This window comes from Rhinatrema bivittatum, chromosome 1 (genome assembly GCF_901001135.1).
Source record: "Rhinatrema bivittatum chromosome 1, aRhiBiv1.1, whole genome shotgun sequence".
NCBI lineage: Eukaryota > Metazoa > Chordata > Amphibia > Gymnophiona > Rhinatrematidae > Rhinatrema > Rhinatrema bivittatum.
In genome coordinates, this window is record NC_042615.1 from 593,601,302 (window position 1) to 593,673,390 (window position 72,089).

At 43.7% G+C, this 72,089-nt stretch overlaps 1 protein-coding gene across 6 annotated transcripts; it reads right to left on the reverse strand.

Annotated features, from left to right (window-relative positions):
- Window positions 1-8,439: 8,439 nt before the first annotated feature.
- On the reverse strand, window positions 8,440-58,030 carry CTXN3 (cortexin 3). Of its 6 annotated transcripts, none has more exons than XM_029619190.1 (5): window positions 57,923-58,012; window positions 45,158-45,252; window positions 45,073-45,119; window positions 44,703-44,791; window positions 8,440-9,304 (listed from the first exon to the last, which is right to left on the reverse strand). In XM_029619190.1, the coding sequence occupies exons 4-5, from the start codon at window positions 44,788-44,790 to the stop codon at window positions 8,973-8,975; spliced, it is 420 nt and encodes a 139-aa protein (XP_029475050.1). In that variant the 5' UTR covers window position 44,791; window positions 45,073-45,119; window positions 45,158-45,252; window positions 57,923-58,012; the 3' UTR covers window positions 8,440-8,972. The 6 variants fall into 6 exon arrangements, with proteins under 6 accessions (XP_029475050.1, XP_029475061.1, XP_029475033.1 ...); XM_029619201.1 differs by lacking the exon at window positions 57,923-58,012 and adding an exon at window positions 56,779-56,887; XM_029619173.1 differs by lacking the exons at window positions 45,073-45,119; window positions 45,158-45,252 and adding an exon at window positions 56,779-56,887 and having other exon boundaries at window positions 57,923-58,023.
- Window positions 58,031-72,089: the final 14,059 nt, after the last annotated feature.

Below are 72,089 nucleotides of genomic sequence, written 5' to 3' on the forward strand. Positions count from 1 at the left end.
TTATGTGTAGAAAAATCTATTAACAAATCCAACTCAATATCATTCAAAAAGGACATAAAACTTTGAGCTAACTTACAAGTTAATCATCACAATGAAGATTAAATCTCCTACCAGTAATAAATTAGAAAACATCAAAGCAATTCATGAAATATAATCCAAAAGGGAATTCAATTTAGTCGATCAATACCTGGAGGCCAGTAGACTATTAATAGCCCAACATTTAATCCCATATTCAATTGTAAAAGAAGACTATCACATTCATTTGGTGGTTGTGTCCTAAATTGAGAAATAGCCCACTTAGATTTACAGATAAGAGCTACACCCCCTCCCTCCCTCTCCATACAAGAGGAAAAAAAGATATTATATCCAATTGGACAAATTTGAGATAAGGACACCCCACCCTCCACCAGCATCCAAGTCTCAGTAAAAAATAAAAATTCCAATCATTCTTCTAAAATTAAATTATGTAGTTCCAGTCATATTTTGTTCAGAACAATCATTCAACACAAAAGAAAAAATAAACTTGTCATCCATAAACTATCATTCAACAGAATATCCACCAAACCATGACTATGGGACCCAATATGGACCTTTCTGTCTCCAGAAAAATGGTCAGCATAATAGCCTTGTCCCATAATTAGTAAAATAGTAGCAGCCATTTCAAACCTACAAAGAGCACGGTCTAATCTTTTACCCTCCAAGAAGCCCGCTAAGAGGTGCTTGCCTTTGGCTCATGCCTTGGGGGAGCCACCTAATGGTGGCAGAGGCAGAATTGTAAGACCATGGGTGATGTCAGTGATCAGGTCAATAGGTAGGGCTCTCGACATCACTACAAGGGGCCAGCTTCTGGTAGCTGGCCCAATTTGGAAACATTTGGGGCAGCCTCTTATACACCACCGCCTTCTTGGGAACAGCAAAGCAGTAAGCAAAGATTAGGACCAACAGTGGCAGAGGCAGAATTTGAAGACCACAAGTGATGTTAATGGTCAGGCCAACAGGCAGCACTTTCAACATCACTCCAAGGGGCAAAACTTGAGCCACAAGTAGCTGGCTCAATTCATGAACATGATGACATTCGCCCAGAAAAGCTGCCAAAGGTAGAGGCAGCATCTTATATTCAACTACCTCCTTGGGAACAGCACAGCAATAGTAATAGTAATAAATAGTATTAAGAACAGTTTTAAACTCATTTACTTCAGGGAAGTTTCAAAAGATTTGTTGTAATTTTATTTTAGAATAGAGAGGGAAAATGTATTATTTGTTTTTGTGAGATTGTGGGCATTCATATCTGGGAAGCTAGTTGATCATGGATCCACGCAAAGTGCCTGGAAATAAGTCTTCCCAAGTATCAACAACTGATTCATCAATCATCTGGATGGCAGAGACATTCATCTAAAGGATTCAAAAATCACATGAGACTAAACTGAAAACTTGTGCTAATATTCTGGCCAGAATTTAGATGGGAATTTTGAAATTTTCTCGAACTGACCTAAGATATAGAGCAGGGTTAGTGGTTTTCTGTAACTAAAAGCTAGTTTTCTTAATTTTCCAATTCTAATACATTCTTTCCTTTTACTATAATACTATGTGTTTTTGTGTTCAATACATGTTGTGCACATGCCCTGATTTTGTTTGCAATATTTACAATAGTAATACATTGTGAGGTAAATTTTCAAAAGATGCATGCATAAAAAATAGCACATACGCATGCAAAAAGGTGTATACACTAGTATATGATATTTTCAAAAGCAAAACATATGCGCATAAATCAGGGTATGTGAGTAAATGTGCACATGTAAAAAAGGGGTGTGCCAGGGACATTCTGGGGAGGGGCTAACATTTATATGCATAAATTGCTATTTTACAACCTGCCAAAGTGACACTTTGAAGTCTTTTACTTGCATATATTTACTCTTGCTCAATTTCTGGTGTAAGTGATCATAAACATCTAAAAAGTGAAAAAATGACTGGTGGAAGGTCTGTGTGAAATGGAAGGACTTCAAGCTGAAGAACCAGGAGGATCTTTATGAGCTGCAGTTGAACTAGGTGAACTAGTAGACTAATTAGTAAAACTGGCAATTTTATTGCCGCATGCATGTTATAAAATCCCCTGACTTATGCATGTTGCATCTAAATAACGTGTGTAAAATCTATTCTAGGGATGTGCAGCAGGGCTGGATTCATCCCATTCGGTATTCGTATTCATCGGGACCCAAATCCGTTGCATCCATTCTCGGGGGACCCCAATCCGTTCATTAGTTACATATGTATTTGTTTCCCAAAAAAAACCCCATCCCAACCCTTTAAATTTAATTTACTACATCCCCCCACCATCCTGACTCCTCCAAGACTTGCCAAAAGTCCCTGGTGTTCCAGCGGGGTCCTGGAGCGATCTCCTGCACTCGGGCCGTCGGCTGCTGGTATTCAAAATGGCACTGATAGCCTTTGCCCTTACGCTGTCACAGGGTCTACCGGTGCCATTGGTCTGCCCCTGTCACATGGTAGGAGCAGAAGATGGCACGACATCCCCCCACCATCCTGACTCCCCCAAGACTTGCCAAAAGTCCCTGGTGGTCCAGCGGGGGTCCTGGAGCAATCTCCTGCAATCGGGCCATCGGATGCCAGTATTCAAAATGGCACCGATAGCCTTTGCCCTTATGCTGTCACAGGGGCTATCGGTGCCATTTTGAATACCAGCAGCCGACAGCCTGAGTGGAGGAGATCGCTCGAGGACCCCCGCTGGACCACCAGGGACTTTTGGCAAGTCTTGGGGGGGTCAGGAGAGTGGGGGTTTATTCGTTAGTGATACGTTGTATTCGTGGGGGTTCGCCATATGTTTTGTGACCCCCACAAATACAATGAATATGGCATATACGTTGTGGATTGCCAATACGTTGCAAACGAATGCACACCACTAATCTATTCACGTATCCCTTTAAAATCTGAAGTACAAATGTGCAAGTATATCACTTGTGCACACTTTTCCATCTAAATTACAACTTTTCCGGCTAAGTAGTGCCTTTGCCGCTCCGAGGACAAATTTGAATTTATCTGGATAAATAGCACTTTTGTTTTATAATTATCCAGCTGTTTTACATACCTGAATAAGTTGGAAACATGCTTATTAGATGGAGAAGTAGAGCTTTTCAGAATTATCCAGTTAAGTGCCACTACTTATCTGCATAAATCGGAATTTATCCAGATAAATACCACTACTTTTCTGGATAAGTCCGAACTTCTATGGCTTGCAGTTTTTACTTACCGGTGCATAAGTGCATGCATATGTACTCTTACTTTATAACTGCACATTTCATTTTTGTGTAGGTTATACATTAGTAAATTACCATGCACCCATAAACATACATGGTAACATAGGACTGGATTTACTAATACCGTCAGGCTCTTTGAATCCCACGGTAATGGGGGACGGGGAACGAAATGGGGGGGGCGGTCCTGCGATAGCTGCGCCAAATAACTACACCATAAAAGGTGTAGTTATTTGGCATGAAACTGGCAGTGAAAAAGACGTGTACCTTTCGCTGTTGGCGAAGCCTTCACGGCATCAGCCCTGGTGCCACCCCGACTCTTCCTCTTCCAAGGCTGATGCCGCCCTGATCTTGGTATCGCATGCAATCCGCTTGGAAAATGATCCCCATAGTAATTACAGCAGAAAAGGACCAAATGGTCCATCCAGTCTGCCCAGCAAGCTTCTTATGATAATATCTGCCACACCGTGCAGGTTACCCCCAAGTTTCTCTTATGGGTAGTCTGTGCAGTTACCCCAAGCCTTATGGTAGGAGTAGTAATATTTACAATAAAAAACCAAGCCATAAAAAATTACTGCTAGCAATATTTTTATTGGGTGAGGAGCCTTCTTGAAAATTCAAGCAATGCTGCTTGAATTGCTTTGCTATTGCAATTGGCCATAGAAGCAGTCCTGTGCTTTTTCCCTTACACCTGATTATCAGTACCTCAGACTATAAAAGTTGGGGCCTGTGTAGGTTGCCATCTGAATCCAATTCTCCATTTTCCCCCCCTGCCATCAAAGTGGAGAATGATGTTGTGGTTCTGTCACACCGAATGGGTTACCTTCATGCACCCTTTTCTTCATGTCCATCCTCTAGCCTTTAGGGATCCACATTGTTTATACCATGCCTCTTTGAATTTTTTGACTGTTTTTGTCTTCACCACCTCCTCTAGAAGGGCATTGAAGGCATCCACCATCATCTTCATAAAGAAATATTTCCTGAAGTTGGCTCTGAGTCATCCCCCTAAAATTTAATTTCATGATCTTTAGTTCTACAGTTTCCTTTCCAATAGAAAAGGTTTGAAGTTTGTGCATCATTAAAACCTTTCAGGTATCTGAAGGTCTGTATCATATCTCCCCTGCACCTTCTCTCTTCCAGGGTGTACATATTTAGGTCCTTCAGCCTCTCCTCATAAGTCATTTGATGGAGATCCCACACAAGTGGTGTAGCCAGAATTGATTTTTTGGGGGGCCCAAGGTTAACATGGGTGGGCAGTAGGTATGCAGGTCTGAGCCCTACTAGTTGTACTCTTATCCGTAAATAATGCCTTACAGTGCACCTAACAAAGAATTTCTAAGTAGGTTACAACAGCTGTTATGTATCATGAGTAAAGCTTTAAAATATTTTAAATGAATTAATTCAAGCACTTTCCAACATTAAAAACATCTTATTAATCTGTATTAATTTTATTGTAGTTTATAAGTACATAAGATCATGTAGAAAGCAAAGAACATAAATATCAGATCCAATCAATCATGTATCACAACAAATATCAATGTATTCTTTCATGAATCCTCTTTCTAGAAAGGCAGAGAATATCATAACTACAATAAAATAGCACTAATCATAATCATAAGAATGAGTGCGGAGCAGAACTGGGACAGATCACATTACAACCCAACATGCAAAAGAAAAACAAATTCAGATTCTGGTATCACCTCAGCAAAACAAAATCCTTCCACTGCTAATCACTTTCAGAAATAATAAACCTCTGCAAAAAAAAAAAAGACACCTAGAAACTTGCCATTCCATCAATCACAGCACAAACTTTCAGACATCAAACAGTACTCTTATTTGTAAAAGGCAGCAAAAAAAATATTATACCAGGCCCCAGAATACTAATGCACCACCTACTGGACAAAGCAAACAAGCTAGATTGGAACAAATCCCTACAGAGAAAATACCCACTAGCAGAACACAGACTGATTCTTATCTAATAGAGAAATAACAGACTGCAAATTAGAAACCGAAACATGCAGACAAAACCAAAACAGAAAGCCTGAGAAACTGGACTCTGAATACTGGAATTCATAAGAAACAACAAAATACAAGTACATAAGAATTGCACATTCCTAAAGATGACATATTCCAATTGCTAAAAAATCAAAAACTTTTTTTACATTTGTCTGATCTTTTCATTTTTCTAATTGGTAGGTCCTGTCTCTTTTTTCCACATTCCCCTTGTCAGTCTTTTCCTAATTCTTTCTCTAGGATCATTCTTCTCTTTCTATTTCTTCTCTCTCCTCCTATCTTCTTCCCTTCCTCCCTTACACACATACACTCTCACTCTCTCTCTCACACACACATGCTATCTCCTTTCTCACAGTCTTCCACTCTCCTAATAATTCCTAACATTCTGTTTGCTTTTTTGATAGACACCACACACTGAACAGAGCAAGTATTTTTTTTCCACTGTGATGCCCAGGTTCTTTTCATTGGTGGTAACTCCTAATATGGACCCTAACATCTCTCTCATATACACACACACACTCTAATATATATATATACAGGTTCTCCCTCTCACATACTTTCCCTCACACACAACTAGGTTCTCGCTATCAGGCTCCCACACCAAATATAGGTCCCTCGTGCTCTTTCACACGCACTTGCCTATACTCTCATACACACACACACGCACACACACACACACACACACATGAGAATTGAGTCTCACAGTCATTCTGTCACTGCCTACCTTGTTCTTGATTCTTGCCTCTTATTCACCCCTTCCTTTTCCCCCTTCCCTCTCACTCACTCCTTCCCCTTGCCTCACCTACTCCTTCCTTTCTCCCTTCCCTCTCACTCACCCCTTCCTTCCCCCCTTTCCTCTCACTAACTCACCCCTCTACCTTTTAATTCCTTCCCTCCCCTCTCACCCTCTTCTCTCTCATTCCTCCTCCATTTCCTTTCCTTCCCTTCCCTCTCACTAATCCCATTTCTAGTCCTCCTTCCCTCTCACTCACCCCCTTTTCTTTCTTTTCATTACTTCTCCTTTTCCTTCCTTCTTACCATTTACCCTCTTACTCACTCCTCCTTCAATTCCTTCCTTCCCCTCTCTCCCCTTCCCTCTCAGTCACGCCCATTCCCTTTCCTTTCCTTTCCTTCCCTTCCCTCTCACTCACACCTCCCCTCAATCACAACTCTCTCCCTTCACTTTCCTTTCACTTATTTTTCTCAGTTCCCTTTTCCTCCCCTCCCTTCTCAGTGAGAAGGAAGGGGAGGGAAAGGAAGCTGAGCAAGTGAGGCAGATGGAAAGGTAAGAGATGGGAAGAGGAGGTGAGGAAGTAAGACATTCTCACTCCTCCTCCCTTACTTTTCACAGTTTGCCTCCCTCACCTCCTGTGGCCTATCACATCACCATGGTCATCTTCAGCCCACTGGAGGTGATACTCTTGTGGGCCATTCTTAGCCAGGCCTTCATCATCCTCTTCAGCCTGAGGAGGTGGAACCTTCACAGGCAGGTCTTCCACTCACCCATGGCTACGCCTGTGCCCCACACCATTTTGGTCACCCTTCTCTGGATTGCCTCCATCCTGTCTCTATCGTATTTGAGATACAGTCTCCAGAACTGAACACAGTACTCCAGATAAAGCCTCATCAAGGACCTGTAGAAGAGGACCTGTACAAGAGGATTATCACCTCCTTCTCTTACTGGGTATTCCTCACTCTATGCAGCCCAGTGTTCTTCTGGCTTTAGCTGTCTCCTTGTCACATTGCTTTGCCATTTTCAGATCGCCAGACACTATCATTCCAAGGTCCCTCTCAAGGTCCATGCACAGCAGTCTTTCACCCCCCATCACATACAGTTCTTTTGGATTACTGCACCTCAGATGCATGACTCTGCAATTCTTCGCTCTGAATCTCAGCTGCCATATCTTTGACCACTGTTCAAGCTTTCTTAAATCACGTTTCATTCTCTCTACTCCATATTATTTTATTTTATATTGTTTTTATTTTCTGCTTCAGCATCTCCCATCCCTTGAGAAAACCTTTAGTTGTGTGGGCATGCTACACATTCTCATTCTAAATCACACAGGTGAGTGGGGGAGTCATTTATATGCCCCTCCCACAGATGGTGGGAGTTTACATACATTATTAGCAATAGGCAAGTTATTTTCTGATAACCAATTAAACCAATGTACTGGGCCGAAACAAATGGCACCCCCTCCTCCTTAACAAACCAAACCAAAATGAATCAGTCCTCCAAAAACATACCAAATGAACTGAACCAAAAATATTTGGTTTTTCACAGACAAGATGGTAGACATATGGATCAGCCATTTCACTGGAGATGGTGGAAACAAAAGTAGGACTATATTCAAGAAGGCATGGATCAAGCTCAGAGGATCATTAGTGGTAGGAAAACAAGGGTGAAGTCAGAGGTGAAGCAGGGTCTACTGTAGTGGAACTGTTTCATTATAGCTTTAAGATTTGCAAGGTAAAACTGCATTATATCTAAATTTTAATATATGGCCAGGTTTTTGGAAGTCAAAATAGCAAAATAAAGTTTTTTAAAAGACTATTAGAAGTTAACTAATTCCACCCCTAAGTTTCAAAGTTTTTAGCTATTTTTGGAAGCAAAGTACTTCCTAGTGAAGGTTAACTGCAGCCATGTGTAATAGTATTTTCTGAGTCACTTGTTTTACAATTATGTTCAGTCTGTCAAGTGTAGAGCAGATCCTAGTCTGGATTTAGACCTATGAGCAATAAACTGTGTGCAATTTCCTTTTAAATTGACTTCACAATGGCTATAATAGTAGACAAATATAGCTATTTACCATTAGTTGCATGCTATTAATTTGCTGCTAATTATTAAAGGTCAGCAGACTTTACATACATAAAGAAAACTGGGCAACCTACAAATTGAGACATTACTTGAAATCTTGAAAGAATTGCCTTTAAATTTATGCAGAAAAGGAAAAAGGGAGAATTTTGCGCTCTAATACTCATTTTGTGTGTAAATGTATGGCATAAGCATCAGTCCTCATTTTTTTAAAATTTATATATCACTGATTAATCACATATAAAAACAATAATGCTTATAAAATGCATACTTTTTCTTTGGCAATTATAAATAAAAGCATCATTTTACATGTTCCTTTGTATGGACAAAGTCAACAGTGAAAATACAGCATGTTTATAATGATTTATTCTTTAAAATCGTCAGCTGTCAAATGCAGAGATTTAAATATTAAGAGGTCCAAATTCAGTCACAGTCTGAATCATAAGGTCAGCTGGATAGAATTATCCAAACACTATTGAAGATAACTGGCTATCTTAAAGTTAGCCAGGTAACTTTCTCCATCTAACTTTGGGGCAGCTCTATAGCATGACCAGACTTAACCGGATAAATTATCTGGGTAACTATCTTGCTAACTTAACTCCTCCCCAAAATGCCTCTGGAACCCCCCTACTTTATCTGGCTAAAATTTAGCTCGATAAGTGGCCAAATATTCAAAAGTCGGCCATTGAATATGGACCTTTTAGTGTTTACATATAGATGAAATGATTTTTAGACACCATTTATAATTTTAAGCGTAAACTCTCTCTCTTGTGTCTTTTTAGTTCTGATTTCCTTCTGAGCAACTGAAGGAACTGAACAAGGCTGAAAACAATTACAAACAAGCCCTCACTGCGAAATCTCCTTCTTGTAGCCTTAGGACTCTAAGCCAATGCATAATCAAATTGTCCCTTTTCCAGCCCTTCGAGTCCATCAGCCCATGTGGAGGTTGGCATACTCCTGTATGGGTCCAGAAGAATTCTAAAGCACCTGATGATGAGAATTCCCAGAACAACAAACAAGAGGATCACAAAAATAAATGTTGTTTTATGTTCCAGGGTCATGCTGTAGTCATTAGAATTGTCCGCCGGTGCCAAAAAGGTGGAGGTAAACATCTCACCATCCATCATCCAGGAAAATTGAAAGGAATAATGCCAAAATTTTCTTTTCCTCATCATCAGTTTGCAGAGGTCATCATTTGGCTGAACTTTGATATCTACAGAAGTGAGAAGGAGAAAGAAGGAAGAAACATTTTTTCGATTTTGAACAAGCATCTTTCATAAAGGTTAATATACCGTATATTGGGTAGATATTTAGTGGATGCCATTGATTATATTTTCATAAGAACATAAGAAATTGCCATGCTGGGTCAGACCAAGGGTCCATCAAGCCCAGCATCCTGTTTCCAACAGTGGCCAAACCAGGCCACAAGAACCTGGCAATTACCCAAACACTAAGAAGATCCCATGCCACTGATGCAATTAATAGCAGTGGCTATTCCCTAAGTAAATTTGATTAATAGCCGTTAATGGACTTCTCCTCCAAGAACTTATCCAAATCTTTTTTGAACCCAGCTACACTAACTGCACTAACCACATCCTCTGGCAACAAATTCCAGAGCTTTATTGTGCATTGAGTGAAAAAGAATTTTCTCCGATTAGTCTTAAATGTGCTACTTGCTAACTTCATGGAATGCCCCTAGTCCTTCTATTATTTGAAAGTGTAAATAACTGATTCACATCTACCCGTTCAAGACCTCTCATGATCTTAAAGACCTCTATCATATCCCCACTCAGCCATCTCTTCTCCAAGCTGAACAGCCCTAACCTCTTCAGCCTTTCCTCATAGGGGAGCTGTTCCATCCCCTTTATCATTTTGGGTGCCCTTCTCTGTACCTATATATCTGGAGATAATGCCATTAGAGGTATAAATGCACATACAACATTTGCTTCATATGCATACATGTATGCATTGTGACAATGTAAAAAATATCCATCCACCCCACCTCCTGTTTTTCTTATATAGACTTTTAGAAGGACGGAAGCCTGATTTTATGCAGCTTTATTCATTTAGATAAAATAATCCCTTTCCTCAATTAAAGCCCACATAAAACCTACCTTCTGAGGCTCCTTTTAAATCTTAAACCCTGGTTCTGGTTCACCCCCATCATGATCTTGTTGCTTTTAACCCAAAATCTCTTATTTGTCTTGTCTGTGTGTCTTGATTAAGTTGTAAGCTCCATGGAGCAGGTACTCTCTCTTATGTATACCTGCATAACATGGTGTATGGTTGGCAGCATTATAGAAATGATTAGTTATCTTGTTTTGCCTTTGTCTTTTATATACACTTTAGGTTAATTTTGTTCATATTCCCATGAATTAATATATTGTTTGAATATATATAATTTTATTGTAAAGCACCCCAGGTAGGATGCTATATAAAACTTAGATTAAAACACCATTTAGGAACCTCACTGGGAGGCCTTGAGAGGAAAATAACATGATGAACACATTGATCAATCCAATGTCTAATAGTTAATTAAATAAGAAGCAATGGCTATGTGTCACAAACCAAACATAAAATACTTCTGTCTAAAATGCAGGCATCTTGAATTAATGAAAAGACCATAGAGGGATAAGTATTCATGGTGAAAAGGTAGAATGAGTAATTTGACTTCTCTTTCGCTAGAATGATGCCTGTGAAATAGTTCCAATGCTGAAAAAAAGTATTGTAAACACATATTTTAGAACAGATGTGATAGCTGAACATACACCTTGTGTTTATCTGTAGACCTGATGATCCACAGACAAGAATCTTAAACCTTGATTTGACAAGCTAAGAGGCTGATGTACTAAATTCTGAAATTTTTTTTACAAAATGGGTTTTTGCATGAAAAAGTTTGCAAAACATCCACATGTACAAAAAAACATGAATGTGTGGGCATTTTGTGCAAAATTATGTATTGAAATGGCCCAGTAAGGAGCCACTGAGATGCAAAATCATGCAAAAAAAAAGTATGCAAAAAAGACTTTGTGAATCTATTTTTTGGGGAAAAAAAATCCCTCTGCTTCAAAGAAGTGCCTGGAGTAAGCCAGTCAGCCAGCACCATTTTGGAAAATGGTGCTGATAGGGCAGGAGTGAGTGGGCATAACTTCTGCCCCTAGAATACATCCCCCAGGTACAGGGTAAACCTGGTACTAAGGAGGTTTGGGACTTTCTTTTGTATGCACATCCCATTATTCTTGAAAAATGTGCTTATATCCACAACATCTACCTAATCTGTTTTATACCATATAACAGTCATATGTTCAAGTTTTAGTTATAACTTTCCAAGGGCAGACTAGACCTGAAGGTAAATTTGGACTTCTGAGCAACAAAAGAGATATAATTAGGGGTTCTAGTTTTAGGTGTTTATAAATTGTAAATGTAGATGTTTATTTTCCAATTAGGGGTTCTTTGAGAGTACTAAAATTTGGTGTTAATCAGCGTTTTCACAGTGCAGACACAAGTACTGGATACCTTGTCCAGTTAATTCAAATACTCGGCTTATAATGTAACATGCAACATTTTCTGTCATTTAATTTACTCTAAAAAAGCATTTATCCATTGTTCTGTCCCCAAAATGCTTAAAAAATATCCACACAATATCTTTGATATCTGCCATTCAGCACAACCCTCAGTTCTCCAACCACAATTCCAGCAAGGGGGCAGTTGAAAAAGTACTGGGATATTTATCCCATACATGCCGAGTTCATGTTTTTCAGCAGACTTGTTTTATTGGTGTTCATCAGTTACAGTCTGAAAAACGAAGCCATGTTAAAATTCTTGAATTTATTCTTCTTTGTATATGGTATTGAATAAGATATTCTTCCAAACCACTGATCAGCAACATTTCTATATACTAGTGTATAATATTCTTGGGAGACTTCTGTCTAGAATTCTGCATTTGCCCCACAGAATTAGGCATGGGGACCTGAAAGCAGCAGCAGCAGCCATGACAGCGGAGACCTGCATGGGCCAGAATGGAGGAAAGACTAGCGTTGGTGCCAAACTGGAAATGAAAAAGAAGCCGTGGTAAGCTGACCTACGCAAACTAGAAGAGAGTCGGGAAATTCATTGTTGGCCCATGCAGGCCGGAAGAGATGAGCTTGCAGCATCTGCCTTGGCCTGCATGACCCAAACAAAGGAGAGAGCAGTGGGGGTCCAGTGGAGCCTGACTGAGCAAGGTAGACAGCGAGCTGCGGGGATCTTGTTAAGAGGGGCTGTCAAGAAGAGAGAAAGCTAGAGGGAGCTTTACTGAGATGAGGAGAGAGAACTAGAAGAGGGAGAGCTCGCTCTCTCTGCCCCCTCCCCCCACCTCCACCCCAGTAGTCAAGCCTAGTTGGGGGCAGACAGAGAGAAATGGGGGATTTTGCTATGGGGTATGGGACAGATTGTTAGAGGGTCTTATTGGGGTGAGGGGAGAGAGCTGTGGGGGGACACAGAAACATAGAAATGACAGCAGAAAAGGACCAACGATCCATCCAGTTTGCCCAGCAAGCTTATGGTAGTCTCTGCCGCGCCATACATGTTGGTTGTGCGGGGTTTCCTGGGAGGGAGGGGGTGGAGGGAGAGAGACAGATTAAAGGAAGAGGAAGAGGGATTGAGCCTCGTGGGGTAGAGAGAGAAATATGTTTGGGAGCAAAGGGATAGAAGAGGGGTCAGCCCTGGGGAAGGGGGAGATAGGAAGTGAACTGGGGGAATTGACCCAAGGGGGAGAAGAAATCAAGCATGGGTCAGGGATTGAAGCCATATGGAGGAAACAGCAGGAGAGGAGTCATTGAGCCTGAGGGAGAGGAGGGCAATCTGGAGGAGTCAGGCCACACGATGGGAAAAATCTGCACAAAAATTTTTTAATCCTGCATCTTTGAGTAATAACTTTTTTCTGTGTTGCACTATCAATTAACTAATACTCAGACAGTGATTATATCGGATTATCTGAATAGATAGTCTGCAGAATTCTGCAGAATTTATAAATTCTGAGGTCCATATTCAGCGCCACTGTTGCGCATCCCGCCCGCACTGGTGCCGCGACTGGGCCTGCTCACTTCGGGCACCCCTCCGCGGGCTCCGCTCCATCCTCCCTGGCTGCTGCGGCCAGCTCTGGGTGTCCCCAGCGCCTGCCCTGAACACCTCCATCGTCACAGGCCTCTCTATGGAGCTCCCGCAGGGGCTCCGCGTCCTCGGCCCTGCCCCTAGGCATGCGCGCGGCTGGTGCTCCCTCTTTTAAAGGGCCCAGGATGGGAACCTCAAGCCGAACGCCTCCCGATGACATCACTTGTGTCCTATATAAGGCGAGGGCCTTCCCTCAGTTCCTGCATTCCTATGTTCCTGTGTCTTCCAGTGCTCCTGCATTCCTGTGTTTCCGTGGTCCTTCCTGTGTTCCAGTGTCTGATCCTGATTCCTGTTCCATGTTCCGCTACCCAGGTTGTACCTTCTCGGACTAATACACGGTACTGACCTCTGCTTGCTACTGACCATGCTCGGACTGATATCTGGAACTGACCTTTGCTTTGGCTGACCACCCTCGGATGGATACCCTGGCTTTGACCCTAGCGCTCCACTCGGACACTCTCCTTGCTTCTCCTGTGACCACCAGGCCTGACTGTTCTGACGCTACCCATGGCCTTCTACAAACTAGCACAAAAAACCCCACTCACACCACCCGTGTATTCCAGTACACCACTATGTAAACAACAACCAAACCAAACTAATATACTGGTATATGCTATAAAGCACCTTAATACCAAACAAACTTTTGTTAGACCCTTTATTCACGAGTAGGCATCAATCAGTCCATCTCGTTTTTTATAAGGGGTCTCATTGCTTTAATTTTCAATCTCATCAATTTTTTAGTTTTTAGAATTATTCTTAAAAACAGTCCTGACAAAAATTCATGGGGAAAACTCCCAATTAATAAATCCAAAACCGGTAATGTAGATACATATCTACTATGAATAGGTCCCAAACATCCTGACATGGCCATGTTTTGGACCGTAGTCCTGCTTCAGGGGAAACACTGGAAGATGAAATCCAATTCAACGGAAAGAATAGTCCAAGACTGCGGTTATAATTCGTGCATTTCCTTTTTCTAAACGCGAGTTGAAATTTGGCTTGCGTTTAGAAAAAGGAAATGCACAAATTATAACCGCAGTCTTGGACTATTCTTTTCGTTGAATTGGATTTCATCTTCCAGCGTTTCCCCTGAAGCAGGACTACGGTCCGAAACATGGCCATGTCGGGACGTTTGGGACCTATTCATAGTAGATAAGTATCTACATTACCGGTTTTGGATTTATTAGTTGGGAGTTTTCCCCATGAATTTTTGTCAGGACTGTTTTTAAGAATAATTCTAAAAAGTAAAAAATTGATGAGATTGAAAATTAAAGCAATGAGACCCCTTATAAAAAACGAGATGGACTGATTGATGCCTACTCGTGAATAAAGGGTCTAACAAAAGTTTGTTTGGTATTAAGGTGCTTTATAGCATATACCAGTACATTAGTTTGGTTTGGTTGTCTTCTACAAACTAGACCACTAGGCGCTGCCTCTCCTGACCGGAGGACCTTCAGTTCCTGTTCCGTTCTAGTGGTCTCTGGCACACTCTGTTCCAGTCTAGCCATGCACCTTTGCTCTTGGTGGGCACACCTCTCTGCCACCTCTCCGGGAGACCCTCAGAGGCCCACCTAAGCCCAAGGGGACCAGGTATCAAGGGCTCAACCCATGCAGCTCCCGGACTGTTATTGGTGAAGCTCCAGCTAGCCTCTGTCTCCTTGTGTGCTCCACCTCCTGGCGGCAGGCGCCCTCTGGTAACCCTCAGAGGGCCGTACCAATCCTGCGCCGGGCCAAGGGTCCACCTCCAGAGCCACAGGTTGCCAAGGCCATGGACTCAGTGGAGTTTCCCGCCTTGTAGGCCATTCTGGGCCTGGTTACTCGTGTCCAGGAGCAGCAGCAATTCCTCGAGGCATTGGCCATCTCGGTAGAGAGACTAAGGTCACAACTTGAAGAGTCCACCATGGCCAACCCAGGGACTCTAGCTAACAGTACTTCGTCTGCCTCATCGCCCTTATGGGTACTGCTGGCCCTCCCAGCTTCTCCCCATTTCAATGGGGATCCTCGTCTCTGCCAGGGTTTTATCAACCAGTGTTACATGCAGTTTGCATTACAGCCTTCTTTATTCCCAGATGAAGTGATGAAGATCACTTTTATCTTATCTCGTTTGGAAGGGGAAAGCCCTGGCATGGGCCTCCCTGCTTGGGAGTGTTCTGAGTCCGTACTCCAGCAGCTCCCTCAATTTATTTCCACATTCTGATGCACCTTCAATGACCCAGGCCAACAGGAGGTCGCCGGCCACCATCTCCTCCACCTCCGCCAAGGGTCCCATTCCCTCTCAGAATACACCATGGAGTTCCAAACCCTGGCTACGGAATTGGGATGGCAGGAAGACTGCCTGTGGGCACTCTATTTCGAGGGCCTATCACCCGCTTTGAAAGACGAATTGGCAACCCGAGAGATTCCCTCGTCATTGGAGGACCTCATCACTATAGTTGGGCGGATTGACCACCGCCTCCAGGAACGGCACTGGGAAGTAAAAGACAGCCGATGACCGGCACTGGAACCACCTCGGTCCATTAGCCCCAAATCAAGTGCATCATCGTCAGCCTCCTCGCCTAAGGAAGAACTGATGCAAATAAACCATGGTCTTACTCCCAAGGAATGCCTCCAAAGACAGAAATCCAGTCTCTGCCTCTACTGTGGGGGTCCAGTCCACTTAATCCAGACCTGTCCGGTGTGTCTGGGAAACTCCAGAGCCTAAGCCCGGCGGGGGTCCAGAGCTTGGGCACTACAGTTACCGGCCTCAACTTCTGCTGCCTGTCTCCCTCCTCTGGGAGGCACACTCCTTCTCCACCACCACCCTCGTGGATACTGGAGCTGGTGGGAATTTCATTCTTCAGGAACTTGTAACATTACTCCAAATTTTTACTCAACCCCTTGAGGTGCCTTTGCGAATTGCCTTCATCCATGGAGAACCTTTACCTGATCACATCACCTATCGCACCCTAGCCATCTGACTGACCATAGGGACTCTCCACGAAGAAGAGATAACCCTCCTGATCCTAAAACGGTCAGTAAACCCCATTGTCCTCGGTCTACCATGGCTACAATTGCACTCCCCACATTTTGATTGGGAGTTGCTCCAGCTAATCCAGTGGGGCCCTCAATGCCAAACCCATTGTCTATGGTGGGTGTCCCCATCCATACTGGTGCTAACATCCATGTCCCTTCCTGGGCTACCTACACCTTATGCTGATTACCAAGACGTCTTCTCCAAGCAGCAAGCTGACATCTTGCCCCCTCTCCGGAAGTTTAACTGCCCAATCGAACTACTACCCAGCAGCACACCTCCCAAGGGCAGAACTTACCCACTCTCACTTCCAGAGACCCAGGCTATGTCCATCTATATCAAGGAAAACCTAGCCAAAGGTTTCATTAGGCCCTCGACATCCTCTGCGGGCGCCTGGTTCTTTTTTGTGAAGAAGAAGGACGGTACCTTAAGGCCGTGTATTGATTACTGAGGCCTGAATGCCATCACCTGCAAGGACCGATACCCACTGCCGCTCATTAGTGAGCTGTTCAACCAGCTCCAGGGGGTTCGCATCTTTACCAAGTTGGACTTACATGGGACCTATAATTTGGTCCTCATTCAACCTGAGGATATATGGAAAACCGCGTTTAATATGTGGGATGGACACTACGAATATGTAGTGATGCCCTTGGGACTATGCAATGCCCCTGCCATCTTCCAGAGGATGATGAATAATATCTTCCGAGACCTTCTATACTCCTTCATCGTAGTTTATTTGTATGACATCTTGATCTTTTCCAGAGACCTGGAATCCCATTGCTCTCATGTCCAGACCATTCTTCAGCGACTTAGGGACCACCATCTCTATGCCAAACTTGAAAAATGCCTTTTTGAGCAGTCTAGTCTTCCATTCCTGGGATACATCATTTCCAGCCAAGGATTCACCATGGACCTGGACAAGCTTCAAGGTATTCATGACTGGCCTCAGCCGGTAGGTCTGCGAGTCCTGCAAAGATTCTTGTGATTCACAAACTATTACTGTCACTTTATCACAGACTACTCCATGATGGCCGCTCCACTCACCGCCATGACTAAGAAGGGATGTGATATCCGGGAGTGGAGTCCTAAAGCCCAGTCCGCATTCCAGGCACTTAAGGAGGCCTTCCGTACCAGCCCATGTCTCTGCCATCCAGACCCGAACCGCCCCTTCATAGTTGAGGTTGACACGCCCGCCATTGGCGCTGGGGCGGTCCTCAGTCAATACTCCACTAAGGGAGCCCTTGTTCCATGCTCTTTTTACTCCCATAAGTTTCACCTGCTGAACACAACTACACAATTGGGGACCATGAACTCCTGGCCGTGAAGTTGGCTCTCAGGAGTGGCATCCCTGGCTCGAGGGGGCCCTGCTCAAGTTCACCATATATACTGATCATAAGAATTTAGAACATCTGAAAGAGGCTCAACTACTGAATGCAAGACAGACCCGCTGGGCCCTCTTCTTCGCACAGTTCAATTTTGAACTATGCTACTGCCCGGCTGAAAAAAATCTCCATGCCGATGCACTCTCACGCTCTGTAGAGCCGGAAGATACCCCCGAAACTCCAGCTCATATCATAGATCAGGCCTGCATCTCCATCGCAGTTAATACCACCATGCCTGCTGGTAAGACGGTGGTGCCTCACCACCTCAGAGAGCGAGTACTTCATTGGGCCCACCACTCCCGTCTTGCTGGCCATCCCAGCTGGGCCCAAAACCTTGAGATGCTCTGCAGACCCTACTGGTGGGCCACTATGATAAAGAACTCCCGAAACTATGTAGACTCTTGTCCGGTCTGCGCTCAACATAAACCACCCACTGGATGTCTGTGGGGGCTTCTTCAACCCCTTCTGGCACCCACAGAACCCTGGACTAGTCTTTCTACAGACTTCATTGTGGAAGTGCCCCCTTCCAAGAGGCACACCATAATCTGGGTCATAATAGACCGTTTCTCCAAAATGGTCCATTTTGTGCCCTTACCCGGCCTACCGTCGGCTCCTGAACTCGCCCGACTCTTCCTGAATCATATCTTTTGTCTCCATGGATTGCCACAAGAGATCGTCTCAGACCATGGCCCTCAGTTCGCGGCAAAGTACTGAATATCCCTCTGTAGAAAATTCAATAATACTTTGAACTTGATCTCCGCCTACCATCCGCAGGCTAACGGTCAGTCCGAGAGAACCAACTGCTCCCTGAAGATCTTCCTCCAGTCTTACGTTAATGACCAACAAGACTACTGGGTCGATCTTCTCCCATGGGCAGAGTTGTAACACAACACCCACATCGCATCTGCCACTGGGACCTCTCCGTTTGCGGTGGTTTTTAGTCAGCAGCCCTGCCTGCCTCTTCCTGTCCCACTCAGCATGCCATCTCCTGCAATGCAGTCCACGGCTCAGACCATTTGCTGGCTATGGGACCAGGTTAAACAGCGCCTCTGTCAAGCGGCCAATCGGATGATGGACACCCACCGTTGAGCCACCCCAGTATTTTTGCAGGGACAGAAGGTCTGGCTCAGCATGCAGCACATCCACCTCCGGCTGCCCTCTCAACAACTGGCCCCAAAGTATGTGGGACCATTTCCCATTCTACGCCGAATGGGGGCTCTAACATACCAGCTGAAGTTGCCGATAAGTCTTGGAATTCACAATACATTCCATTTATCCCTGCTCAAGCCCCTAGTCTTGTCCTGGCCGTCTCAGAGACCGCCACCACCCACTTAGCTCTCAGCTGAACCTGAGGCCATCCTCCAAGTCCGGGAAGTTCTGGATGTTCGCCGCAGAAGAGGCCGTTGGGTATACCTCCTGGCGTGGGAGGGCTTCGGACCAGAGGAGAACTCATGGGAGCCCCCCCACCTAATTCTTGACAAGAACCTCCTGCGAGCCTTCCATCTTTAACATCCTGAGAAGCCTCAACCAGGAAAGGGGAGGCCTAGAAGGGGGGTACTGTTGCGCGTCCCAGCCAAACTGGTGCCGCAACCAGGCCTGCTCACTTCGGGCTCCCCTCTGCGGGCTCTGCTCCCTCCTCCCTGGCTGCTGCGGCTAGCTTTTGGCGTCCCCAGTGCATGCCCCAAACACCTCCGTAGTCACAGGCCTCTCTACGGAGCTCCATCAGGGGCTCCGTGTCCTCGGCGTCCTTGGCCCTGCCCCTATGCGCACGCATGGCTGGCGCTCCCTCTTTTAAAGGGCCCAGGACAGGAACCTCGGGCTGGACACTTCCCAATGACATCACGTAAGCGTCTTATATAAAGCGAGGGCCTTCCCTCAGTTCCTCGCCTTGGCAAACGGGTCGTCACACTTGTGTGAAGCTAGTTGCCATCCTGTGTTCCTGCGTTCCTTGTTCATGTGCTTGTTCCAGTGTTCCTGCGTTCCTGTGACTTCCAGTGCTCCTGCATTCCTGTGTTAACATGGTCCTTCCTGTGTTCCAGCGTCTGTTCCTGATTCCTGTTCCATGTTTCGCTACCCAGGTTGTACCTTCTCAGACTGATGCACAGTACTGACCTTGGCTTGCCTCTGACCATGCTTGGACCGCTGCCTGGATCTGACCTCTGCTTGCTACTGACCACGCTTGGACTGATAACTGGAACTGACCTTTGCTTTGGCTGACCACCCTCGGACGGATACCCTGGCTTTGATCCTAGTGCTCCACTCGGACACTCTCCTTGCTTCTTCTGTGACCACCAGACCTGCCTGTTCTGATACTACCCATGGCCTTCTACAGACTAGACCACTAGGCACTGCCTATCCTGACTGGAGGACCTTCAGTTCCTGTTCCATTCCAGTGGTCTCCGGTGCACTCTGTTCTGGTCTAGCTTATCTGTTTTCTACTAGCTACGCACCTTTGCTCTTGGTGGGCACACCTCTCCGCTACCTCTCCGGAGACCCTCAGAGGCCCACCTAAGCCCAGGCGGTCTGGGTATCCAAGGGCTCAACCCATGGAGCTCCCGGACTGTTATTGGTGAAGCTCCAGCTAGCCTCTGTCTCCTTGTGTGCTGCACCTCCTGGTGGCAGGTGCCTTCTGGGAACCCTCAATGGGCCGTACCAATTCTGCGCCAAGCCAAGGGTCCACCTCCAGTGCAACAGCCACATAGCCAGATAAATTCTTGTTATCCAGCTAAGAGGACTGGTTTCAATGTTTGGCCATGGTCAGTGGCTGCCACTTAGCCAAATAAATACTAAGTAGTGGGAGAAGAATGGGCATTAACATATCTTGCTAAATTTAAGGTAGTTGGATATATTCAGTGACATAGCCACTAACTAGCCGAGCTGCAAAGTGGCTGAATATGAACCTCATTGTGTGCAGAATTTGTAATATTTTCTGCAGAATTTTAATTTTTTAGTGCAGACTTCCTCTAGGAGAAACATGTCATATTGTATGACAAAATATGCACTGAGTAATACAGGAAAAAAATGTGGTGCTGGAGAAATATTTATGCATTTACAGTAAAAATGTGCATACATCTAAAATGCATACAAGTACAATGGGCTGCATGTATAGCAGCATATGTAAAAATACAGGGCAGAATAAAGTATTCCTTTTAATAAATTCAACATGATTATATTATTCAATATTCATGCGTGGTTAAGCTGAAATTTACATTAAGTAGAGTAAGATAAATCAGTCATCTATAATAGGGGTGGCCAACTCCGGACCTCAAGAGCCACTGCCTTCATTGGGGTAGATTTTATACATGCGCGAGCCTGGATTCCCTTCCCCGGTACAGCGGCAATGGCCTCCATTCCGGCTGCCTCTAGCCCCACCCCTCCCCGCCTCCTGGACTGCCCCTTTTCTTTGGCCTGGCACTTCTGCGCGGAACAGAAGTTAAGCGCATGACCGGGCCCCTTTGAAGATGCGCATGGTGCGGCGCAAGGCCCGGCCATGCGCATAACCCCCGTTTTCCCCGCGCGCAGGAGATTTAAAATTTATCCGAAAGTTTGCAAATCTCTCTCTTGCATATTCATTGTGGTTATCCTGAAAACCTGGCCTGTTTGTGTCAACAATGGCAAGGAATGTGAACCTCCTCTGGATTGGGTGAGTTTGTTTTCCATCAATTTCACCTTGCTGTGACCTAATTCTGAGGTGAAGGATCAAAACTAGAGCTTTCTGAGTTAGCAGCTAAAATTTATTGTGATTGCTAAACAACCACCGAAGTTTGTAAAAATTGTTATAATTTTTAATACAGGTAACAATGCTGGGGTACTAAATGGCTTCGGATCAAATTTGGAAAGGTTTTTCTCTGAGGTGTTAAGAGCTATGAATGTTTGTTTGCATTTTTTCTTACTTTCAGTTTTCTCCTGTCACACATATCTCATATTTCTGACAAAGTCTATTAAGGAATTGTATCATTCTGATGTAGTAAATCTCCTAATGGCATTCATTACTTTTCATGAAAAATCGGAGTCTAGATTGGCAGCTCTAATTAGGACAACCTGTTGAAAAGGGCTGCTGACTCGTAAAATCATTTATTGGATATGCAAGCACGTGTTACATATTCAGTTAGGGACGTGATCATTTTCAACCTTACTTACCTTTTCATTGAAAAGCTTTTTCCTGAGCAAAATTTTCTTTGCTGGATAAATAGTCTCAGCCAATGAAGGTCAAAATTACCCTGCCTAAACACAATAACAAGAACATGTGTCTAGTAAACACAAATACATCACTTAATGGCGAACACACTGAGCCCAAATTACTCAAGGCAAGCACTCGTGAATTTACTGTAAGCAAATGACAGTAAAAATTACACTAACCAATTGATGCTTTTCAAATGCTGTTATATGGAGCGGAGGAGTAATATAATGGTTAGAGAATCAGGATGAAAGCCAAGAAGCCAAGGCTCAAATCCTGCTTCTTCTTGCTGCACTTTGTGATCTTGTGCAAGTTACTTCATCCTCCATTGCTTCAGGTACAAATTTAGGCCTAGATTCACTAAAGCCATTATTTCTTATTGCAGCGGGTCCATTATATTTTGCCCCTCTCCAACAAGATATTGCAGCAGTATTATCACATTCTTATGACTCACAGAAAAAGTCCATGAGACAAAAGACACTGCTTGGGCTTGAGGCTGCCATTGCTTTAAAGGGCTATATGACTCAACATGACTCCACCCCCCCCCCCCCCCCAAATAAGTTTTTAAAAAGCCACTGGAAGTCTTACTAGACCACCCCAGGACTGCCATTCAAGATGCCCCACCTCAAAAAAAGTTAAAATTAGATAGAAAGCACTGCATGGCAATGCCCCACCCCCTTGCCCAAACCCATCTCCATTACATCCAACCCCCCTGATCCAAAACCAGACCCCCACCTCCTTAAATAAAACCCCCAGGTAGTGCCCCCACTCTCTCCAACTCCCCCAAAATACCCTGGTGTTTGAATGCCTTCACCTGGATGCCTCCTACCTTTAAAAAATTCATTTGTGAACCGTGGAGGGCCCGGGGTGCCTCCTAGCTTTAGGCCTGGTCGATGCCATTTTCCAAAATTGCACAGACTGCCTTTTGCCCCTATCACATGATAAGGGGTACCCCAGGCTTTCCACTGTCCACCAATGACCTTTTTAAAGGTAAGGGAGGGTTAGGATGCCAGGGGTGGGGGGCCACTTGTCATTATCTCAACATTGGACTGAATGCGTACCATTTGATCAAACCAGTTGTTTACATCATCGAAGTAAGCACTTTTTTACGTGCAATAATTACAAAATATAAAGAAAAGTGTACAAGGCATTTTTGCACACATATGACCTATGATTAAAATAACATGATGCTTTATGTTAGTATAAATCACATGGTATGTGTGTTGCTGGCATCTATGGTCAAACAAAACTTTATAAATTAATGGTTCTTTGACTCTGTAGTGAAATTTTATATTTTGGTGGATTCTTTTTTCATTTTTACAGCATTAATTTTTTATTTAGCTATCATGAACATCAGCATAAAATCTATGCAAGATAATAACCTTCATGAACATGCATATCAGCTTATTCCCTACAAATGTATAATAAAATAATGTATGTTAAAACACTGGAATGTTAACACAGACTCATTACCATGAGAAAGTTAACTGCACCACTGAGAGGTGTAGTTAACATTTATTTTTCATAATCTCAGCATTAATGCACATTCAATTATTTAGTTAAGCACATTTATATTATATTAATGCAAGTAATTTACCTACAAACTGATTTGCAAGTTATTAACATGGGCCATTAATGCGAGATAATTAATGTGCATTAACGACCCATGTTATTGCACTTTAGTACGTCGGCCTTCATATGTTTTATGTTTGGCTTCCTCTTTCTAGTATTCATCACTGTGGTCAGTTCATGCCCCAGGGGCATTCATCTGCTTTGCTATTTCTACCATTGTCTAGAGGACAAAAAAAATAGCATTTACATTTATCCTTGGCAGCAGTTTGCCTGCAGTTGTACCTTCTTGTATATGCAGAACACAGAAGCATCGGTTACACAATGACAATGGCTCTGTTCTTTTTCCTCTTCATGGGAAAAAACATGATTGATTGCATGCTTTTGATTCAAGACCAAATCTATCTGTCTATCTATATGCAATGATGACCCCTCGGGTTCATTACCAGTAGTGCCCTTAGCAAATCCATTGGCTAGGGATAGTGGAGCATAGGTCAATGATTAGGGGAGGTATCATTCAGATGCAGCCCTTCCCTTTGATGGTGCTGGAATGGCCGTACCCCTGGGAAGTAATTAAAGCTGCTCTCTTCTAACAGATCTGAGTACGCATGGGCGTACTTTTGTTCGTGCACCAGGCGCGAACAAAGGTACGCTGGATTTTATAAGATACGCACGTAGCCGCACGTATCTTATAAAATCTGGGGTCGGCGCGCGCAAGGGGGTGCACATTTGTGCAATCTGCGCGTGCCGAGCCCAGCGTGCGCTGCCTATTCCCTCCAAGGCCGCTCCGAAATCGGAGCGGCCTTGGAGGGAACTTTCCTTCCGCCTCCCCTCACCTTCCCCTCCCTTCCCCTACCTAACCCACCCACCAGGCCCTATCTAAAAAAAAACCCCCCCCCACCTTTGTTGGCAGATTTACGCCTGCAGAAAGCAGGCGTAAATCTGCGCGCGCCAGCGGGCTGCTGGCGCGCCATCACCTGACCCGGGGGGCTGGTCCGGAGGCCTTGACCACGCCCCCAGGCCGGCGCTACGCCCCCAGGACTGCCCCTGAAACGCCACGTCACTCGCGGCACGCCCCACAACACGCCCCGACACGCCCCTCCATGCAAGCCCCGGGACTTATGCGCGTCCCAGGGCTTGCGCGCGCCACCGAGCCTAATCAAAATAGGTTTGGCGCTCGCAGGGGGGGTTTGGGGTAGGTTTTCGGGGGATACGCGCGTACCCCTTTGAAAATCTACCCCAGTGTCTTTAATGACCCCACTGGAGTATAGTCAACACCTAGTATAGTCAACACCTAGGAATGGGGTTACATATATATACTGTGCACGCAGTATCCAAAAAACAAAAATCAATAGTAAATCAATAGTAAAGCAAATGACTATACATATGTGTTCAATATTGTGTATAATCAAAAATAAAATTATGTGAAACACATAACACACTACATTTAATTAATATGAAATTTCATAAAAAAATGAATTACACTAATCTAGCAATATGTCAACAAACACTTATTGGTCAAAGACTTATTTACTCATCAAAAATATATCAGAATTACAATAAATTTAGAAAAATATCTGAATTATCAGAATTACTGTTGTGTCTGGCAGTCCACAGGCTGCTCACGTGAACTTCTGCTCTCACCTTTGTGGCCGGATCAGTCGTTTTTCTTCCCGACGCGGCTGACCTCCCTATAGGTGCACGCGCTCCCAACCTTGGGCTTATTTAAAAGGACTACGAGGAAAAGTCCCTGCAGCCTCCACTGATGACATCACTGGCATTGCCCTATATTATATAGCTTTCCTGATGCATCCTGCCTCAGCAACAGGTCCATCTATGTTTGTAGTGAGTGTTGTTTCCCGCCATCATCTGCCCAGCCTTTTCCTGCCTTCATCTGCTCAGCTTGCTTCAGCCTTCATCTACCCAGCCGGTTCCTGTCTTTGTCTGGCCTTCCTGCTTCTGCCTCGATTGCCCAGCCTGCTTCAGCCCTATCCGTCCCTCTTTCTCTACCTCAGAAGGATACCTGGTTTTGACCCTTGCCTGGACTTTCGAGACATTTGCCCATGCCTGCCTATGACCCTAGTCTAGTCTTGGACCAAGTCCCTAGTCATCAACAGAAACCCTTGCCTAGGTCCTGCCTGCCTTGGCACCCAAAGGCTCAACCCGAGGGGAAAGTGGGCTGGTAAAGGTGAAGTTCCAGACCAGTCTCTGCTTCACCTGGGTCCACCTGCTGGCAATGAGAATCTGCTAGGCTCCTCCCTGTGGGTAGAGCCAATCTAAATCCAGCCAAAGGGTCCACAGATCTAACAATTTGCTGAGGCCATGGATTCAGCAGACTTGACCTTGCTCCAAACCATCCCTGATATAGCCCTCAGGCTGCAGGACCAAAAGGATGCCTTGGAGCTCCTTGCTGTGATCATGGACTGACTCACAACCCACCTGGATGACCTGACTTCATTTTCTGTATCACTGCCACCATTACCAGTGCCACCATTACTATCAGCTCCCACTCAGTTTGTTCCTCAGCTGCCAGTACCACCCCAGTATGCAGGGGATCCCAAGCAGTGTCAGGGATTCCTCAATCAGTGCAGAATGCACTTCCAGCTGCAGGCTTCTCTATTCCCCAATGACCAAACCAAGACAACCTACATTATTTCTCTATTATGTGGGGCAGCGCTAACCTGGGCCTCCCTCCTCTGGGATTGAGGGGCTCTATTCTGATCGACCTCCAGTGGTTCCTCAAACAATTCCGCTCTAGGTCAAGCAGGCTAGATAGCCTCTGCCCTTTATTTTCGCCAGGGCTTCCACACTTTAGGTGAGTATGCCATAACGTTCAGAATTCTGGCCTCTGAACTTAATTGGCGAGAATATACCTTGTTTGCCATCTTCCTGGAAGGCCTCTCGGGGAAGATTAAAGATGAGCTTACTGTCTGAGAGTTCCCCACCTCGCTGAAGGGTCTCATTGCCATAACTGGCAAGATAAACCAACACCTGCAGGAAAGAGCCTGAGAGACATGTCCAGCATGCAATAGCCAGTTCTTGCCTACTTCCACAATGCCTGCGGCCTCTCCAGTGCTGGAAGAACCAATGAAATAGGGCCTCTGCCACCTGGCCCCCAAAGAAGAGCTCCATTGCAGATAACAGGGCCTCTACCTTTATTGCGCAGCTCAGGGCCATCTCCTGGCTCATTGCCCTGAGAGGTCAAGAAACTAAAATGCCTAGGATCATTTGGGGAGATGACTCTAGGCCTCACTGTGCCTGCTCCCCAACTTCTAATGGCAGTTATTCTGGAACTGGGCCTGACTTGCTTTTCTATCCAGGCCTTCACAGATTCCGGGTCTGAGAGGAACTTCATTCTGCAGAACCTGATCCACCAGCTACAACTACTCAATGTTCAGGAGTCCCCTTTACTTATAATATCCTCAGTCTACGGAGACCCATTCCCAGGGCAAGTCACCCAGACCACCATGCATCTGATCTTATAAACAGGTCTCTTACACATGGAGAATATCAGCTTCCAGGTCATTCCCAGAGCCTGCCTTGCCTCCCTGCTTGGTATCCGTAAGACCGTTTCGCTCGGTGACTGTGGCTTTTGCACTTCCTGGACTTCCATCTCAATATGTGGAGTACAGACCTGTCTTCACCAAGAAGAGTGTCGAGACCCTGCCACAAATCACCCATATGACTGCAGCATCAAGCTTGTTCCTGGAGCTACACCCCCATGGGGCTGAGTCTAACCTCTACCTGAGCCCAAGACACTTGCCATTTCAGCCTCTATTCAAGAAAACTTGGCCCATCAAATCATCCAGTTATCCTCTTCTCCGGCAGAATTCGGTTTCTTTTTCATCCCACATGGCCCTTCATTCTGGAGGTAGATGCCTCTACCCTTGGCAGAGGGCTGTTAGCCTATACAGTTCTGAAGGTGCTCTTCATCCATGTTCCTTCTTCTCCAAGAAATTCTCTTCAGCTAAGCACATCTACAGTATTGGAGACTGGGAGCTCTTGGCAGTCAAGTTGGCTCTAGAAGAGTGGCGTCATTTTCTTGAGGGGGTTCAACATTGCATCATCATATACATAGACCACAAGAACCTTGAATATCTACATCACGCTCAGCAGCTCAGCAGCTCAACCCTAGACAGGCTTACTGGTCCTTGCTCTTTGCCCGTTTCGATTTAGAGTTGCGATATCTCTCAATGCTCAAAAATCAACAAGTAGATGCTCTCTCATGTTCTTTTCAGACCAAGGATATCCCGGAAGCTCCAAGACATATCATTGATCCCACTAAGATTACCCTGGCCACGAAGGTACCTGTCCCTCCAGGGAAGATGGTACTGCCTTGCAGATTGCATGGAAAAGTGTTAAATGGGCCCATAACTCCCATGTATCAGGACACCCTGGATGAGCACAAATTCTTGAACTACTTCAACAGCACTTCTGATGGCCCCAAGTGAAGCAGGATGTTAAGGCTTATGTTCATTTCTGTCTCAACAGCGCACAGCAAGAAAACCTTGCATGGCTGACCCTGGGGGCTGTTACAGCTGTTGCCAGCCCCTAGGAAACCCTGGACCCACTTTTCCACTGATTTTATTATTGATCTCCCTATCTCTAATGGCGCCACCATAATATGGGTGGTAATCGATTGTTTCTTCCAGATAGAACACTTCATCCCATTGCCTGGTCTTCCTTCCGCCCCAGAATTGGAATGTCTCTTCAATCTCTATGATTTCCACTTACATGGCTTACCGAAACACATCCTATCAGATAAAGGAGTTCAGTTCTCCGCTCTGTACAGGCATTCCCTCTGCAAGAAGCTTGTTATCATACTTAACTACACAGTGGCCTACCACCCGCAGGGCAACAGACAAGCAGAGCATGCTAATCAAACTCTTAAAACATTCCTCCACTCCTATGTCAATGAGAGCCAGGATGACTGGGCCACCTCCTGCCCAGGGCCGAAATCTCCACAGCAATCATATTAACAAAGCCACCAGTTCTTCCTTTTTCCAGCTTGTTTATGGTAGACGACTCCTGCTTCCATTGCCACGACTCGTAACAGTCCCTTCACCTGCAGCTAAACTTTCAGCACAAGGATTACATGACCTGTGGGAACAAACTAATCAATTAATTGAAAAGGTCACTACATGAGCCAAGAAAACTGAAGATGCCTGAAGGAGGCCAGCCCTCCAATTCAAGACAGGAGTGAAAGTTTGGCTAAGCACCAGACACTTACACCTGTGGCTTCCCTCACGACGTTTGGCACTATGCTTCATTGTATGTTCTCAGTGTTATAGCAAGCAGGCCCTGTCATTTACCAGCTGAAGCTACCACCTACTTTAAAAATCCACAATGTGTTTCACATTTCTCTGCTCAAGCCATTAATGCTTTCTTGGCCCTCCAGAGTGCCTCCCGAACCTCAGGAGATTGTTTCAGAAGGAGACACAATATATGAAGTCCAAGAAATCCTGCACTCCTGCCAGAGGGGCAAAAAAAAATTGAGTACCTGCTCTCCTGGAAGAATTACAGCCCAGAGAAGAATTCATGGGAGCCATCATCCAGCATATTAGATTCCCAACCTCCTAAAAGACTTCCATCAATTTTACACAAGAAAACCCAAAGCCTCAGGGGGGGCTTAAGGGGGGGGGGGTACGGTTGCGTTCAGTGGTTCGTGGGCTGCTCCCGCAAACCGCTGCTCTCACCTCTGCAGCCAGGTCAGCCGCTCTTCTTCCTGACATGGCAGGACGCCACCGACACTTCCCCTAGTGGGAAGCCGTTGGGCGCCATGCAGCAGGACACTGCCAGCTCCAGCTACCTGCACCTCCCATTAGGTATGCACATGCCCGACATTGGGCCATTTAAAGTAACCATGGAGGAAATGTCCCCGCAGCCCCTACTGATGACATCACCGGCACTGCCCTATATGAGTAGCTTCCTCAATGCACTCTGCCTCAGCGAAAGGTCTAACCCTGTTTGTAGTGCTTGTTGCTGCCCACCTTCATCCACCCAGCCTGTTCCTGCTTTCATCTGCCCAGACTGCTTCAGCCTTCATCTGTCTAGCCTGTTCCTGCCTTTGTTTGCCCAGCCTGTTCCAGCCTTCATCTGCCTGTCAGATCCTGCCTTGCCTGCCCAGTCTGCATCAGCTCTATCCATCCCTCTTTCTCTCCCTCAGTTGGATACCTGGTTTTGACCCTTGCCTGAACTCTCAAGATGTCTGATCACTGCCTGCCTATTACTCTAACCTGGTCTTGGACCATGTTCCTCTTCATCAGCAGAGACCTTCACCTAAGTCCTGCTGGCCCCGCCAGGCCGGCACCCAAAGGCTCAAATGTAGGGGAACGTGGGCTGATAAAGGTGAAGCTCCAGACCAGTCTCTGCTTCACCTGGGTCCACCTGATGACAATGAGAACCTGCAGGGCTCCTTCCTGCAGATAGAGCCAATCTCACTCTAGCCTAAGCATCCACAGATACAGCAATTACAATAAATTTTGAAACATGTACTCATTTACATCTTTATCAACTAGCTAATAAAGTCCATTTACATACAGACCATTAGTCTCTACTGTAAAAAAGTTTTAAAAATCAAAGTTCATCACATTCAAAATTTCACAGTGATCTCATATTCAAAATCATATCATACCCTTCGTTAGCTAACAAAAGTCCACTAGTATAGTTTCTACTGTAGAAGTTGAGAACTATTAAAGATCAAAGATCAGCACATTCAAAATTCCACAATATTATCGTACTCAAAACCAAACGGTGCCCAACAAAGGCCTTTGTTTAACCTAAGTAAGGCTTCTTCAGGGGAAGTTTATGAATGATAACATGTAAAGATTTGTCTTTATGTTATTGTATACCAGGAATTCTCTTCTTGTATGTTTTCAAGAGTTCACATTGCCAAAAATCTTTCATGCTAATTTATATACTTGCTGTTGTTGACATATGGCTAATGGATATGAACCAGCATTTTTCATTTTCTATAAATTCATACTTAAATGTGGTCCGTTATGGGTTTCATATACTCTTATTTTTTTATTTTAAACACACACACACACACACACACACACACACACACACACATATTTAGAGAGAGAGAGAGAACAAAATTTTTCCCCAGGGGAAAAGAAGCACTAATGCACCAAATGAATCTGTAGTATTGCAAGAATTAAAAAATATTCTTTATTGACAGCTATTACATAAAATGAATGAGCTTTGTTGTGAAGCAAAAACAAACACACATACAATGGACTTCAATCCCTAACTAAAATAACTAAAGAAAATTGAGTATAAGATACAAAAGTATCACTTGCACAAAACAATTGCACATAACATGTATCCGTTAAAAGATAAGATACAAAAGCAGCACAGGCTTAGTACAAGTGAGAAATCAATATGGTACAAATAATATGGGTAGCCAGGACATTCACTTCCTTCCACATCTGCCCTTTTACAAAGAACCACACAATAAATATACAGACAACAGGGTGGAATCAAAAAGCCACAGCTTTATTACAAGAAACCACCAGGTGCCCGAGCCCATCAAAAACAAACTTAGGGAACTCCCAGTGAACATCCACCACCAGCCAGCAAGATGATCACCACCAGGCCACCCGGCCTGCAGGTTTCCGCATTGCATGATCTCCCATGACCCCCATTATCGCCCAGTAAGGAGCCAAGTCTATAGATCTCCGCCACCGCCCAGCATGGAGCCATATGGGGACAGCTGCACCCAGTTGTCCACAAAGAGTCTAGACATGACCACCATCAAGTCAGCAGACAATTCAGTATAGCACTGACCCCAAATCGGCTTGGGCAACCCACCACAGGCACAGGTATGAAAATAACCTGCGGCCCTGATTTCTAACGGAACAAATCCTCCAAAGCCTCCTGAAATGAATTCAAGAACAAATCCAAACCTGTAAAAGACAAGTGAACTCCATCACTCCAAAACAACCCCAAGTTCATGTCCCAAGACCACTCATGATGAATGTGATGACCCCCCAACAAGCCCAACCAGGAACCAATCTGTTGATTGGCCTTCACCTGACTCCTGCGCCAAATTACCCTGGTCATCTCAGAAGGCGTTGCAATTATATCTGACCAACAAATTACATCAGCAGGTAACAATATGGAAATGAACATTAAATCTTTCCTGACCATGCTGATGAATTTGTGGCTCTATATTTTACCCCAGTCGTTACCCCCTAAATGAATGATCAGCACAGGTGGCTGATTAAACCATTTCAAACTCCGCTGCAAGCATGGGTATCCCAACCAGTGAGCAATCACGCTGCATTGAGATAAGTCCACCTGAGACCAATATGGTCATCCACATGCATGCCTATACACCCTCATGATATAGGAGTGTCCAATAATCCATGCACCTTCCCCCAAGCATGCAGTACCTAAAAAGAAAAAATTAGTAACATGCTCATAACTCACAGAGGCCCTGGACGGACATAGCCCTCAAATGTGTCTGATCTCCACCTACAGATCCTCTGAATCACTCCACTTAATAAGCCTGAAATAGCTACTGAAGTTGCAGCTCCAATCCTAAACGAGTGAGTCCTGAACCAACCCACATCTAACCCAATTGTGGTCAAACTAGACCGCAATACCATTGTGAACTGATACTTTGCCAGCAGGCGAAGGTCAGCATGAACTAAAAAATGAGCACTCCCCACAGCCTGATCGAAAGCCACACGAAAAAGGCAACATTCGTATGGAGATGTACAAATACTCACCAAAGCTTGAGCAAGATATCATACGTAATGGGCAGCCACCCATCTACACCACACATGACACCTCTGGACCATCAAAGCAACATTCGCCGGACCAGAAAACAACCCGTTGAAAAGCCCCAACCATGAGCCCACATGAAAAAAGAAAACCCCGATACTTGCCCAGATGCAGCTGACTTAGAAACACCGCCCACCTTAGCTTTTCCAATAAATTGCAACAGGAACACACCTGGAATGGGACCCCATCACCAACCCAAGGATGCAAGGAAAGACACCACTTTAATAGCACCATTCACATAACTCGTCCAAATAGAAGGGGCTAGTGATGCTCGCAGCAGCTTCCATGCTTCCGGGAATCAAATTTCCATAAGAAAGGAGGTACAGAAGCTCCACACTGGTCCACATCTGGAGCAAGCTTCCAAAACAGCTCCCACTTGGAACAAGAAAGAGAATCAACCACACCATTAGCCACACCCGGGACATGACAAGCCCAAACTGTCACATTTAATATCATGCAATGGAGCACCAGCTCATGCAGAAAATCTGAAATCATCATGCATTTAGCCAATCTCTTATTGATAATTTCCACCACACTCCGGTTATTGCACCAAAACACAACCTTCTTATTTCAGAAACGTAAACCCCAAAAAGACTGTGACCACAATTGGAAACAATTCTAAAAAGGAACCTTGACAATATGCCTTGAAACCCAGAGAGCTGGCTGCATCTGTATACAATTCCAAATTATGACTAGATAAGGAGTTTGACTGCCAAAGTGAAGGCCCATTAAAATCAGGCAAAAATCTATCCCAAATATGCAAATCCTCATGCATCCCACATATAACACAAATATAATAGTTGCTCTTCTTGACACCAGTCATCACAAAAGACAATCTGTGAAGGAACACTCAACCCATGGGAATTACCCTACAGGCAAAATTCAAGCTACCCACCAATGATTGCAACTGCTATAAGGTTAACTTCGAAATGCTCTCTCAACCAATTCCTTCATTTTTACTGCTTTGTAAGAGGGCAGCCAAGAAATCATGTCTGCAGAATCCAACTCAATACCAAGGAAAACCAACCGCGTGCAAGGACCCTTCATTTTTTCCTCAGCAATAGGGATACCAAAATTATCAGTGACTTCCTAAAAGCATCACAGAAGATTTGCACACTCACCTGAATTTGCCCTGCCAAAAAATAAAAAATCATCTAAGTGGTGAATGATATTAGCCGACCCAGAGTGCTGCTCTACTACCTAATGCACAAAAGTACTAAAAGCCTCAAAACACATGCAACCGAACATTAGAGATGTGAATCGTGTGATCGATCGTCTTAACGATTGATTTCGGCTGGGGGGGGGAGGGAATCGGGGTAGGGTATACCCCTTATCTCTCCCTGAAACCAAGGCAATGTTGGAGTACATCCGCGAGAATCTAGATCAGGGCTTCATTCGATGATCTATATCTCCGGTGGGAGCTGGCTTCTTTTTTGTAGCCTTGTATCAATTATCGGATATTAAACTCCATCACCAGGAAAGATCAGTATTTTCTACCATTGATCTCAGAACTCTTTGACTGGCTCCAAGGGGCCAGAATCTTTAATAAGGTGCAAATTTTGCATTTTACTGCATTCCCAAGAGCTTCCCTTTTATTAGCTACCAATAGATTTTACTTTAACAAAAACAGTCAACATTTTTTACTTCCTGAGAACTATTTTCACATTGATCCATTCTAGTTTTAATAGCATTCATCTCAACTTTATGATTTTTATCTTTAACATTAATGCTTCCTGCGTTTTAAGCAAAATAATTTGCATTTGTCCAAAAAGAGACTTCCAAACTCAGCTACTGCCTCCCAAATTGTTTCACAGTTAAATTGTTTAGGACGTTGTAGTGAAGACATTGCTTGAAAAGATCCCATTCTGACTTTCAAACCTGGAGCTTGTTTACAGTGGTGTTAACTGATCTCTCTCTGTACTTCCATCTCTTGCACGAAAGGGAGCCCTCTCCTCTATATCTGAACATTCACTATCTGACCATCATCCTCAGCCATGTTTTGCAGGAGAGCCATTGCCTCCACTGCTATTCTGCTCGCACTGCCTCCAACCACTCATCAGAAGGCACCAGATTAAGGAACCCTGCAAGGGAGGCTTCCAAAACCAGCTGCGCCGAAGCTACCCACTCCTCTAGGCTAAGGGATATTCTACTTACTCCCCTTGGCAACTCCAATGTCAGGCTACCAGAGTCCAATACCAGATTTCCTGCACTGGTCAAATAACAAATCCATCAGGCCAACAGCCACCAAGGGTCCAGGCTCAGAAAGAAAAATTCAAATCTTCCCCTTGTGCTTAACATTCAGGTAATTAGAGTAAAAATAAAAGATAAGAAAATAGCAGCAAGGGAATACTGCTAGGAACATGAAGGAGAGCGCCTCAAACCTCCGTCATCTTGAATTTTCCCCAGTCCAGATCAAGAACACTGGTCAACAGCAGGACTGGGAAGTGGGAGGGGAGGAGGACTGGAATTCAGTACTGAGAGGGAGGATAAAAGAGTGTCAATACCCAGAGAAGAACAGGGTGGGAGACAGAGTGAGCATAAGGCATGGCAGGAGCTTAGACTGCCTCCTCCACTCTTAGCTGTCTTATCTGCTTTATATCAGTCCTGGCTACATGCTGTCACTCATCCACATATCCATCATGCTCAATTAGGCAACAGACAGATGGATACAGGGAGCTCATTAAAAAGGATTCAAGGATCTGCTTTCAGATCCCTAAAGAAAGACACATTTCCCCTTTCAACAATGACAATTATTCAACTTAAAAAGGACACAATCAAGATTTATATAACAGAAATTTCTGATAAGAAAGTTCTTGGCATGCTAATGTTAGGTTTTTATAATCTTTTAATAATGCTTTGTTTTGTTTTTAGCTTAAGGCTGTTCTTTCCATTGTTTTGCTGTATATACATCTGAAGTAGACACACTAGGATGGGTGACATTTCTGTACTGTTTTTAGGCCTGCTTTCTCAATGGCTTTTCCTGTGATGAACAATGGGAGAACACTTCTGGTAAAGCAAGAGCTTAGGATGTTAGGGTTGCTGAGTAGAATAGGTCAAACTAGTTATTTCAAAAGGCATATCTGTATTTCAACAGCACAAAGAAAGATGAAAGTGAAAAAGCTTTCAGAAATGCCTCAGTTGCTTTCAGAACTTTTAATTACAAACTAACCAGGTCATTTAACATTTCGCAATACAGCCTTAACGCACGCAATAACTGTGTAATGCACGTGATAATGCCCTACCACATGCAATAAATCCGCAATACAATTTCATATGCAAATTTACAATTGAGTATGTAAGTGGGAGGAGAGTGGGAGGAGTAAATGCAAAAGAGGGTCTTCTACCGCCTTCTGAGCTCGATTAACGCACAGTAACACAGGATTTAATGTCAGAAATAACTAGAGATATGATTCGGCCGAACCTTTTGGTTTGGCCTTCGTTAGTGGCCCACCGCGGGATATTTCATTTTTTTTTTTTTTTATATGAAACAATTTTTATTGAGCAAATCAAACCGACATTACAAAGGAACAGATTGTGTCAAATGGGCACCCTCTGAACCCACAAGGAGAAGATCTCATTTTCCTGCGGTTTGGGCCGATTTTTTTTCGACTGCCCTGGAACAAAACCCAAAACCTACCCCCAATCCTTCAAATTTAATTAATTACAAGCCCCCCACCCTCCCAACCCCCCAAAACTTGCCGAAAGTCCCTGGTGGTCCAGCGGGGGTCCCAGGAGTGATCTCCCGCTCTCGGGCCATCGGCTGCCAGTAATCAAAATGGCACCAATGGCCCTTTGCTCTTACCATATGACAGGGGCTATCGGTGCCATTGGCCAGCCTCTGTCACATGGTAGGAGCAATGAATGGACAGCGTCATCTTGGCTTTAAAACTCTTCAAGCCATTTACCGGTCATCTATTCAGTTATATTCAATTTGGTTAAGAAATGATTTTCCATCTAAAAGAAGACTGTCTTAATACATCAAGATTCAGATAAGTGTTTTTTTAATACACTATCTCATTCAGATGTAAATTCTGAAAGTACCATCGAGGAGATATTAAGGAATCCACAAATATGTGATAGTCTCTTGCTCTTATGGATTGTAGTGCCAATGTTGAATTTTCCAAAAATTATTTTTATCTAAAACAAAAAAAAGGAATAAATATGAGATAAAATATTGTTAAGATTAATTAAAGTAAATCAGGTGGCTGGAGGTTTTTTCAAGACCTGTGATTGATATAACCTCTTGAATACCTATTGTTCCATTGAGAACAGGTATAGAGGCTCTGAGGTCTTTTTCCTCTTTTTGGATGACATCCTTTAGATTCACAATTATTTAAATTACTTCAAATGCCCATGTGAAGTTTTTTGTTATTCTGAATGAGACTGTCATAACCCATGCTGGAACCTAATAGCTGCTGGAAAATGTTAGTGTACCATATCCATGGTAACCCAAGTGCTTCAAGCTAAGCTGTCAGCACAGTTGTAACAGTCTCTCTCAACTGCCTCAGAGTAGCAGTTGAGAGAGACAGAGCAGAAGGGTTTTTATGTCCCAGCTCTAACAGAGGCTGCTCAGAAACTTTAAAAAGTAAGTAGAAAGCACAGAGAGGAAGGCACACAGCAGAGAATGTATGAATATTGTGTTTTAGTAATGGGAATTCAATATATTTCAGGTAAGAACTAGGCTAGAGTCAGTTAATCCTGTAAGATTAATATCTGTAGCTGAATCACATGTGTTTTTATCAGCCACTGATAGAAGATTCATGTACTGCTTGAATGTTTATTTTATTTATTTATTTAAAAACTTTTCTATACCGTCGCTAAGTCATGTACCATCGCAACGGTTTATAAATAGGCACAAAATAAGGTATATATAGGTAGTTTATCGTACATTTAACAGGTGCCAGTTACAAACGGTTACAATATCATTAATAAAGTAAAAATTTTGGGTAGTGGTGGATTAGTCCAGGAAAGTTATTGAGATACTTCTATTTTGGTCTACATCTTAACTGTATTATGTCTTTGTAATATTGTAATGCCATTTATTCTCAGTTGTGAGAAGTGAGATTGTGAAGAGAATTTCTGTTCACACAATCAACTATACAGCTTTACCTCTGTCTCTCCAATAATAAGGAGAACAGGAGAAATTAAAGTCCATGAGAGAAGTTTATCTCCTGAGAGAACCGCTGCTATATGATAGCTGGAGTCTTTTGTGGGAGTGCTAGGGACTGGTCCCGGTTCCGGGGAGATTTGTGTGCCCTTAGACCATGGCATGACTGCAGAGGAGCTCCGGAGAAGCGCAGAGGCAGGCAAGACGTGTCCAAGCATGGGCAGACAGGCTGAAGACCAGGGGCCCTGACCTCTGCTGAACCTAAACGCACCAGAAGAGACCCAACAACTCAATGCTGGTCTCTGGAGTAGCCCTCCAGCCACTCGATAGCCTTTTCAGACCCGCCATCTGGGAATGGCAGGCGCAATAGGACAGACAGAGGTCGAGGACAGGCAATGGTACTGGAACAAGAACAAGATGTGGAGACTTGGAGGCTTGGATGAGACAAGGCACTTGGAGACTTGGACGAGGGTTCAAGATGCTCGGACATAGATAAGGTTCAGGATGCTCAGACGTGAACGAGGATTCAGGATGCTCAGATGCAGATGAGGATTCAGGATACTCAGACGAGGACTCAGGATACTCTGAGGAAATAAAGTTGGTAACTCACTGATGATGTAGGCAGCGGTTTCTTCCAAGCAGAAGAGATTAGTTCAGGCAGCGAGTCAAGGAACATGGGCCCTCGAGGAGCGAGTACCGGTTCCTGATAGCGACCTGAAAGAAATGAGAGAGGCCCCCGAGGAGCAGGTACCCCATTAGGATAAAGTCCAAAAGTTGGAGAGGCAGAGTAGCTAGGTACGGAGACCGAATCACATCCGTAAGAAGATCCCGACCTTGCTAACTCGATTAACTAGCAAAAAGTGTAGGCTTATGTATCCGGGATGTGTGACATCATCACAGGGGGATGCCTCTGAGGTTCGTGCCAAAGAGAGAATAAGAAGAAGGGCCGCACGCCGCGCGCACCCTATGGTACCTGGACAAGATGACAGGATGCAGCGCCCAAGCCAGACTGGGGATGCCGGAGAGGATGGCAGGGAGACGCCGCGGCAGCCAGACATCCATCAACCGTTTGAGGAGTCGCAAAAAAGGTAAGGTGGGCTGAGTGGAGATATCGGGCAGCGACAGTCGTAGCAGTACCCCCCTTCAAAGGGCGGTCTCCTCTGCGGGAACCAGGTTTTGGTTTCAAAGGATGCGTGAGATGAAATTGATGGAGCATCTCTTTATCAAGGATATTAGCCTGAGGCTCCCAAGAGTTTTCTTCGGGGCCGAAACCTTCCCAAGAAATAAGGTATTCTAATGTTTTGCCTCGTCTTCGGACATCAAGAATGGCTTCGACCTTATATTCTAGGTCATCTTCTGCATTGATGACAGGTGGTTCCTGAGTCTTGGAAGAGAATTCACTGAGTATGAGAGGTTTCAAGAGTGAAATGTGAAAAGTGTTGTGGATGTTTAGTCCGGGTGGTAGCTTCAGACTCGATGTTGCCAAGACGTCGGAGGATTGGAAATGGTCCAACATAGTGAGGAGCAAATCGAGTGGAGGGTAACTTCAGTCTGAGATGTTTGGTGGATAACCAGACTTTGTCACCAGGTTTGAAGACAGATGCTTGAGAATGGTGAGCATCATAAAACTTCATAGCACGGTCACTCGCTTTAATTAGCATGTCTTTCGAGTCTGAGTCCACAGATTATGAATTTCATCAGCAGTAGATTGAGCTGCTGGGGACATCAGACATGGTCTGAGTCCTCAGATTATGGATTTCATCAGCAGTAGACTGAGCTGCTGGGGAAGTCACTGAGAGTTTCAGTGGAAGTGGCAGTGTTGGTGAACGTCCATATACCACTTCAAAAGGTGTTGATCCAGTTGATGTTGCTGGATGAGAATTGATGGCGAATTCAGCCCAAGGTAACAGTTCAGCCCAGTTATTCTGACGGCAACTCATGTAGGCTCGAATGAACTGTTTTAAGCTTCTATTCATCCGTTCTGTTTGGCCATTTGATTGTGGATGATAGGCTGAAGTGTAGTCTAGAGAGATGTCGAGTAGCTTGCCCAAGGCCCTCCAGAATCTTGCCGTGAATTGGGATCCTCGGTCTGAGACTATGTGTTTGGTAGGCTGTGAAGGCAAAAAATGTGCGATATTAAGAGCTTCGCAAGCTCCAAAACTGAAGGTAAGCCAGGCAGCGCCATGAAATGGGCCATCTTGCTGAAGCGATCGACTGTTACCCAGATGGTATTCATTCCTCCAGAAAGGGGTAAATCGACTACAAAGTCAGTAGCGATGTGAGACCAGGGCGTTTCCAGAGCTGGCAGCGGTTGCAGCAATCCCCACAGTAGGCCAGAAGTGGGTTTGTGTTTGGCACAGTTGGTACAGGATGCCACGTAGGATAGTGTATCTTTGATAGTAGGTCACCAATAGAACTTCTGGATCTTGAGCAGGGTGCAACATTTACCAGGATGGCCAGCCAGCTTGGAATCGTGCGCCCAAAAGAGCACTTTCTTCCTGAGGTGTTTAGGCACGATGGTTTTACCAGCGGGCATAAAATGTGTAGTCGCCAAGATGACTTTCTTCGGGTCAATTATGTGCTGAGGTTCTTCAGGCACATCCTCCAAGAGAAAGGAGCGTGACAAAGCATCAGCTCTGGTATTCCTGTCTCCGGGGCGATATTTAAGCACAAAGTCAAAGCGATTGAAGAATAAGGACCATCTAGCTTGTCTGTGGTTAAGACGTTGCGCATGGCGGAGATACTCTAGATTTTTATGGTCCGTGAATATGGTTATTTGATGTTGAGCACCTTCGAGCCAAGACCGCCATTCCTCAATTGCTAGCTTAATAGCCAAGAGCTATTTATCTCCGATCCCATAGTTCTTCTCTTCCAGGGAAAAACATCATGAGAAGAAAGAGCAGGGACGTAAGGATTTGGAGTCTCCAGTTTGGCTCAATACAGCCCCCACACCGACATCCGAAGCGTCAACTTGTATGATGAATGGTTTGTTGGGGTCAAGATGACGCAAGCATGGTTCCATGGAAAAGGCAGTCTTTAATTTCTCAAAAGCGGAAATGGCCTCCGCAGACCATTTTGAAGCGTTGGCACCCTTGCGGGTCATTGCGGTCAAGGGCACTTTTAAAGAAGAGTAGTTCTTTAAACCCCAAAAATTGTCTCAGGGCCTTCAGGCTGGTAGGTTGGGACCAATTTTTAATACTCTCTAGTTTTTGAGGGTCCATCTGGAAGCCATCTTTAGACACAATATAGCCAAGAAAAGGCACAGAGTCTTTATGAAATTTGCACTTGATCAGTTTGGCGTAGAACCGGTGTTCACGGAGTCGGCATAGTACTTGCTTGACATCCTCTAGTTGAGTGGGCAAAACCTGAGAAAATATCAGGATAGAATCCAGGTATACCACGACACTCTTGTACAACAGGTCCTGCAAGATGTCGTTCATCATGTTCTGAAATACAGTGGGTGCGTTGCACAGGCCAAAGGGCATTACTAAGTACTCAAAATGGCCATCTCGAGGGTTGAAGGCTGTTTCCATTCGTCACCACTGTGAATGCGAACTAAGTTGTAGGCCCCCTTCAGGTCAAGTTTTGAGAATATTTTGGCCCCCTGAAGCCGGTCAAACAGCTCCGAGATTAAAGGCAGGGGGTAGCGGTCTTTAATCGTGATCTCGTTCAGACCTCGGTAGTTGATACAAGGACGTAAGGTACCGTCCTTCTTCCCCACAAAGAAGAAGCCTGCGCCGGCTGGAGACTTCGATGGTCTAATAAACCCCTTCTGTAAATTCTCCTCGATATATTCAGACATAGCCTTATTCTCAATCACTAAGAGTGAATAGACACGTCCTTTAGGAGGTTCAGTATTGGGTTTCAGTCTTATGGCACAGTCATAGGACCTATGCGGAGGAAGAATGTCAGCAGCTTCTTTGGAAAACATATCACTAAAAGATGCGTATTGAGGTGGCAGTCCCGGCATCGTTGGAGTTGTAGGCATGCAGATGACAGGAGCAATCTCCTTAAAGCACTTTCCATGACAACCTGGGCACCAGCGGGAAAGTTCCAAGGAAGCCCAGTCGAATTGGGGTTAGTGCGACTGCAAACAGGGTAACCCCAGGACGATAGGGTGCATGGCCTTCTCTAATACAAAGAAGGGAATTGACTCTGTATGGAGAGCTCCGGGGCGAAGGGTTACCGGTTCGGTTTGGCAAGTCACATCACCCGGTAAGGGCTCCCCATGGATGGAAGATAGGAGTAGTAGAACCTTCAAAGTGACGAGGGGAAACCTCAAATGTTCCACTAGGCGTCGAAGAATAAAGTTGCCTCCTGCCCCTGAATCCACCAGGGCAAGAGTTTGAAACTCAGATGCTCCACAGATCAAGGAGACTGGGAGAGAGAGCGGAGGTGAGGGCGTAATAAGGCCTAAGAACAGTCCTCCTGCAGGACTTAGGCCCATCCATTTCCTGGACGAATTGGGCATGTTGGGACATTGTGACCAGCCTGTCCACCATACATACACAGACCATGCCTCTTCTGAAGTCTTCTCTAGAAGTCAAATGACTGCGACCAAGTTGCATCGGTTCATCTCCACTGGCAACAGGAATTACTGGAACCATCTGAGGTGCAGGTTTAGCACTAGCCTCCTTCTGACCTAGTCCTCTATTAGGCCAGAGTTCTTTCACCTTATCACGAAGCCAGTGGTCAATTCTAGTAGCCAAAGTCACTAGTTCTTCCAGCGAGTCAGGTGTTTCACGAGCGGCCAGCTGGTCTTTCAAGCGAGTATCCAGACCTCTGAAGAAGAGAGTTTTCAGGCATTTGGGGTCCCAGCAGAGTTCTTTAGCAAGAGTCTTGAACTCTATCACAAAATCAGCCAGTGGTCGGTTGCCTTGCTTCAGGTCCACCAGAGCAGAACCGGCAATGGTCACTCGGGCAGGATCACCAAAAACGGATTTAAATAAGTCCAAAAATCCGTCAATATCCTGCAAAATAGGATCCTTGCATTTCCACAGTGTTGAGGCCCAAGACAAGGCCCTTCCATCAAGATAAGATAGAATGTAAGTAGTCTTGGCAAAAGCTGTGGGGAAGTGAGAAGGCTGTAATGCAAAATGCATGCAGCACTGGTTTAGAAAGCCCCTGGTTCTCTGAATCTCTCCTGAGAAACGAACTGGAGCAGCCAGTGGTACAGTAGTCTTTAAAGTTACTTCAGGTAACTGACCTTCATTACTGGAAGTAGCACCTTGAGTCTTCTGTGCGTGCAGCTGATGGAATGCTGAAGTGAGTTTCTCCAAAGCGTCTTGCTGTTCAGCAATGCGCAGGGCCAGGCCCGGAATGGCCTGCAGGGCATTGAGCTGTGCCGGATCCATGGAGTTAGCAATCTGTTATTGTTTGTAAGGTTTTGGGTGGACCCTTGGACACTGTGGCAGCTGACCACGCCCACGGGAGGAAGTCCCGTGAGGGGCCACAGGTCAGGCTCAGCTTTGGGACACACAACACAGAGTTATATATTTTATTAGACAGAGTTTGAGAAGCCACCAGAGGTGGCAGTAGAGAGTAGAGATGAAGCCCGGCTGGGCTAGGGTTCCTCAGGATACTGGAACAGCTATTCCCTCTATGGCTGTGCTGTAGTGGAGAAAACTGAGATAGCAAGTACAGTGGAGCATACATAGAGTTCTGGTATGGAGCCTCGTTGGTAAAGTTACTCACACAGCGGTTTCTCTCGGAAGGTGACACAGAAGCTGGAATAGAGGCAGGCCCTCGAGGAGCGAGTACCTGGTTCCAGGGAACAGCTCTGAGGAAATAAATTTGGTAACTCACTGATAATGTAGACAGCGGTTTCTTCCAAGCAGAAGAGATAAGTTCAGGCAATGAGTCAGGGAACATGGGCCCTCGAGGAGCGAGTACCGGTTCCTGATAGCGACCTGAAAGAAATGAGAGAGGCCCCCGAGGAGCGGGTACCCCGTTAGGATAAAGTCCAAAAGTTGGAGAGGCAGAGTAGCTAGGTACAGAGAGTGAATCCCATCCATAAGGAGATCCCGACCTTGCTAACTCGATTAGCTAGCAAAAAGTGTAGGTTTATTTATCCGGGATGTGTGACGTCATCACAGGGGGACGCCCCTGAGGTTTGTGCCAAAGAGAGAATAAGAAGCAGGGCCATACAGCGCATGCGCCCTATGGTACCTGGACAACATGGCGGGCTGCAGTGCCCAAGCCGGACCAGGGACACCGGAGAGGATGACAGGCAGACACCGTGGCAGCCAGACGTCCATCAACTACGGGAGGAGTCGCAAAAAAGGTAAGGTGGGTGGAGTGGAGACGTTGGGCAGCGACAGTTGTAACATCCACTTCCCCCCATCCCACCACTTTCTCAATCATTGTGAGTAACACTACTATTCTTCTATCCCTCAGCTGTGGGGACCTCTCAGACTCGTCTCTTTCCTTCTCTGCATATATCACCATCACCAAAAAAGGCCACTCCATTTTCTACAATCCCTCCAAAATCAATCCCTTCCTGTCTGAACATACTACCAGAACTTTTATCTTATTTCTCTCCTCTCGACTAGACTTTATCTTATTTCTCACCTCTCGACTAGACTATTGCAACCTGCCCCTCATGGGTCTTCCACTGAATCATCTCTCTCCATTGCAGTCCATTTAGAACTCAGCAGCACAATCTTCTTCCGATGCAATTACAATCATGAAGCCACTCTTCTCAAATCTCTGCATTGCTTCCCTTGTCACATCTGCATAAAGTTAACTGCCTGTACTCGCTTACAAATGCATTCACTCTGCAGTATCTCATTACCTCTCTTCTCTGTTGTCCCCATACACCTTTCTTCCCAAATTTCACTCAGCAGGCACGCTGCTCTTATTTATGCCCTTTTCCAATATTGCTAAATCTCAACTCCGTGCCTTCCAGCAAGCTATGCCAAGTGCCTGGCATAGCCTTCCTGAACATGTGTGTCATGCTTCTTCTCTTGCCAGATTCATATCCAACCTAAAAATACACCTCTTTGAGGCCACTTTGAAAACATGAACCTAATTGTTCCTGCACATAGTCTCCTAAATTTACCCATGAACACTGCTTCCTCATATACATTTTCAACAAGCCTCACTTTTGTAGCTGGCCCCCACTGTTTTAACTCAACACCCCACCCCACATACACACACACACACACACACACATTGTCTGTCTATCTGTCTTCCTCAAAATGATAGGCAACTGTCTTCTGCAATCGGGTTCCCCTCTGTCATGTGCAAGTAGTAGCCTGACTGCAACCCTCCTGACAAGCTTCCAAGTATACGTACTCCTGCCTAAGAACCACTTCATTAATACAAATACCTTCCAACAGCAGTTAATATTCATAACATTAGATTAATTTATTCTTATGGATTGAACTGGTAACATCAAACTATGATTATAAAGACACTTACTTACGGGAAGCCATATGAGATCAACATTCACACTCATCAAGTCATCGTGGTACAACTGATTCCAGGAGAGAGGAACTGAGAGGAACATTCTGTAAAGAAAAAAAGATCCAATAAAAAAAAGGTCCATGCTTTTCTTTCTGAACATGCAAACATAGATATGGTTAATGTTATGACTCATAGGAGAGGTAGTCTGCATTCACTTGTACTTGCATCTAAATGCCACTAACTAAAATTTCTCTGGTTCCAGCAAGAGGTCATCAGGGATCAAAGTCAAGGATAGGGTTAATGACAGCAGAAATGTTACACCTACTTGCTATATTATGGAGAAAAAAGCAGGCAAGTACTATCTGTACCACTTTCTCAAGTGTACCTTGTACGACATCTCTTGATTTATCCAGACATCTGAACTGACTTTTAACCAATCCAAACATGCATTCAAAAGCAGAGCAAGTGGATGTGTGTGCCTCATATCTCCTCTCTGCAGGCATCCCTTGGAAAACTACAACAGTGAGTAGCCATGCTCGACTGACATATACATATCCAGCATCACCTTTGAAGCAGAAAGTTAAAGCCTATAAATATGTGAGAACGTTTTTAGGGCTTGGTGCATCTTAACAGGTTTTAGGTAAGACCTGAAAAAAGGTTGCCAGATACGCCAAACCTTGTCCCTATGAAAAAGGCATAATTAGGTTATGGTATGGTAATAATGCAATTAACATACCACCTATACTTACACATCTTGTTCTACACATCGAAAGACATCCAGTCCTCATAGTCCTACATTCATGTATAGCAGTTGTGTGTCCCTAGCATTTGTCAAAGAGCCAATATATAAAAAAATAAATACATAGACTATTACTAAGGGAAATTCTAACTTTTCATCCTTAGTGTGCTATAGTATGTATGGTACAGTAGCAATCAAGTTGCCATCATGCCCGAAGATGATAAACCAGTCCTGGCTTTGCCCCATTGCATGGATGATAATGTAGTGTTGCTTTTGGAAATCATCAACAAGTCTGTGCATACAATGGGGCCAAACTAGAACTGGATCAGCATCTCTGGATTGATCTACATGAGGTGGCAACCCGAAGTAGTGGTAGTAGGTGCTGTGTCATCACCTGGAGCAAGTGAGGAGGAGCAGTGATATGACAAAACAGATTTATTCTAGAGCATAGACTAACACGAGTTTCTAAAATAGTAAAACTGCTTCCAGTAAAACTGCTATTAAAATCATTTGATATCCTCATTTAACAATTCTCTGATATGGAAGTGAAGTCTAGGATCTATCATTAACCCTAAGCTATACAGAATGGGACAGAACTCCAATAGAAACCATCCACGTCCAGTTCTGCAAAAAGACACTCCTTGTCCACAGATTCACCCCTAATAATGGGTGCAGAACAGAACTAGGTTTGCTTCCCCTTACTACTCACCATAAAAAAAGACACAAACTCCCTTCACTATCAGGCATTCTCTAGTGCAGCAGAAAACCCTGTAATAAGCAGCTGTGTAACAAACCTGCCATACGGAAACATCAGTAATGCCGAGGATTCAAGCAGCAAAATACCTTACCTTTGAAAATGCAGCACTGCAAATTTTGCATCATGCCCCAGAACATGATCTTCTATTGGGAGGTGCCAATTAGAAAACAGAATAAACTGGATTGCTAGAGATCCTAAACAGACATAACTCATTAGAGGCATACCTTACCTCGATCAGATACGAAGAACAGAGAGAGACCATCACCAAATATAGTCAGTGACCACAAATTAGAAATAGAAAGATGCAGACAAACGCTAAACTGAAAACCCCAAGAAGCCATACTCTGCATGCAATGCAACACTGGAGATAAAGAAACAACTGCATTCCTCCTGTACTGTATAAAATATATCAGAGATGCACATTTCACAAAACTGATAGAGAAAATCAAAGACGTCCCACAGAATGAACAGATAAAAACTCCATGTAAGTCTGTGGAAAACAGCTATAGCAGCAAAATATATGGTATCCTGTCACCAGACTAAAATGATATAGTTGTGTTGGCGGCATTAACATTGCATATGCCTGCAACAGGATAGCCATGGGTTGACACTTTTTTTTAAGGACCAGTATAAATGTAGCCATAGCTCTGTTTGCTCTGTTTACTTGAATGCTAAAAATATTCACCCTTTATATACAGGTAAATTTTATGAACTATTGCATTTACTAATTGTAAATCCACTTATGACATTTATATTATTAAGTACATGTGTAACCTTCTAGAAAACAAAAAGGGTGGTGCACAGGGTCGAGCACAAGACTTATCTATAGGTCATGAGGTTGGAAGCCCTACAGTTAGAGGACTCTACTTGCATTCAATACTTCTGAAGATCTTGTATGTTTGATTTGGATCCGGTAAAAATTCCTTGGCATGGAGAAGATACAGAACAACAGTGTATTTTGTGTTAATCAAGATGCAGCCTAATGGCATTAATGTTGAGAGAGTGAAATAAGGAATTCACCCCACCCTGAGGGAATTCGTTATTCAAAAAGACAGGTAATACATCCAAATAAATACATTTGTTGGCTGGCACCTTATTCTTGGCTCTGGTGCGTGGATGTGGACAAGGTGTATGTAATGATTCACAATGAGAGATCGAGGATAGAGATCTTCCTTGATCTCCTTGGGTACTTTTAAATTATTGGAGATATATGATTGAGTCTTTTCAAATAGCTATCATCATTGGAGATATGTGACTGGCTCCTTTTGTTCATGCAACTTTTCCTACTAGAGATTACAGCTCATAGGGAGCTTTTACTGTATATATTGATGTCAAGGAAACCCCTGGATGGCAATCAGACAGCTGTGATGTGAAATTTACAGCAACTAAATTTTAAGAGGTCGATATTCAAAGGGTTTATCTGGCTAACTTTTGAAGTTAGCTGGGCAAAACCTGAAATATGAATACTTCCATATGGTCCCTGGATACATTTTTTTCTGGGCAACTTGTTGCCCGTACACATTTTAGCCAGGTAAAAAGATGCAGCATAAGGACTGTTCTCAAGCTGCAGTTTCACTTTGTCTGGGCAGCACTGTTACTCAGCAGCTGACTGGATAAAGTTAGCCACTGGTAACTCTGGTCAAACAAATGCCTGTCCTAAAGATATTTCAATAACTTTATCCAGTTAACTGTATCTGGGTGTATTTAATAGAACACTTATCCAGGTAAGTTCCATTCAGTTATCATCGTAACTTTCCCAAGACAACTTTCCCACTCGCTGGCTTTCTTAACAGGGTCCTCAAAGGGAATTGACTTCTTCAGGCCACGTGATTTCATCCACTGAAACAATGACCATTAAGAAACACCTCACATGTGATGACAGGGAAATCCCTACATGGTGACAGACTATGGGTGATCATGTGAACATTATGGGAGCAATAATTAAACTACCATGTTGGCATTAAACTCTGCAGGTACTTTCTACCTGCAGGGTTTTCACCAATAATCAAAGAAAAAAAAAAGTATGAACTTTTGCTTTGATTATTGTCTCTTCAATAATTATCCACAGAGATTTGTGCCTGTGCATAATTTTGATTACATGTGTGTGGTTCATCCCCTGCCCTCTGTTTGTGAAAGGGTGAAATTACCTGTATTGTAAAACACCAAAAGTAATTTTATCCACATTGAGGACGATAAATAAAGGCCTGATTTCTATGGGGAAAAATGCAATTTTAACCTGTGGAATGGATTCTCTATAGTAACTAGATAAGTGTGCTTTTCTTCTGCCATTTTTCTGTTTAATTGTTGCAGGATGCATCCACTTTGCAGATATAATGGTGAGTGTTCAGAGAACATGCTAAAGTAATCTTTTCACTGAATTAGGATATTGAAAAGATCTGTAGCACCCCCAAACAGGCACTTTGCTGAAGAAGCCAGAGCCATTCAGCAAAGAGTCTGTCACAGATACATTTATCCATTTGGTACACTTTCATTGTGCTATTGGAGGGTTTTATTTACATAGTAAAAAAATACAATTAAAAAAATTGAGAAAAGATGCGTGAGGCCATGATTTCAAATGTGACAGTTTTGTGAATATTTGCAAATAGAGTCACATATGAGTGATTCTATAATTCTAAAAAAAAAAACAAAACCCTGGATGATTGATATTGCTCACATAAATATATTTGAATCATTCTTGGTATTTCATATTTCTAGCATTAGAGTTGCATCTCATTCCAGGTCACCTGAACAGTCCCAGGTTTGCCCCACTGCATGCATGAATAGGTAGTTCTGTTTGTCGTAGGGAAATCAATGAGGTGAGGGGGCAACTCACAGTTTGCTCTAGAAACTCTCTTTAGCAGTTAAAAATCTCACTACGGGCTAGCCCTCTGGCTCAGGATATAGTGATGAGGCATGGGGAATCCAAGGTACCTAACAAGAACAGAGAGGCTTGGGTTCTCTGCAGAGACTGGGCACTCAGGCCTACAGAGCAGGGAGGGAAGGAAGTCACACCTGTGACCACAGTGGCAGCCTCTACTGCTTTTCTGAAGGTGCGCCTACAAGGAGGCACCTATCCAGCCCTCGAATCGACAAGGCATTCCTGTGCTACATGGGTAAGACCATCTGGGGAGGGAGAGGGGTGACAGAGAACACTACGAGCACGAGGGAGTAAAACAAACAAACCAAAATCATTATTCATGCTATCGATACTGGAAGTGGATTCTTACAAAATAGAGGACCCATAGAGAAAGTGATCTTCTCATTTTCACAGGGCTGTCTGAATGAGGATCAGGTCTAAACAGCTTGTGGGAGGAAGATAAGGATTTAGGATATTCTGGAAAAGGGTTTTGCCTACTGACTAGAGTCCAGAAAAAAGAGCTAGGAAGGCATCTCACAATCAGATCAGTACAGTCACCTACATGCTCTAAGTTGCCAGTAGGGGGAAGCCTGGTCTGCAAAGTATACGTGGACATATTTTATTACATTCATGTTACAACCTCAGACCAAGCAAGATCACAGAGATAATTGAATCCACAGTCACTGTGATTGCTGTGACATGACATGAAGTTTAAGGTTCATTCACAGAATAAGCATCGATGCTTTTATTAAAATAATAACCATTTGGTCTATCATCCAAACAGAATCTCTGCACACTGTACAACTGAAGGACTGCAGAAGTACACACGTGATTTTTTTTTTCTGATACTGGGGTGCCTAAGTGTGAATATTGCCAAATTTAAAATTGCTTACCTCTTTGCATTATACTTTTGTAGCTAAGCCCAATTTTTTTTCTAGATCTGAGCGTGAGAAGATAGTCTAATTATAAAAAAAAGTTACAAAAATAAAAAAGAAAGGTGATAATTCTTAAATTAAAATTTCTGCATGTGGCACTGCATTACACATGCAGGAAATGAATCAAAATATTAGAGTTGAAGAAAAATGTAACAAAAATTGAATTTGTGAAAAAACAAAATAGTTTCTCGGTCCCCTTGGTTGCATAAAAATAAACATCAGCAAATAACTTGTAAGGAATATGTTTTTATTGGACTAAGTTAATTATATTGTATTTGAGTCTGGCCATCAAGAGCTATGCTTCATCAGGTCAGTGCAGAAGAGATGAAGAGAGCACAGTCCACGAAAGCTACGCACAAATGTATTAAGTTAGTGCAATAAAACATGTCACCTTCAACTTTGTTTGCTGTCCTTTATTTCTATGGGAAAAAAGAAACATTGCAAGACTACTGTAGTTCAGTTTTGGACCAAAAACTAGAAAGCAGACAGAGCAATCATGTTTCCTCAAACAACAAGTCCATATCCAAAGGGGTTTGTCTAGTAAAGTTGGCAGTTACCCAGAAAAACTTTGAGGTTTTGAAATTCCCGTCTGTTTGACCGCCTCAGAATTATTAGTAATGACTTAGCCGGATTAGTTGACAGTGGTCTGAGGGAGTTTTGGAGTGGACCAAAGGCAGCCAGATGACCTAGCCTGGTAATTGCCAGTCCTAAGGTTATCTGGGTACATAATTTTAATCTTAATCAGCTATATGCAAAATATAGCCAGTAAAGGCCACAAAAATTATGTACAGTCCGTTAGGCCTGATCTCCACTTCCCTCCCACCAAAATCAGTAAAAATGATTTCATGCATAGCATCCAATCCCTCCAAGCCCACCCCACCCCCACCCAAGCAAATCAAAATAAGTTGTGTGCCACAGTGACCCGAGGAACCTCTCTCACCCTGATTTTAAATATAACAAACAAGCTCCGGTATCTCTCCTTCTCCCCACCCTCCCCACTGACCTGCAACCCCTACTTCAATCCTCTGAACCCATTTAGAAACAGGGTACTTTCAAACCACTGCTAGCGGCATACAGCGTTGCTTTTTCTGAGTATGATCTCCTGTGCATTATAAGTTAAGCTTGTCTCTTCTGGCATAAATCTGAGTTGTTCAAGATGCTGTAATGAGTTTGCTAGTGCTCAGCAGTCTGAAGTGTGGTCCCTATGAAAAGGGGGGGGAGGGGTTACATATGCAACTTAAACAAGAAAGAGATTGTATTTTCATGCCAGTAGTGTTTTATATATCCCTTATTTACTTATGGCTATACGTCCACTAGTTTTTCAGTTCTCAGCTGCACCAAAGATTTGATTTTGATTGCCTCAAACATGAATAAAGGACTGATTCAAACATTTGCAGATATATTCTTTGCTATGCGTTTTATATAAAGGCTGTTTGGTGAAAATTGGAATTAGATACACACAGCCTTCTTCAAGATTAACAAGGTAGCAAGGGAGGAGAAATATATTTAACCAATACTTCTGCTTTCACCCCTAAAGTCCTATACGCCTACTAGCAATGCCGCTGTATTCATGACATACTTCTCCACTAGTGGCACTTTTTACTGATTATGCTTTGGAGTACAAAAATAACAGAGTGGGGTGAGATACTGCCATATCCACAAAGCAGGAAAGATCTTGGAATAATGATATCTGATGCTTTCAGGAAAAGGTGGTGGCCAAGAATGCATAAGAGGAGAGAAATAAGTAGTTGAACTATGGAGAAAAGTATGCCATTATACAGGTTGATGGTGATACCTCACCTGGAGTATTGTGTCCACTTCTGGAGACCGTACCCCTGAAAAGTCATTAATGGAGTGGAGGTGGTCCAGAGAAGAGTTAAGAACATCTATCTATTTATTTATTTATTGGGGGATGGTGTGGGATCTGCACCAAAAGCCCTAGGAGATGAGATGCAAGGGGAGAGAAAAGGGAGATATGTTGCAGGCATTCAAATATTTGAAAGGTAATAATAATGTACAAAAAATAAACTGCTTACAATGAGAAAAAAGTTCTAGAACAAGGAGGCCATGATATGGGACTTGGAGAATGTAGATTGAGGGGCAATGCCAGAAATGATGTATTTATGGAAAAGACAGTGGATGCATGGCATGTCTATCCGGAGCAGGTGGTAGAGGTTAAAACAGTAATAGACTTTAAAGAAGGCATGGGATAAACACGGAAAAACCAGGGAGGATAGCTTTCAAAAAGCTGCATGCATCCCCATATACACGTGTCTAATGGGTGCATGAAAATCTACTCCTGAATTATATAACCTGCGCATATATGACATACACAAATTATAAAATATGCACAAATGTACTCTGCAACATGCATGCACATGTAAAAAAAAACCCCAGCACAAATACATATTTCACTTATCCGGATACATTCCAGCTTCTCCCGCTAAGTAGTGCCCGCTAAGTAGCACTAAGATTTATCCAGATAAGTTCCAATTTATCCGGCTAAATAGCAGCAGTTAAGTAGTTCAGATAGATAAAAAGACCTCTCTTTTTTTATTTTTCAATTTTTCAATAAAAGAAGATTATGGGACTTTTAAAATTGAAAAATAAAAAAAGAGGTTTTTTAGACTGGTGACTGTACCAACTGGATTGGGAATCAGTGTTTCATGTTCCCCACCAGTACTGAGGTCTTTTCCTCTCACGAAATAATTGTTTTAAAGAGTAGTTAAAGAGAAGAAGTTATAAAAATATAACACACTAGCCACTTTCTCTTTTATATACAAATTACCAGAAACAGATCTGCAATTTCATTTTTTAGTTTATTCAGTACTCTGGTCCGGGCAATTTGGTACTCTTTAGTGTGTCAATCTGTCTTATTACATCTACCAGCTTCACAGTGATTTGTATCAATTCTTCTGAATCATCAGCACTGAATATTAGGGATGTGCATTTGTTAGAAACTAAATAGGAAATATTTTGTGCTGATTAAACAATAGAAAAAAAACCCCATGAATTTGTGTTAGGTTTTTTTTCTATCATTTTTTATTTTTGTGAGGGCCCAAAAAATCAAATTTTCTTTAAAAAAAAACCCAAACTCACCCAGCCCTTCCCTTTTAGTAAAATTCTGAAACCCTCCCCCCACCACCAGCACCAGCTTAACACCTTCGCCCACCCTCCCGACCCTCCCAGGACTCACCAGTAGTCTAGGGGGGGGGGGGGGGGACGACAAATTGGGAGCATTCTCCTGCTCCCAGGCCAGTAGCTGCTCTTAGTCAAAATGGCATCAGCTGCCCTTTGCCCTTATCTTCTGTCAGGAGCTACCAGTGCCATTTTCATTGAGGGCAGCTGCCCAAGGGCAGGCATTAATTTTGAAAACACTGAGAAAAGTGTTTAAAAAAGCAGAAAAAACTGCTTTTCTGTACACCCTCCAATTTAATATCATAGCGATATTAAGTCGGAGGCACCAAAAATAAAAAAATAAAAATTTTTAAAAACTCTGCTTACCAGTCAGTGGGTTCAAAAACGGATGTTCAATTTTGCCAGCTTCCGTTTTCCGAACCCGTGGTTGTCAGCGGGTTCGAAAACCAACGCCGATAGAATTAAGCATCGGTTGTCGGACCTGCTGACAGCCGACTCTTCCGCTAATAAGGAGGCGCAAGGGACGTGCTATTGTCCCTAGCGCCTCCTTATTAGTGCCCGGCCTAATTTAAATAGAGAATCGCCCGCCCAGGAGAGGTGCCTGGGCACGCATCAGGAGAGCGGGTGCTCAACTCGGAGTGCCAGCTCTAAGAACATAAGAATATGCCATACTGGGTCATACCAAGGGTCCATCAAGCCCAGCATCCTGTTTCCAACAGTGGCCAATCCAAGTACCTGGCAAGTACCCAAACACTAAGTCTATTTCATGTTACCGTTGCTAGTAATAGCAGTGACTATTTTCTAAGTCAACTTAATTAATAGCAGGTAATGGACTTCTCCTCCAAGAACTTATCCAATCCTTTTTTAAACACAGCTACACTAACTGCACTAACCACATCCTCTGGCAACAAATTCCAGAGTTTAATTGTGCGCTGAGTGAAGAAGAACTTTCTCCGATTAGTTTTAAATGTGCCACATGCTAACTTCATGGAGAGCCCCCTAGTCTTGGTGCTGTTTGTGATATGCAATTTATGTCACACAGAGAGAAGGAGAGAGAGAGAGAGAGAGATCACGTAATGTCATCTCCGCCTAGGACGGCTGACACCCTTGCACCGGCACTGGCAGCAGTCCACTAGTATTGATAGCTGTTTTGAACAAGCCTTGTAGTTAGACATGGGGAGAAGTACTGGGTATGAATGAAGTGGAGGATTTGGTATGCTCATCACCTAAAACAGTAGAGTACAAATGAGAAAGTTGCCAAAATCTGTTTGGGATAAGGAGAGAGGTGTTACGTTCTATGGCTGGGAGCTGAGATATTTCCTTGTAGTGTGGACAGGAATAACTGGGCAGACTGAATGGACCAATTGGTGTTTTTCTGCCATCATCTACTATGTTACTATGTGATTATATAATTTCCAGCATCATCCTATTTTGTGTGTGTGTGTGGGGGGGGGCAGGTTGAGTACACCTTTTTCAAATGGACAGAAAGTGATAATTTTATGTTGTTTTAGGGTCTCAGGGCCTCTGTTTCCTACTTTCTCCTTAAATGCTTTTCATGGCCATTGGATCTAACACATTTCCATAGGAAAAAGTACTTCAATTTTCCTTTAATTTAATTCTTCTTGTGATTGGTTCTATTTATTTATTTAAAAGTTTTTATGTACTGCCTTTTCCAAAGGATTGGTCGTAGCGATTTGCATCATTACATACACAATATACAATCAAATTAAAAACAAATCTTGCAAAAAATAAATATAATACAACAAAAAGTTAATTCTGCCTTCTAAAGAGTCTAAAGGAGGCTGTTAGTGCCATCTATAGAATCACACACAAGAGGGAAGATGTTCTTAAATACTAATGATTTACTATAAACTACGTCAATATAAAAAGCCTTCTAAGGAAGTCTCCCTGATCCAAGAAGAAATATCTGGCAGTGCACTTGTAAAACCAAAACCTGCATAATAGATTGGCCAACAAGGATGTCTGAATACACATTGTACCAAGAATGACCAGTCTAGAGGAGTGGGTGAACCTCTTCTGACCTGGTTCAAATTCAGCTTTGGTTCTGTGCAACCCCTATTTGCACGTTAGGAGTAATTTTAGCTGACAGCACTGCAGCTCCTTGGAAGCGAGACATCATTTCTGTTCTGCTCCGGTAACTGTTCAGTAGGTTCTGCTCTGCAAAGTGGAAAGCGGTACCCTGGCAGCCTGTCTCATCGTCAGAGGGGCATTAAAAATCAGAAGGAATACAAGAATGGCAGGGTGTACAAAAACTCTTTCATACTCCAAGGGTTGTTCATCTAGCAGTCGGTCTCATGCCCTGTTGATTGCTGTCAGAGACCCACCTTTTTGATGCCAATATCTAACTCAGATTTACTCGAAGAATCAGAGATAGCTTCAACCCAGTTTGAATCTGACCAATTTGCTTTAAATTTAATCTAAATTGGCATTTATATGCCACTTTTAGCCAGAAAAACAAGGTTCAAGGTGAATAACAACATAAGTAACACATTACAAACCGAGCAAAATATCCAGACCTATTCAGATTGGTTCCTGATAATTGTGACTATTTGAACATTGAAATATGACTATTACAAATATAAAGTGAATCTGAATATTCCCATGTGAATCAGGGAAATACAGAAATTTAAGGTGAGCAGTAATGACTAGTTTACCTGAATCGATCTGCAGACTATTGCGATTTAACTCAGATTATCCTAAAGCACTGTCAGCAAAAGCTTCGACTCCTTTACCGGATTGCTATCCAGATTGGGATGGATTTCAGATTTACTCCCAAACCGTATCCCCCATCTTTCATCCAGATATTTCTTCTGAACTGAGGTTGGGTGCGGCAAGGGGAAGGGAGGGGGAGGAGGGGATGAGGAGGTAAGCAAGTAACTAAGCCAGAATTAAGCCTATGTATATGTACAAACTCAGCGCTTGTTCAAGTATTATGAATCTATCCATGCATTTTAAACTATTTAAAAAGCACCCAGCTAATGCAACTCTAGTCCCCTTGCATAAAGCACACCAATTTCTCAGAAAAGACGGACAACTGCATATTAAATACCATGATAAAGTCTGTTATATATTTTTTCCAGGGCATCACTGTAGGGCACAGTTTTTGCTTGAACGGTTCATTTCATACAAAGAGGAAAAAAAAAACCCTCTGCCTAATTGACTGAAGTGATCCATCATTTCTTCTTAATGTTACCATAATTCTTTCTGCTGTGACAAAATGATGGCTCAAGACAAGGCTTGCATCTTTAAACATTCATTAACCTAATGAGAAAATGATGTCTACTCCACTACCTTGTTGGCTGTCTTAACTACTTTTATTTCTGATGAGCTGACCCAGCATTTCCTACCCACTGGTTCAAGCTGATGAGACATACAGCTTTGGTGCATGTTTCTTAGTTTATCCTTAAACATTTACAACTGGCATTATACTTATTAGTACTGCACTTTGAATTTCTGTCTGCATTAATGAAATAAGACCCAGGTGGAATTCTGTAAATGCCACCCTTGCTAATAACAGCAGAAAATGTAATTTTAAAAAAGAAAACAATGGTCAAAACAATTCACCCTGGCAAATTTTATCACCTCTAGGAGCTATGCATGCATACGGCAAAGTTTATAAAGCTTGAATAGAGGGGTGCAAGTACCTCGATTTAAATGAGAAGAAACTTGATCCATTGCCTGGCGTACCAGATTGCAACAAATATCCTTTCATTCTCAGCTCATGTCATTCCTCCACACCCTGCTTCTTCTGCGCTATAAGGCAAGTAACACGAAGAGGTAGCCTAAGAGCCAGCGAGCTGTCTTTTAGCCACAGAGGATTTCAGACTGAGAAGCAAGGTTCCGTGCAACCCCCTATTTGTACGTTAGGAGTAATTTTAGCTGACAGCACTGCAGCTCCTTGGAAGCGAGACATAATTTCTGTTCTGCTCCGGTAACTGTTCAGTAGATTCTGCTCTGCGAAGTGGAAAGCGGTACCCTGGCAGCCTGTCTCATCATCAGATGGGCATTAAAAAATCAGAGGGAATAAAAGAATGGCAGGGTGTACAGAAACCTCTTTCATACTCCAAGGGTTGTTCATCTAGCAGGCGGTCTCATGCCCTGTTGATTGCTGTCAGTGACCCACCTCTTTGATGTTGATTATCACTTTTCTATCTGCCTGCCTCCATGCTGATTACAGCTGTGACCTTCAGGCATACCCAATTGATTAAAAGAGCCTCTGAGGATGAGGGTGGAAAGGTGATGTGGGGCTTCATTGGTCCAAGAAAAGATGTGACCTTCCACTGGAAACACCCACCTACTAATCTGATTTTCTGTAAAGCAGCAGTAAGTGCAGTGGGTAGTTGAAGGAAATACCTGCTTTTACCTAAAAATACACAGTAAGCAGTAATGCTCACCCTGTATCAGCTCAACTTTCTACTGCAAAATCAGTATCATTTGGTATTCTTTAAACTGCTTCTCTGTGATTCCCCTGAACTCCTGGAAGAAGCCTTTTTTTTTGCAAGACTCATAAATCACCTTACAGTCACTAGATCCTAGACCTTCCCATACTTTTTCTGGTCATGTGCCTTTCAGACACTTGCCCAGATCCATTCTGTTGCTGTCTTCCATGCTCCATTCTCTCCCCCAGCACATTCTCACACTCACCTCTTTTTACGCAAAAGCTTACGCTGGAAACTGAGGGGGATCCAACAAGCCCTTATTCAACCTCGCCCACACAAACCTGGAGTAAAGCTCAAACTATTGGAAGCACGCACACAAAAAGAGTATAGGATGCAAAACAAGTCTCACAGAGGTCATGATCTTCATGTCTCTCATTCTCAGATCTTGATCAACTTGCTTTGCTGGTGTCCTGTTACTCTTCCAGTTCTCCCATCAGCACAGTGAAGCTGACCTCATGGCAGGTCTTCCTTTTATAACCAGCAGAGGATGGGAGGAGCAGTCTTAAGGAAAATAAGACTAAGCATGCTCAGTTTAGCGTGGCTGTCTTAAATAGGGTCTCTTGTGCACAGTACGTACTGTGCTCATATTAAATAATGTGATTGAGGCCATGCTAGCTAGCGAACTCCCAGTAAATAAAGTGCTCATACTAGTTAACGTAATGATGCTCCTTTACTGGGGGGTTCAGTGCTGCTGTGCATGCTATTTCTAATATATTTTACTGCAAGCAGGATAAATCTCTTTGCGTTGTTTGTTAATTGGCTTTTTAATACAGATGTTACATTTTTTGAAGCCCACACTAAACTAGTTTTGCACACATTTTCTTGAATAAGCCACTTAAAATATTGCCAAAAACTTCTCACCTGGTTAAGGTCATCAAAAACAGCTGTGCACGCATGGATATAAAGCAAGGGTTCCCAATCTTTTCTGGTACTTTGTTTCACCAAAGCAAATCTCTTGTGTCCAAGCATCTCTAGTAAGGTGCTAGAAAAAAAACCATAGCTGGGAGAAGCTGGTGAGGATTCTGTAGGTGAAACCTTTGCAGAGTGTCCATCCCACATAGAGGGCAGCCTTTATTGAAGGACTGCAGCACTAAACAGTTACCCAAGGAATTCTTGGTGCAACGGAGCCTGCGTTTATTCTGAGAAGGCCTTGGAGGCTCATATTTTCTTGTTGGACTGGGAATTATAACTTTTGGAAGAATGCAAAAGTCTGAACTGGATTATTTTTTGGGGGGGTAGGAGGGGGTTTTGCCATTTTGTTATTCCTCAATAAACCATTTTGTTTTGGAACACTCATTTTTGTGAGGCGTCTTCTTTTATTGCCTGTGTGTGTGATCCCCGTAAGCCTTACAGTTTTGAGCTATCCCCCACTGGAAGAATCCTGACTTGGATCTGCAGCCAGTTTTCCCTACCCTGCAGTACTTGAAGGTGGCCCCTTGCCTTCTACAAGGAGTGGCCTGAGATGGGAGGATACTCTAGTAGGCATGGCATTAGTTTTTATGGTTACTGTGCATGCTTATACTATGGCTATGCTAGCATCACAAAAACGTAACTTATACATGGTGCAACTTTGTGCCTAACACGTTAAATGGTGTTTAACAGTGCATGTTACATTTTTACCAACTCGCACGCTAAACTTTTGTTTCAGCACAAGTGTTTGTGGATAGCTTTAGAACTTTTCCTAGATGAGAAACCGCCACAGCACAGACAATTTTAAGTTGCCTATTCAGATCAGATAGCGATACAGAAACAATAAGCCGCAGTAGTAGTAAAACTAAAAGACAGAAGTAGGAAGAGAGAGCTAAAAATCACTATTACTAAAACATTTTCTATTTTCATTGCCTACCTTGCTAAAAAGGGGGGAAGAAAAAAAATTGTTTTTCATCTGTACACTAGGCAAACCTATTAACCCTTTCTACCTCTGTCATGCTGAGAAGAAATCATTTTGCATTCATTTTCCTCTGATTATCTGTTCACATAAAGTTTTATTTTATTATATAACCTAGCACCACACATAGTTCCCCCAGTCAAATTTTCCCTTTTGATTTTTTTTTTCATGTTGTGCTAAATTGTGTGTAGATTAACCTTGGAGGGAGCAATATTCAAAGGGATTTCCATGGGTAAAATGCCCATTATATATGTAACCCTAACCTCGGGAAAATGATGGGAGGATTTCCCTATTTGTAAAAGGCTCCTTCTCCCAAATGTATTTAGTGGGCTCTGAAGTTAGGTCATGCAGGTGGTGAAGTGGACCTGTACAGAAACACTCAAGGGTTTCTGTACACCACACTCTTTCTGCTGACTTCACAGGGAGAACACCCCCTACCTTTCCCCATGAACTCTACCCATTAGTGTTGGCCATACCACTTTCAGAATACCAACTCTTAACTTTATTTCTGGGTTTATTCAGCCAGCAACTATTGTGCATTTTTTTTTGGCATAGGGTAAAACATTGTCCATACTGAATACTCAGAATTCATGAGATTCAACAGTCAGTAGCACATTTTTTCAGCTATGGCTTAGAGTACAGACTACAGCCTTCACTTGAAAATCATTTAGACTCCAAGCCGTTATGGTTGAATAATCGCCGTGCTCTAAAAAAAAACCTGAAGCAGATATCAAAACACCAGCCTGTGTTGGGTGTGGCTGCAAGAAAAGTGTTGAAGATAAGTGTTTCAATACACTGTTTTATTTACAATTGGAAAACATGAACAAAATATACAACATAATAAGGGTCAATATGGAGACTGATGATTATAAAGAAGAGCTATGCATTTTGGTGCTTCACCTTTGGGTATGATGGTCTCCTTATAAACTGCTTTAAGCATTTTTCTAGTGATTATCTCTTAGAAATCTTTTAGATCTCTTGCCATTAACTAATGGAACTAATTACTAATTACTTGCCATTAACTAATTACTTGCCATTAACTAATGGAATATGACTTGCAACAATTCAATTGCTTTGTGTTCTTAACTGGTTTTGCTATTGATTTATATTATGTTTTTGTTCTTAAATTGTTCTTAATTGATTATGTCCACCTTAATTGCATAATGTCTGTAAAGCCTGTTGCTAATTTATTGTTTATTGTAAACCGAGGTGATGTTTTTTACGTGCCGCGGTATATAAAAAAATCACTAAATAAAATAAATAAATAAATCTCACAACCAGTTTCCAGGAACATAAGGTTTACATTCCTCAATTTACATTATACATTATTTCTCTGGTGGAATAGTTCTCAGTTATCCTCCATAGCTCCCAAGCCCCTTATGCCATGGGACCCATTCCATTCTTACAGATTGTTCTTCACTTTAACCCCAGTCTCAACACTCTTCCAAGAAATAAGGTGCACCCCCTGCATATTACTCATGATTTCTTAAATACTCCATTTTGATGCCCACAGCACACACACCATCAAAATTCACATCCAAAAGGGACAAGCCATTCCCCAACTACCAATGACTCCTTCATCATCTGACCTCCCATTCATTTTCCATTCTTCTCCATCCTCATAGTGTATAGGCTCCCCTGGTACCCTTCATGCCATGGACCTCCAGAATCAACCCAACTCCTGGACTCCTTGCCATTTTCCTCAGAGAGAGGAACTACCTCTTCTTCATCCCTGGTTTCTGGTTAAATTCTCTGCTAGAGAAAAGCTTTTCCACGCTATGGCCTCCTGCCTCTCCCCTTGAGAGTAAGAGCTCCTGCAGGGCTCTGTTCTGAAACTAGAAGGCTCCCTGGACCCACCAGCCTGCAAGGCTGGCTACTCTAGGCTCCTACATCCTGGAGGCCGCTTCCTCTGCCAGCCCCATACTAGAAGGGCAGGAACAAAACGCAAGCTCCTTTTATACCTCCCACTAAACCCCATTTCACCAATCACACACTAGGGATTCTTAAAGGAACTCACACATCTGTAGCCCAACAATACTTATCACAAGACATCCATTGCCAATGCTCACTGTATAAAATGCCATCCAGTACTCATTCGCTCTAATTAAATTTCAACATTCAATTTTCTCAAATAGATAAATATGATAGGTCCCAGGTTTCCCCCACCCAAAATTTCTTATGCACCGTGAAACAAAAAAGAGGGTCCAATTTAGAGGTCTCCCCACACACATATAAATCCACTGTCTGAAAATGGATCAGTTTGTATGTGGGTAAAAACATGCATGTACTTCCACAACCCACATGCTTTTACCCTCACTGTAATGGAGGCCTTCCAGGGGTGGGGTTGGCTCAGGAGAGAAAACAGCATGCATTGTTTGGGATTTTCAAGACTGTGCACGTGTTTTTGGTCAGCAAACAGGGGTGCAGTGTCCACAGTCACCACCAACTTACAAGAAGTGTGTGCTGTGCAGCACCAACTTGAGATACCAGACAGTTTGCCAGTCTGTTTTGGCAATCCTCTGCCTGCTGCTTTCCTGCTCCCAGATTCTCTCTCCCTGAAACATGATTGTTTCCCCACCGTACTTCTTTTTCCTTTAGGTGGTTGGTGCAGCCACTGAAAAAGTAAGAGGGAAGAAAGCAACAAATAATTTTCTCGATAGGCTGCTCATCTTCCTGCCACTGCTTCTCTCTCTCTCTCTCTCTCTCTCAGCTCAGTGTGGTGCCGCTCCTCATTGCAGGCTACTACTGCTGCCTCAGCTTTCCCTTCATTTGGCATAGTGGCTCCGATAGTTCCACTTGGCTTTTTCTTTCTGGGTGCTGCTGGTTGCCGGCGATGACATCCCCGTCTCAGTCCTATGGCAATTGCTGCAGAGCTGCATTGCCCCACTACTTTCATTGCTTCCCTCCCTCAGGCTTTAACCCAGCATCATTGTCACCCAGCCCTGGTGCCATCAGCACCTGTCTCCTCTTCTACTGAAGCCAAGAATGGATGGTGATAAACAAACATGTAGTGCACTATAATAACTCCATCTCTGCCTCTGGACCTCTTCCTGCTCCTCTCCCTGCCCTGCATTTCCCTGCTCCCCCTTCCCCTCCCTGCCCAGTGTCCCCCTGGCCCTCTCTTTTCCCACCCCTTGCCCAATATCTTCCTGCTCCCTTCAGGCCCTCTGCGGGAGGGCATGGCCGGCTGTGGGGATGGAGGTCCTTTTTGGATAACATGAGCAGCCTGGCCAACCAAGCCAACAGCCGTGTAGAGGCTAAGGAACATTTGTGCAACTACTGTGGTGGCATCCAGCACTAATGCCCAGCCCCCCTGATAAGGCACATTAGTGCCCCTCCCCCCTCCAGGCCTGGTGCCCCGGGCAATTGCCTGCCATGCTTTTCCCAACAGACCTGGCTCTCCTCCCTTCCTTCCCTCCCTGTCTAGCATCCCCTTTATGTGCGTGTGTCTCTCTCTCCCCTACATCTCCCTGCCAGAAAGCTTGAGAAAGGGTCAGATATAATTCTGTTGGAGGATCTCAAAATTCTTACTTTTCAATCACAAGGCAGAAAAAGGAGATGCAAATCTCTGTAGGTACGTTTTGCTTAGGCAGTTTTCAAAGAGAAAGTATGTTCTTACTTTCATTTTGAAAAGTGTTGCAAAGACCACGGGGGAAAAAGGTGCCCACGGACTTTGCAGCTATGAAAATTGCCCCCTAAGTAAACTAAAGGATTTTTACAAATAGATGCCATAAACTCTTCATACCTATTGTACAAATCAAAGAATTTTGAGGATGATTAAAATACTATGTTTGCAGAAAACCAAATATAAACAAATACCACAGAGAAAGGGCATGAGAAAGGGATAAATAAATGTGAACCCACACCTATGGGAGGCTCCACATAAATAACTCCCCCTCTCAGCTGTAAGATTTAGAATAAGCGTGTGTAGCTCCCCCACACAACTAAAGGTTTTCCCAAGAAGTGGGGAGGAGGGGCTGGAGCAGAAAACAAAAATAGCATAAAATAAACACCCAATATTACTATTCCAAGTAATATATGCAAAATCAGTGCTTGTGCATTTACATAGCACATTTTGGACCTAATTTTCAAAAGTATTTACACACTTAAAACTGGGTTTTATGTATATAGACGCACTTTATCCATATAAGTGGGCTTTTGAAAATTGCTATAATATATGCCATTGAATTGTCCATAGGTTTTATCTGTGTGAAGTACACTTAGGGCTGGATTTTAAAAGGGTTACACAGGTAAATCCAGAGGATTCACCGGGTCTTATTTAAAAAGGCCTGGCGGCGTGCGTAAAGCCCCAGGATGCGTGTTAGTCCCAGGGTTTTACTAAAGGGGAAGTCTGGGGGTGGGGCAGGGTGGGACCAGAGGCCTCCGACAGAGCGGCCATTGCTGCTCTGTCGGAGGATGGCGCGCCGGCAAGCTGCCGGCGCGCGCAACTTGCACCTGCCCGGAGGCAGGCACAAAAGGTAAGATAATTTTGGGAGGGGTTAGAGTAGGGCTAGAGGGGGGAAATGTTAGGGGAAGGGGTGGGAAGGTTAGGTTAGGGGGAAGGGAAGTTCCCTTCCAGGCCACTTCAATTTTGGAGCATCCTGGGAGGAAACAGGGAAAGGCAGCGCGGCTCGGTGCACACAAGGTGCACAATTTTTCACCCCCTTGCACGCGCCAACCCCTGATATTAAAACTTGTGCGTGCCACCGCACGCAAGTTATAAAATTGGACATACATGTGCACGCGCCGGGTAGCATGCGCACATGTAGGCCGTGCGCGCTTCTTTTAAAATCTATCCCTTAATGTGGGCAAATTGCTTTTGAAAATTGCTACAATAGTATGTTACATTTACATGCATAACTCTTTTGAAAAGTCACCTGTTAGATTCTTGTACACTATAGGAAACAGAAGAATTTTAGTAAAAGAAGAATTTATTAGCATTGGAAAATTAAGAAAATTAGTTTTTGTATAATAGAAAACCACTGACTCCACCCTACATTCCATTTCAGTTCTCTTCTGTTAGATTGGGGTGAAATTGGCTCTACCCACAGGGAGGAGTCCCACATGTTCCCACCACCAGCAGGCGGGCCCTGGTGAGTCAGAGACCGGGAAGGGGTTTCACCTGCACCAGCCCTTGTTCCCCTCAGGTTGAGCCTTTGGGTGCCGAGGCCGGCAGGATTTAGGTGAGGGTCTCTGGGTGTACATGAAGTAGTTGAGTCCAGGGCCAGGCAAGGATCATAGGCGGGCAGCAGACAGGCAAAACAGAAGTCCAAGCAAGGGGTCAGTGGCAGGCAGCAGTCAGGTGAAAACAGAGTCCAAGCAAATGTCAAAACCAGATGCCAGTCAGAGGAGCAGGAAGGCAGGACAGGAAGAGAATCTAGTTGGGCAGATGAGACAGGAAAAGACTGGGTGGGCAAGGTAGGAACAGACTGGATTGAAGAAGCAGGAAGCATCATGCACTACGAGACATAAGAGGACCTGTTGCTGAGGTGAGGCCTGAGCTAGTGATATCATCATCGGGTACCATGGCCTTTTCTCGCCATGGGATGTTGGGCCGTCAGGTGCATATGTGCCTAAGGAAAGCCATGGGGATGCAGCAGCATTGGCAGCATCCTTCCACTTGGAGGACAGCAGCGAGGCCCGGTGCCGGGGGTGAGTAGTGCGGCTCACGGGAGGTCCCCATGAGCCGTGAAATGCAATAACTTCAAGCAACTAAAAAATGGATTTGCAAAATTGCCACTTAAATTCTGGCCAGAATATTAGCATAATTTCTCAAACTGAATCTTGTATGATTGTGGAATCCTTCATTCAAACTTCTCTGCAGTTCAGATGGGTGATAAAGCAGTTTCTGATTCTTGGGAGATCCGTGATGATGCGCCATGTGGACCAGATGATCTTCATCAAATTAAAAGAAACTTCCCTGCCTATTCTGAATAAACTCATGATGAATCTTCTAAAATCTTTCCTAAACTAAGTTATCCTAATACTAATAGGGCCTGATTTTAAAAAACATTCACTTGTATAAAACTGGATTTTACTCAAGAAAATGCACTTTACTCAAGTAAGTGGGCTTTTGAAAATTGTCCATAGGATTTGCTCACGTAAGTGCCCTTTACATGTCTAATTGGCTTTTGAAAATTGCTACAATAGTAGTTGCATTTACACGTGTAAATCCTTTTGAAAATTCACCCGATAATGTGTAGGCACTATCATAATACTGTTCACCTAGCTTGAAATAAAATCAGGAAATAACTAAAAATCACTTTTCTTGCCCTTGTTACAAAATAACAAACACTATCAGACTCAGTACTACTGGATAAGTAATTTTTTTCAGGGTAATAACTACAAAAAAAACCAAACTTCCAGCTACCAGAAGCTGCTTTTCCTTTGTTATGAGCAGCAGGCTGGAAGCTGCATTGAAAGTTCTCAGCTCATGACTACATCCCTGTATATCTCCCTTCCTCTGTCACTCATTGAAGGCAGCCACCTTTTATACTTAATTTAAAAAGTTCATTATTATTCCATCCCTTGCTTTTCATTGGCTACCAGGAATGAATAAGTAATGTATTGCTTGCCTAAACTCCGATGCTAACTTATAGATAGAAGACACCAACTTCTCCACTTATTAACAGTACACTACAAAAAGAAATACAACACTTAAGTACACATAATAAATAAAGGTGATTACACTTTTTTTCAACCCTTAGGTATTTCTTCTGTGACTCACAAACCAGAGGACTGCAAAGAGGTTTTTTTTACATGTCACCGTATGTCCTTTTAACTTAGGGATTGGTGACAGAGGGGGAAATATTTAGCTTAATAAATACTTCTACAAGCCACTGACTTACACAAACAAATGCCCTAACACCATTTACAAGGTGTAATGTTGGTCAGCTGCAGGACAGCCCCACGACCACCCACAATTACCCCGGCTTGTGCGAGCCACAAGCATAGCAAGGATGCCAACGCTTTCCTCTTCGGGCTGCCAACCTTCCCCTATAGGCGCATGTGCGCGCAGTCGCACTGGTTCTCTAAGCCCATGGTGGGAAGTCTCTCTCACAGCGTGCCCCAATGACATCAGCAGCCCCACTATTTAAACCCTGTCAACATTGCACTGCCTTGCCTCAGCAACAGGCCCCTGCAGCCTTGCAGATATGTGTTGCTACTCCTGGATCATGTTGTGCTTCTGTTCCTGCTCCAGCCTTGCTGCTGATCATAAGAACATAAGAAATTGCCATGCTGGGTCAGACCAAGGGTCCTTCAAGCCCAGCATCCTGTTTCCAACAGAGGCTAAACCAGGCCACAAGAACCTAGCAATTACCCAAACACTAAGAAGATCCCATGCCACTGATGCAATTAATAGCAGTGGCTATTCCCTAAGTAAACTTGATTAATAGCCGTTAATGGACTTCTCCTCCAAGAACTTATCCAAACCTTTTTTGAACCCAGCTACACTAACCACATCCTCTGGCAACAAATTCCAGAGCTTTATTGTGCGTTGAGTGAAAAAAAATTTCTCCAATTACTCTTAAATGTGCTACTTGCTAACTTCATGCAATGCCCCCTAGTCCTACTATTACTTGAAAGTGTAAATAACCGATTCACATCTACTCATTCAAGACCTCTCATGATCTTAAAGATCTTATCTGGTCCAGCCTGCCCTGCCTCCCGTCTTGTCACATCCCAGTCCTTCTCTTGCCTGCTGCCTAATATTGAACTTTGTTATAGACCCGGACCACTCTCTTGCCTGCCACCTGCTATTGACCTCTACTACGGACCCAAACATTCCTTTGCTCGCTGCCTGCCCTGAGCCACGGTCTGGACCTGGTAACTGTTTATTTGCTGCCTGCCCTGCTTCAGCCCATCTCTGGACTCTCTCACTCTAACTGCCCTCGGGGACGGTCACCTAAGTCCTGCCCGCCCTTGGAACCCAAGGGCTCAACCTGTGGGGAGCAGGGCTGGTAAAGGTGAAGCATCAGCTCAGTCCCGGTCTACGGCGTGTCTGCTAGATGTCAGCGAGGGCCTGGAAGGTTCACCTATTAGATTGCATCAATCATGCCACAGCACAAGAGCTCACACCCGCGACACAAAGGGCAAACTAGTATGGCTCCAGGATTCACACATTCTCATTTCACACCCAGTGAACATCTTCAGTCAGAAAGTAAAATGTAAACAAACCTGATACTAGGCACTATTTAATGAATTACTGTAATAGCAGAAGAAACAATTAAAAAAAAAAAAATGAATGTATCCAAACAATGTCAATGAGGAGGATCCCCGGGATCTAATCAGCCACCCTCACTGTCACCTCGCTGCAGGCTCAGACGTCCGTGTTAAAAACTGCCAACAGTGATTTCATCAACTCTTAGCAAACTCGGTATTGGCAAAACTGTGCATTCACTTTTTGGCTGCTACAGACTGGCAGTGCTACTTTTGTGTTTTATGAGCCGCTTGGCAGAAGCACAGCCACTAATGACGTTCTCTTGAATACTGAATCTATTATAGCTTTTCAAGAGCAAGTGTTAAGATTTCTCAGCCACTTGGGCCTCAGTACTTCTAAATTTCTGAGTCATATGAATGAATGTCCAGATATTTGAAGAGAAATCAACCTATGACGTGTTTTTCTTATGCCTCATGAAGGATTATACAGACAAACTCAGGAAATTGTTTATTTTTATTTATTTTTTAAAAATGTATAGCCCACTTGCAATTATTGTTTGCGGCAGGGAGCAATAAAACAAGCATGAATACCAAGTTAAAATCTTGTTTTATTTATTTTTTTTAAAAGTTGTAACTCGTATACTCCAAAGTTCATGGCAGGGAACAAAAAACATGCATATGCATAATATCCAAACAAAACATCTGACAATATAACATAAAAAAATACTAAAACAAACTTAAAACAGTTACATATGCCTCTACTGCCTATCTATCCAATTCAAAAGCACTGCAGTACAAAATGTATGCATATAGGGAAAAATAACCAGTGCTGTAGTTACACGATGTTAGGTTCCATATTAGGAGCTACCACCCAGGAAAAAGATCTAGGCATCATAGTGAATAGTACATTGAAATCGTCAGCTCAGTGTGCTGCGGCAGTCAAAACAGCAAGCAGAATGTTAGGAATTATTAGAAAAGGAATGGTGAAGAAAACGGAAAATGTCATAATACCTCTGTATCGCTCCATGGTGAGACCGCACCTTGAGTACTGTGTACAATTCTGTTCGCCGCATCTCAAAAAAGATATACCAGCACTGGAGAAGGTACAGAGAAGGGCAACCAAAATGATAAAGGGGATGGAACAGTTCCCCTATGAGGAAAGGCTAAAGAGGTTAGGGCTGTTCAACTTGGAGAAGAGACGGCTAAGGGGGGATATGATAGAGATCATTAAAATCATGAGAGATCTAGAATGGGTAAATGTGAATCAATTATTTAGTCTTTTGGATAATAGAAGGAATAGGGGTACTCCATGAAGTAAGCAAATAGCACATTTAAAACAAATCAGAGGAAATTCTTTTTCACTCAATGCACAATTAAGCTCTGGAATTTGTTGCCAGAGGAAATGGTTAGGGCAGTTAGTGTAGCTGGGTTTTAAAAAGGTTTGGATAAGTTCTTGGAGGAGAAGTCCATTAATTGCTATTAATCAAGTTTACTTAGGGAATAGCCACTGCTATTAATGGCATCAGTAGCATGGGATCTGCTTAGAGTCTGGGTACTTGCCAGGTACTTGTAGCCTGGATTGGCCACTGCTGGAAACAGGATGCTGGGCTTAATGGACCCTTGGGCTGACCCAGTATGGTAATTTCTTATGTTCTTTTGTTCTTATCGCATACATATTCATCATGGATGTACTGAAAACTCGACTGATTAGGTATGCCTCCAGGAGAGGTTTTTTAAACACTAGCGTATCCAATGTGTCAGAGTACATAGTAGTAACAATCAGTTACTCTTTTAAAGCCCAGGGCAGCTTGCTATAGCCCGTTGAAGAACCAATGGTGATCGAACTAAATTAATTTTCAATGTCAAAGGCCAGCTTAAAAAAGTGAGTTTTCAGATGTTCCTTACATTGATCCCTAGAAGATCCATCCCAAGAAGGCTCACTCTTGTGCATAGCTTTTATAATAAAAAAAAAAAAAATGTGTGCCCATGAGAATGAGCCTACAATCAGCAACCTAAGCTACTCATTAAACACCACCATAATACCTCTTACATTCATGAAATAATCAAATTATCGCTTAAGGTTATCAATATCCACTCATATTGTGTAAGCCTCCCAACTAGACACCACAGAAGATTTCTTAAATTAATCACACTAACAGTAAAATAGTTTTCTTAAATTCAAATTTGGTAGCATAATTGCCCTCTTCTTATGTTAACCAGTGTAAGCATATGGGAGCAATGTTTAGCCTGACCACATTGAGACAGCGTCTGCTTGAACTTCTGACCTGCAGACTTCCCGACAACTTTCAAAGCAAGATTGAGGGCCAGTAATTTCCAGACAGCCCCTCTGCACGTGCGATCGTTAGGTCCCCGCATAAAATGGCTTTGAAAATTGTGCTTGACCCTCTTTTCAGAAGGCTTTGTCACATCCATTCATGTAACGATTGGCTTACTTTGCTGCTAATTAAGCAGCGTATTTACTAAAAAGCACACTAAAGCAAGTGGCGCCTGCCTCGAAACCAGGATCTGCTGAGGGGCTTAGGGGTTTTGCTGGCACAGGGTCTGCCTCAAGGGCATCCTTGACGCGGAAAGCGGTTTCTGCCTCAGACAGAGCAGTGTGGAGATTGAGAGGGAGGGGGAAGAGACCCCTCTTTCTTTGCTGACTGTGCTCGGCACGCTAGCAGTTATCTATAGTCCTGGGACTGTTAGTTACATTTCATAAAATTTAATTACAGCTCTTCCAAGCTTCATAAATAAAATGGTAATGACTAGTTAGGTCTTAATGTTTGGCATATGTGGCCCATTATCTTTGAACGTGCCTGCATATGTGCTAAAAAAAATGCCAGCTGGGCCCATGGGAAGCTTGTAGTAATATCAGTGTTAAAAAAAAATAATAATATAGTATCTGGGTGGGCCCCTGAAGAATAATCCTGGGGGAGAGAAGAAGACCTGCATTAGCTCTAACAGAGAGTTCCTGTATTTTTTTTTTTTAGTTAATCACTTGTTGATTTGAAGATCTTTCTGCTGAAAGGAAATGTAAATATAAAACCACATGTACCAAAAGGACAGAGGAGAAAAGTCAGCAAGCGGTTGAGATGAGCAGTGCTCTGTATTTATTGTTTCTGCACAAAAGGAACCGGTTTGGAGGCAGATTTGAGAGAGACACACAGAGGACCAGAAGCAGATAGGCTTGGCTGCTGCAGAGGGATTGAAAAAAAGTCGTATTTTTGTCAGAGAGCAAAAAGAATTGTTTCACAAAAGAAAGACGCATATCCCTTGGCAGACATGGGCTGCATGCTGATCCAGTGGTACAGCTCTACTAGAAAAAGAAAGCCTTTGAAGAGAGGGTGAGCATAAGGAGAAATTTATGTGAAAGGAAATGTAAAGTTTACCAGCAGAGACACGAAGAAAAGTAGTAATCTGTTATAGTTAAAAGCTGTGTAAAGAAAAGCTTGAATGGAATCTGTTTAATTGTGAATTTGCACACTAAATCCAAAGATGTGTTCAGTTGTAGGCTGGTATTGAAACCAGAAACCGTAGCAACTGATTGAAGCACAAGTACCCTGGCAGAGTGAGCTCTACTGTAAAAAGGCAGGTTTTCTTTGAGATCTGTGCAGTGTTTGATTGGAACGAAATCTCTTCTTTAACTAGCCGTTAAGCCCGTAACAACGGGCTACATTAAAAAAAAAAATTTTGGTCTATTTCCTTCCCCCTCATTCTCCTTCCCCCTCCCTCTCCCACCTCCCCCTCCCCCTCATTCTCCCTCCCCCTCATTCTCCCTTCCACCTCATTCTCCCTCCCACCTTCCCCTCCCCTCATTCTCCTCTCCCTCTCATCTCCCTCCCACCTTCTCCTCGTTCTCCCTCCCCTCCTCTCCTTCTCCCTTCCATCTCCCCCTCCCCCTCATTCTCCCTTTCCTTCCCCTTCCCTCATTCTCCCTCCCCTTCATTCTCCCTTCCACCTCCCCCCCTCTCATTCTCCCTTCCACCTCCCCCTCCCCCCCTCATTCTCCCTTCCACCTCTCCCTTCCACTTCCCCCTCCCCCATTCTCCCTCCCACCTCTATTCTCCCTCCCACTCCTTCTCACCTCACTTTCTCCTCCCTCCCCCTCCCCTCAGTCACTCCCCTCTCTCAATCCCCTCCTCTCCCAGCTCATTCACAACCCCTTCGGATGGCGCGCGTGCGCCGTGGCCACCACTACTGGTCCTCGCTGCCGCCGCCGCCGCTGCTACGGGTCCTCGCCACCACCGCCGCTACGGGTCCTCCCAGCGCCATTTTTGTCAACAGGCAAACTCTGGCCGACGTGCCCTCGCATGCGCGGTAGAGATGCTCTCTACTGCGCATTTGCGGGCCGTCGGTCAGAGCCCATTTATAAGGTAGATAATTGGAGAGTGAAAATTAAGGAAGATTTCTCTGCTAACTAAAATCCTTTTGTATACCAGTAAGACTGACACATTTATTATCAGAG

Excerpts from the sequence above, each read along its gene's own strand:
- CTXN3 (XM_029619173.1), bottom strand. The coding sequence starts at position 56,846 with ATGAAAGGATATTTGTTGCAATCTGGTACGCCAGGCAATGGATCAAGT. Across the intron at positions 44,792-56,778 it reads TTCTTCTCATTTAAATCGAG|AATGTTCCTCTCAGTTCCTC; the intron begins GTACTTGCACCC and ends TTTTCTTTACAG. Across the intron at positions 9,305-44,702 it reads TCTCATATGGCTTCCCGTAA|ATATCAAAGTTCAGCCAAAT; the intron begins GTAAGTGTCTTT and ends TCACTTCTGTAG.